The sequence below is a fragment of the Vigna umbellata genome, chromosome 9 (assembly GCF_029865625.1).
Source record: "Vigna umbellata cultivar VRB3 chromosome 9, Vumbellata_1.0, whole genome shotgun sequence".
In the NCBI taxonomy this organism is placed as follows: Eukaryota; Viridiplantae; Streptophyta; class Magnoliopsida; order Fabales; family Fabaceae; genus Vigna; species Vigna umbellata.
The window spans coordinates 36,163,626-36,235,714 of NC_142173.1; the positions used below are offsets into that span (position 1 = coordinate 36,163,626).

Below are 72,089 nucleotides of genomic sequence, written 5' to 3' on the forward strand. Positions count from 1 at the left end.
GTTTCACTTGGGTCCTCCAATTTTAGAAGTGATCAATTAGGTCCCTAATTTAACAAAATTGAGTCAATAATACCCTTTCCGTTAAATGTAAGGGAATCTGAATGCAAATTAAACAGGTGGCATGCTGAGGCATCATTTTATTTGCAGGTGGCAGAGTTTGAGCTTAATACGTGACAATTTCTGTAATTTTTAATTTGCATTCAGATTCCCTTGCATTTAACGGAAAGGGTATTATTGACTCAATTTTGTTAAATTAGGGACCTAATTGATCATTTTTAAAATTGGAGGACCCAAGTGAAACGAACCCGCAAATATAGGGACCTCCGTACCTATTAAACCTTTGTGTTTTAACATCTTATTTTAAGATACATGCTTTCTTTCATCATTAGTTAGGGTTTTTCCTCTTTGCTTAAAGCTTGCATTGTTTAACTCATTCAATGCCATGATTATTGATTTTGTCGATACGGGAACCTACGGGGAAATCTAGATGCGGGGAATTTCTCCCAATAGCATATTGGCTAGACATAGGAATATGAGGGTTGGTTGCCGTTAAGCTTCTGCACTTCAGAATTAATTATTAGGAATGCTAGGAATTGTATGAACTCGTAATTAAGGATAGGCCTTCTTGCAAGGTGATTTAGAGAGTGACATTAACATTGATGAAAGGAATGATGAATTCCTAAAACTATATGAGAGTGGATAAGATGAAATTGATAACCCCAACAACATACTCATCCATCTAATTCATTAAAGTGTTTCTATTCCTCTTTTCCATTGATCAAATTCATGCATACATGTTGAATTACCGTCTTTTGCATTTAAAACCTACAATCAATAGTTCACAAGTCTCAAATAATCAACAAATCATATAACTAACTAGGCCGTGAGTCCTTTGGGAGAACGATACTTGGTCTTACCGAGTTTATTACTTGATACGATTCGGTCACACTTGCCGAGGTTTAAACAAGTTTTTGGCACCGTTTTTCGGTGTTCATAAATTTGTCATCACACTCCTGGGCAAAATCAAGACGCAAATCAAGGAATAGTTCAAAGGACATCAGGGAAGTGACACAAACTCAGCACACAGAAAACAAAGACTAACAAGGAAAGAAATAGAATTACACCGTTCTCGAGGAATCTGGACGAATAATAGAAGTAGAAAATATATCCAGCACAGAATGAATCAGAAAAAGCAAATACTCATGAGATCATCCAAGCAATTCAAGACATGACAAAATGATCAATCAGCTCAAGAGGTGAATCAAAAGTAACAAAACCTCACAGATGCGCTATCATTGTATCTCTCAAGTGTTTAGGATAAACAATGTCAACTCAGTGCACTCAAGAAAGCAAACACAAATAAACTTGGCAAGCCTCTAATATCAACACTCAAGCACATACGCATATTCAAATCAAAAGGTCATTTCATAGTTGTAATGGGGCCAGGGACAAGGGAGGATATATCTGGATAAGAAGCTATAAACCAAAAGAAATAGAGGGTAATGGGAAACAAGTGTAAACATAATCAAATCACACCCAGACCTCTAATTCAATCCTCTTCTTGACTCCATTATTCACAATTTTTCACAATTTTTTTTTCATTCATTTTTTTTTCTATATTTTTTTTCATCCTGTCTCTTTTCTTTTCTCTCTTTTCAAAACAAAACTGTAAAAGACAAGATACACATATATTTACAAAAACAAAACAGGAAGAGGAACCAACTAGCCAACTCATCAGAAACCCCCAGGAGACCACACTTGTTCCCAAAACACTTCCAAAGCTCCAAAATTCCCTAAGGTTCAGGTAAACATGGTTTTTCACTTAGGGCTAGTTTATGAGCTTCAAAACAAAGAAATGAGGAAAGTACAGGCTCAAAAGGGGTTATCAAAGGATTAGAATAAGGTAAGCTTATTTGGCTAGAGAGGTTCAAGAACAACATTGCCTTTATCACTTCCAAACATGCATATCAATCAAGAGCTATCAACAAGAGTCAAGCCAAGGCATATGCGCAGGCAATCAAGAGACATATCACACAAGAAAGAACATAAAGTGGCTCAAATCTCACACACGGTAATTGTCACAATCAATTCAACCTCTCAAACATCATAATCATCTTCCCAAGCAGAGAAAAGCAAGGATTTCAAACCAATTAGAGTATCAATGAAGTGAAAGACACATCTACAACCTAAACAAAGTCCAAAAATCAAGAGAAACAGGTAAAACTGTACACAAGACACAACAAAAACTACTTAGAAAACAAGATCTAAACAAAGAAAAATCTCCCCAAATAGACCACACTTAAACTACACAATGCCCTCAGTGTGTCATGATTATCAGAACAGTCAGAAGATATAGACAAGTGCAATAAAAGTGAGGAGGGAAGGAGAAAAGGGACTCCCCTTAGTCAGAGGGAAAAAGAGGCGGGGTCGACCAAAGACGTCTCCTCCACCACTGCATCCAACAAAGAAGGATTTCTGAGGAAGGGCTTCAGTCTGTGCCCATTAACCTTGAAGCTTTCAGCTGCGGATGGACCTTGGATCTCTACTGCACCATAAGGATAGACATTAGTCACAACCAAAGGTCCAGTCCACTTTGATCTCAACTTACCACCCATGAGTCCGAGCCTAGAGTTATACAATAAAACTTGTTGGCCAACCTCGAAGTCTTTTCTAACAATAGAACTGTCATGGAACTTCTTTGTCCTTTCCTTGTAGAACTTCGAGTTCTCATAGGCCTCAAATCGGATCTCATCCAATTCATTCAATTGCAACTTTCTTTCCTCTGCAGCTTGGTCCATGGAGAAGTTGCAAGTCTTCACAACCCAGTATGCCCGATGCTCAATCTCAACCGGTAGGTGACATGCCTTTCCAAAGACAAACCGGTAGGGAGACATCCCTATCGGTGCTTTGTAGGCAGTCCTGTGGGCCCAAAGAGCATCGTCCAACCTATTGCTCCAATCTTTCCTATTGGGCAGGACAATCTTCTCCAAAATTCTCTTAATCTCCCTGTTTGAGATCTCTGCTTGCCCATTTGTTTGGGGGTGGTAAGATGTAGAGACTTTGTGTACCACCCCGTACTTCTTTAGTAAGGCTTGCATTGATCTGTTGCAAAAATGGGTTCCTTGATCACTAACAATTGCTCGGGGCACTCCAAACCTGCAAAAGAGGTGAGATCTAACAAAATCTACAACAACTCAAGCATCGTTAGTTCTGGTGGCTCTAGCTTCCACCCATTTTGAAACATAATCCACAGCTAGGAGAATATAAGAGAAACCAAAAGAAACAGGAAAGGGACCCATGAAATCTATACCCCAGACATCAAATACCTCACAGAACAGCATGGGTTGTTGAGGCATCTGTTGTTTCCATGAAAGTTGTCCTCCTGCTCTCTGACATGGCTCGCAGGTGCTGTAAATCCTCTCAGCATCCTTAAAGATGGAGGGCCAATAGAAACCACAATCTAACACCCTGCGAGCCGTTCTTTGAATTCCCAAATGACCACCAGGTGAGGAAGCGTGACAAAACTGTAGGACCGAGTTAATCTCATGGTCCGGAATGCATCTTCTTATAATCTGATCACTGCACAACTTCCACAAATATGGGTCATCCCAAATGTAATACTTAGCATCGCTCTTAATTTTAGCAATTTGAGCACGCGATACTGAGGGAGGAAAAACAGAAGCACTCAAATAATTGACGATATTTGCAAACCAAGGGGTAGGGTAAGAAAGTGAAACCGTCCATAAGCTTTCATCAGGAAAGTTATCCTGGATAGGCAAAACATTGGCTTCATCCTCAGCTCTCTCAATCCTGTTGAGGTGGTCAGCAACCAGATTTTGTGCTCCACTCCTGTCTTGGATTTGCAGATCAAACTCTGGGAGTAGGAGCATCCACCTAATCAATCTAGGCTTCGACTTAGCCTTCTTCAATAGAAACTTAAGAGCTGCATGGTCAGTGAAAACAATGACGGGAGAACCAAGCAAATAAGATCTAAATTTGTCAAGAGCGAACACAATGGCTAAGAGCTCTTTCTCAGTGGTGGTGTAGTTCGCTTGGGCAGCATCTAAAGTCCTGGAAGCGTAGTAGATCACTCGAGGCAACTTATCAATCTTTTGTGTCAAGACAGCCCCCAATGCATAATTGGATGCATCACACATAAGCTCAAAAGGGGCTGTCCAATCTGGTGCCTGAATGATCGGAGTGGTGATCAAAGCTTCCGTCAGGCGGTCAAAAGCCTGTTTGAATCTATCATCAAAGTCAAACTCAATGTCTTTCTGTAACAGTTTGGACAAGGGAAGCGCTTTCTTGCTGAAGTCCTTGATGAAGCGCCTATAGAAACCTGCATGCCCAAGAAAAGATCGAACCTCTCGCACGCAAGAGGGGTAAGGCAATTGCGAAATCACAGATATTTTTGTAGGATCTACCTCTATTCCCTTCCTTGAAATGATATGCCCTAACACTAGACCTTGTTCAACCATGAAATGACATTTCTCAAAATTTAGAACAAGGTTGTTATCAATGCATCTTTTCAAAACCTTTTCCAAACTGTCTAAACATGTATCAAATGAGGATCCATATACAGTAAAATCATCCATGAACACCTCTATGCAATTTTCAAGAAAATCGCTAAAAATGCTAAGCATGCACCGTTGGAAGGTACCAGGGGCATTGCACAGGCCAAATGGCATCCTCCTATAGGCAAAAGTGCCAAAGGAGCAGGTGAACATGGTTTTCTCTTGGTCCTCAGGAGCAATATTGATTTGAAAATAGCCAGAAAACCCATCAAGAAAGCAATAATGAGATTTACCTGCCAGGCGCTCTAGCATCTGATCAATGAATGACAGGGGGAAGTGATCTTTCCTGGTTGCTTGATTGAGCCTCATGTAATCAATGTAGACTCTCCAGCTGTTTTGCACTCTGGTAGGAATCAACTCATCTTTCTCATTCTTTATCACCGTGAGGCCTGTCTTCTTGGGTACAACATGGATCGAGCTCACCCATTGGCTATCTGATATGGGGTAGATGCTCCCAGCTTGTAGAAGCTTGGTCACCTCCTTCTTGATGACATCCATAATCACGGGGTTTTGCCTTCGTTGTGGTTGCCTAATCGGCTTTGCCCCCTCTTCTAGAAGAATTTTTTGCATACAAGTAGATGGGCTGATGCCAGGTATGTCAGCCAATGTCCAACCAATGGCCCTCTTGTGCTTCCTCAGCACACTCAACAACTTCTCCTCTTGAATAGCATCAAGGGAGGTGGAAATGATCACAGGTTTCTTCTCATCATCCTCCAAGTAAGCATACTTGAGGTTATCTGGAAGCTGTTTCAACTCTAGAGTAGGTGCCTGCAAGTCAGATTCATTTGTGCTTCCTACAAAGTGGTTAGTGCATTCTGACTCCAAAGAATTCACAGGTAAGGGCGGAACACCTATCTCATCAGGCTCCAAATCCATATCCATGACAATTACATTATCAACATCATCAATATCAAGAACATCATCAACATCATGGATATCAAAATCCTCTTCAAAATCAACATCATTCTCAAATTCAGATTCAATGCATGTATGTAGAGAAGATAGAAAAGATAGAAAAGAATGCCCTTTCTTATGCAAAGAATCAAACTCATCAACAACATATTTATCAATAATGTCATCCAACATGTCAATCTTAAAAATAGAATGGTCCTCAGTTGGGAACTTCATTGCATCAAGAATATTAAAGTGAACCACAATATCAGCAATTTCCATGGATAAAGTTCCAGCATACACATCAATCTTGGTTCGAGCAGTTTTCAAAAATGGCCTGCCTAAGATGATGGGAGCGGATCCATGAGAGAATCCCTCCTCCATTTCCAAAACATAAAAGTCGGCAGGAAAAATCAGTTCACCAACCCTAACCAAGACATCCTCTATGTAACCTGTTGGGTGGGTAACACTCCTATCGGCCAACTGAATGACCACACCTATAGGTTGCAAAGGACCTAGAGACAAAGATTTATATATAGACGAAGGCATGACATTAATAGAAGCACCCAAATCAAGCATAGCATTTTCAAATTTACTATTTCCAATCATACAAGGAATGCAAAACGTACTTGGGTCCTTGCACTTTTCAGGAATGTGCGGGACTGACTTACCAATAAGTGCGGATACATTCCTACCCAAGCTGATCCTTTCATCACCTTTCATTTTCCTCTTATGTGTGCACAGCTCCTTCAAGAATTTTGCATACTTCGGAATCTATTTGATTGAATCAAGTAGAGGTATGTTTACCTCTACCTTACTGAAGGTTTCCAATATTTCCTTGTCCACCTCTTCCATCTTTTTGCTAGGCATTGCCTTTGAAGGAAAGGGAAGAGGGATAGGTCGCTGAGGTAATGTAGGAGATGCACTGGTGGTAGTGGTGGAAGAAGAAGAAGGTCCACCTGGAGAAGAAGTACAACCACCGGAAGAGGAAGAATGGCCACCTACTTCAAATGTTCTGCTTGGACCAGCCTGGTCCTCTTTTCTGAGAAAAGTAGCAGGTGTGGGAGTAGGTGTAGGAGTTGGCTCTATGGGCATAACAATTTGCTTCCCCGATCTTAGGGTAATGGCACTCACATTCCTCGGATTTTGCACAGTCTGGGATGGTAACTTATCAGAATTTTGTGACTGTGCTTGGTTGAGCTGTGTTGCCATCTGACCTATCTGATTAGTAAGATTCTGAATAGAAGCTCTAGTTTCTTGCTGAAACTGCTGAAACTGCATATTCTGAGGTCTGGTTTCCTACTGAAACTGCATATTCTGAGCAGTCATCTGTCTCAACATCTCCTCTAATGAAAGCTCAGAAGAAGAAATGGGAGGTTGGGGAGTTGGCTGGGCAGGAATCTCTTGCTGCTGTTGCCTCTTATATCTCTGAATATGTGGAGGTACATATGGTTTATTACCTGCAGCATTATGGAAATGTGGTGGTTGTTGTTGTGGCTGCTGCTGTTGTTGTGAATTATTAGACCATCTACAATTTGGGTGATTCTTCCACCCTGGGTTATATCTGTTGTTGGACAAGTCATAACTTTGCTGTTGTGGTTGCCTGTTGGTTTGTATGTTTGCAGCATGGGCTGGAGGTGCATCATGGCCAATAGGTTGCTGCAAAGCAGGGCAGTCATCTGTATGGTGATCACTGGAAAGACATATACCACATAGTCGTGTAACAGATGCAAATGGAGATGCTGGTCTTTGATTTGAAGCCATCTGTGCCACCAAATTCATAAGAGAATCAAGCTTGCTTTCCAATTTCCTATCAGCAGATGATGAAGACTGGGTAGCAATATCATGTACTCCCCTCACCACAATGGTGTCACTTCTGGTGCTAAACTGTTGGGAGTTGGAAGCCATCTTTTCAACCAAGTGCCTGGCTTCAGTAGGCGTCGTATCTCCTAGTGCTCCACCACTGGCAGCTGATGGACAAATTTATGATCACCAAAATATGATGTCACAAACTTGTTTTACAATCGGCAAGTATGACCGAATCGTTCAAGTAATAAACTTGGTAAGACCAAGTATCGTTCTCCCAAAGGACTCACGACCTAGTTTAGTTATGTGGTTTGTTGATTAGCTAAGACTTAAGAACGAAATAATTGAAGTTTAATATGCAAAACAGAAAATAAACATGTATGCATGAGGTTTTGATCAATGGCAAAAGCAAAGGGCAAGCACTTTCAATGAAATATATATATGAATATGTTGTTGGGGGTCAATTTCATCTTATCCACTCTCATATATTTTAGGAATTCAACATTCAAATCATCATTGTTAATGCCACTCTCTAAAGTACCTTTCAAGAAGGCTTCTCCCTAATTACGAGTTCATACAATTCCTAGCATTCCTAATAATTAGTTCATCAAGTGCAGGAGCTTAACGACAACCAATATACTATTGGGATGAAATTCCCCGGATCTAGACTGCCCCGTACGTTCCCGTATCGACAAAATCAATAATCATGCATTGAATGAGTTAAACAAAGCAAGCATTGAGCAAAGAGGAAAAACCCTAACTAATGATGAAAGAAAGCATAAGTCTTAGATTAAGATGCAAGCACAAATTCCATATATGAGAGCTTCAAAAGATTACATTGATTCCCCAACAAACATACAAGGTTTAGTTCACCATATTCATGGTGAACCTAGATGAACAATAATGAAAGAATGAAGGATAAAACCCTAGAAAGGTGAAGAGGTAGCCTGAGCATCCAAGATCCTCCTTCAAAAGGGTGGAGAAGAGAGTGTTTGCTTCGTTTCTGCCAAAGATACCAACCCTAAGACATCTAGGTCTTTAAATAGGACATAAAAATAATAGAAAATGGGTCCAGGCCCAAACAGATCATAAAATCGCATAAAACTGGCCCAAAACTCGTCTGGTTGACTTTTTTCGTATTCTGGTTGACTGGTTGACTTTTTGGTTGACTGGTTGACTTTTCTGGTTGACTGGTTGACTTTTATGGTTTCTGGTTGACTTTTCTGATTCCATCTCTCTCCTTCTTCACTTCTTTCACTAAATTCACCTTAAAACCTGCACAAAAACACTGAAATCAAGCATAAACCTGTCCAGCTCTCTTATTTCTGAAAATATGGATAAAAGCATGATTTCAAGCTAGTTTCTAAGTGTAAAGGTTGCTTTTTGTGTCAATTTTAAGCATGAAAATAACAGTTTTTCAACTGTTATCAGCAGCATCAATCATACTCCATTCCATGTTGTTGAGACCTTCATAAAAATACTGGAGATGGAGTTGCTCTGGTATCTGATGGTGAGGACAACTTTCACAATGCTTCTTGAATCTCTCCCAGTACTCATATAAGCTCTCTCCACCAAGCTGCCTAATCCCCGTTATGTCTTTTCTGATAGCTGTGGTTCGGGATGCTGGGAAAAACTTCGCTAAGAACAACCTCTTCATATCATCCCAGCTGGTGATGGATCTAGGCGCTAAGTAGTATAACCACTCCCTTGATGTACCTTCTAGTGAATAAGGAAATGTCCTTAAGAAGATGTGATCTTCAGGAACATCTTGAGGCCTCATTGATGAACACACATAGTGGAAATCTTTCAGATGCTTATGTGGACACTCACCTGCAAGGCCATGAAACTTGGGCAACAAATGGATTAGTCCAGTCTTGAGAACAAATGGTACGTCCTCATCAGGATATTGGATGCACAAGCTTTCATAAGTGAAATCAGGTGCAACCATCTCCCAAAAAGTCCTCTCGCGAGGTGGAGGTTGTGCCATATTGTTCTCAGTGTGAAAAGTAACAGAATGAGAATCAGATGCAGAAGCAACAGATTCAGTAGATGCAGTATGCACAAAGTATTGAGCAGTAGATTCAGAATCAGCAGTAGGATGCACAGTATCTAATGGAACTGACTCAAAAACAGACTCTAAAGATAAATTTCTAGAATGCCTAGCTAACCTATGAAAAGTCCTATCAATCTCAGGATCAAAGGGTGGTATGGGTCCAGGATTGCCCCTAGTCATGCACTAAGTCACAACACCCTACAACCATGAAATGATAGCACACAAATTTCAAACACACAAAACAATCTAAGCAAATAAAACACACATACTCAAACATACAAGACAAAATATATACTAACACACACACAACACACTAACACAACAAAATACCTAAAACCAAACCATTGGTCCCCGGCAACGGCGCCATTTTGTTAAGAGGGTCGCACCTCACACAAAAGTTGTTTGCATAAAAGAATGCAATATAGTACTAGGAATTGACTCCTAGGTTGTCTCTCGAGGACCAAATGTTGTTCAAGGATTAGGTCAGACACGTAGGGGGGGTTTGTGAAAGGATTTGTGAATGCAAATGATTAAATTAAAATGACAATTAAACACAATCGAACATAATTAAAAGCATTAAAGTGTATGAAAACATTAAAGTGAACGATGCCAGACATAAATATCCAAACACAATTCAAATTGTAAAAATGCAATGATTAAGCTAAAACATTAGATGCACAATGTCGTCATCTATCCTACGCATTCACCACCAAAGAGAAGAAAATCAACTCAACATGATATAAAATATTTTAAGGCAAACAAATAAAAGAAAATAAAACTTCTCAACTATGACCCGCTCATTTACCAAAAGAAATTAAAAACACTTTAATTGATACCTATCACCGTGCAACTACTACTTCAAGTTGTCCATTAACAAATAAATAAAAGAAATGCTTCAAATGGCCGTGGGCCACTTCTTCCTTCACGTGAATCAACTTCCACGGTTCCACTTTTGCTACCATGAATCAGCACTCCACCTCTTCTACCGTGAATGTGCCTCCCAAAATCAATCAATCATAAGCCCCTTAAAAGCCGTGACCATGTGCGTGATTTAATGCTTCCAACCGTGACATGGTCCCTCCTAATAATGCTGGAATGCTACTCCAAATGAAATGCCCTTCTATTGCTAAAGCCAAATGAATCACACCGCATGTGCTTCCCCTATTTCCGTGATGGACTTTGGAGTAAACCCTTATGACGTGACAGCAGCAGCTCTTCTCGGTGACAACCCTCCATCCAATCTCAAATCACGCAAGAGCTCTCTGGATTAAACCATCTCATCCGGCCATGTGTCCGCGTTCCACTCTCTGGAGCTCTCCCTATTCAACAACCATTTTTTTTCTTCAACCGAGAGCCCCTGGACGCGTCACTCCCTCTAAGGACGTGGCAGCTCCAACTGGGTGCAGCAACCTGAGCGTGTCTCTCCCAAAACCCAACCAATCTCCGTGTGAAAGCAGGCCCTCCATCCCATCATCACCAACCCGTCAGCATATTGGAATTAAAAGACAAAAAGAACATTCAATAAAAGTGTTGTAACCAAATGGAAGCGGCAATGAGAATTCAGCAAAGATGATAAAAATTCATTCCATTCCTTCAATTCAAAAACAACGTTCAGCCCCTAAGAAAAAGTTTCGCCACTACAATAGTCTCCCCTCAAAACTCAAAAGACCGAGAGCGTAAAAAAATTGTGTGGCAAGTGGCGGCTTTAGCCCTTGGCCGTGTGTCCTCTCTTTAATAGGGGTGGGGTCCACACAATAAAACCCTAGGGTCCAAGTCACTAACCTCTAATTTTGGGTCTAATCTAGTTTACCAAAAATTGACCCAAAATGTAAGAGTTGATTCAAAAGTTCTAAACTACTGAATTACAATTTAATTAATTTTGAAATGTCTGTGTGGAAAGTCTTGAATTTAATTGCATTCTTTGTGATGTCCCAAAATGTATCTCCAAAATTTTTCCTGCAATCAATGATGAAAATAATTAACTCAGATAATTCAACTTAATTAAAATAAGAATTTCTGGTCAAATTAGGCACAATTAGCAAAAACGGAAAAATACCGGACATTAAAGCACAAGTCCCCGATTAATTCTAGCATAAGAAACTAAGTGAAGTGAAGAAAATATTGACTCATCACTTGTCGTCATCTCCTTCGCCGAACCCTAGTGCATCAATGTCGTCGCCGCTTCAAAATCCAACATCGTCATCGCGCCTCTGTGAGTTCGACAAACTCGAAACACCATCACCTCCTCCAAGCCAGCATCCAAAACGGCCACCACCTGCACTCAGAAAAACCACAAAGCAAAACCCAATCCTTTCGCAAAATCGACGGACCAGCCAAATATCCGTCAAGGCCGTAGGTTCTCCACCTTTCCGCTGCAATCGCCTCCACCGTGAAGCAAGAACGCGTCAGTGCCGCTGCCAACATCTCATACCTGTAAATCCAAAACCCCAGAACAGAAATCGCCACTGGAACCACCGTGGCAGCCTCCACATTCTCGTGCCTCCATGTTTTCAGCAAGAACGGCAGCGTTGGAAGCCCCTCCTCTTTTCCTCATGGCAGCGCAGGTGCAGGGGCAAGCTCTTTCCCCAATCTGAAACCTAATTTGGGAGAAATGGGGAATTCCACATGGCAAGGTCTCATTGGCCGTGCCCTTCCTCAGTCAAAGTCGGTCAACACTGCTTAAGTCTGGTCAAAGCTGGTCAACAGGGATTCTGGTGTAATTTTGGAAAATTCAGAAGGGGCTAAAGTGCAGATAGAAGAAATTTCAAGGCATTTGTGCAATTTTGGAAAGCTTGAAAAGCTAAAAGATAAAATTCAGTTGTTTTATTAATGTAATTTGGGAATATCAACCGAAAATATCTTCCAAATAATGCTATAATTATCTAAATCTTTTAGTTATTTGGAAGATATAAGATAAAAGATTTTGTCAACTGAATATTAAGAGTCCAAGCCCAATCAAGTCCTATATAAAGAGACCCAGGGGGGGACTTCACTTCACTTAATTCATTCTCTCATACTCCTCTCACTTTTCTTTCATCATGTATTCAACTCCATTCATGGAGAGCTAAGCATCTAGGGCTATTCTACTGTAATTCCATGATGGATTCTGAGGTTACATTCAGTTAATGCAATTGTTTACTTTGATTATTGATTTAAGTTATTCTCTCTATGTCTTTCATCTCTCTATCTTGTTAAAAGTAAAGATTTTTGCATCATAATTTGTTTGAATCTACATGCATATTGATTATATGAGTTCTAGGGTTTTTAGGTTTAATTAAGAATCTAGTTTGATTTAATTTAGGAACTTTCATATAATTAAATGGTTTTTACTATCAATTGAGAATGTACTTTGGTTGGTAGTAATAATTTCAACTATAATTAATTGAGAATTTATTTTGATTGATTAAATTTTAACTTGGTTAAGGGATTTAAGAATAGACATGATTAAACACAATAGAATTTGATTGAGAATGTACTTTGGTTGAATTTATTATGAATAATCTAGAAAGGTTTTGTATTTGATTGAGAATTTACTTTGGTTAAATGCATGATCGCCCTAAAATTAATTAAGAATGTACTTTAATTAATTTGAAACTTAAACAATAATTAATTGAACAATTATTCGTGAATAACTGATGAGTCGTTATTTCTTGAATTATATTTAGTTTATTGCACTTAAATAACCAGGGAATTGTGTTTAATTGTTTGTTATTTCCCAGTTTTCCGAATTCCGCTTAATTTGGTCAGAAATTTGTAATTGTGCTAATTTGGATTTTCTGAGCTGATTAAGTGCAATTTTGAAATGCAGGAAAATTTCGGAAATACATTTTGGGACATCAGGAAGAATGTCAAATAAATTCAAGACTCTCCAGACAGACATTTTTGAATTAATTAAATTGTAATTCAGTAGTTTAAAAATTTCTGTATCAACTCTTATATTTTGGGTCAATTTTTGGTAAATTAGATTAGACCCAAAATTAGAAATTAATGACTTGGACCCTAGGGTTTTAGTGTGTGGACCCCATCCCTATTAAAAGGAGGACACACGTCCTTAGAGGAGCCCTAGCCGCCACTTGACCGGACCACTTACTTTGTTTTGGCCACTGTTTTTAGTTTCTCTTCTCTCGGTCTTGAACGTTGGGAGCATGAATGAAAAGCACATTTTGAATTTTTTTCCATTTCCTTTTTGCAAGCCCTGGATTCATGAGAATGTTTATTTGATTTTCATTATGAAGAGTGCAAGGTTTAAGTCCAACATTGTCACGGTGTGAGAGAATGGTAGCAGTAAGGTGTTGGTGAGGTGGAGTTGGAAGGTGTGACGAGCAGCAGCAGTATGCGGTAGCCACCTTGGAAGCAAAGCTGGAAACTTTAGAAGAGAAGTAGCACGGAGAAGAGAAAGGTGACGGGATGGAGAATGGCTGATGTTGAACGAAGAAGTGGAGCTGGGATTCTTCTTGGAAGCAATGTCACGTTGTTGAGCTGGAAGAGAATGGTGTGTGTTGAAGCGGTGATGATTGATTGAGAAAAAAAACCAGCCCTTCGTTGTGCAAGCCAAGCTTATTTCGAAGATTGGCGAGAAGAAGATTAAGGAAGCTTTGGGGTGTTACGGCTGGAAGGCTTTGATTAATTGAGAGTAGTAGTGGTACGGTGGTAAATTGGGAGAGAGAGAAATGGAATTGGCGTGTTGGAAGCAAAGATGCTGCTGGAACGTGTTGGAGAATTGGGGTGCCACGGCTTGGTTGGAGGAGAATAGAAGATTCATTTACCTTTAGATAGAAGAAGAAGCACGGTGCACTTTAATTGAATAAAAAAATTGTGTGCAGTATTGGATGTGTGCTGAAACGTGGAGAATGAAATGGGTGCAAGTCTTTTATTTATTTGAGAGGTAGATTAGGTAGAAGAAGGGAAGCTGCAGTAGGTGTCACGGTGGGGCCATGCTGGAAGAAAAGAGAATGGCTTTTGATTTATGCAATGAAGGAGTAGATTAGGTAGAAGAGTGATTCACGTGAATGTGGACCATAGTGAGCACGGTGATGGAGCATTTTCAAGAGACTAGAAAGTTTTATTCTCTTTAGTTAATCATTTAAGGAAGATGGTGCAGAGGTGTGAAATTTTTATTTGGAAAAAGAAGTGGGATACGTTGGAGATGTGGTGTCACGGATAAGGAGGAAGAGCAATTGGTGTGCATCATCTTTTAGTTCAATAGTTGATATTTTTATTTGGTTTTGAATTCACTTTTTGCGTTTTTGTCTCAATGCATTTAGATCTGCACTTTGATTTAATTTTGTTCTATTTGAATTTTGTTTGATGGGTTGTTATTATTTGTCGTTGCAATTTCCAATTTTTTGTTGCAATTTGATTTTGTTCACTGTCATGCACTTTAATGCTTTCAATTATGTTTGATTGTATTTAATTTCCTGTTTTAAGTTTAGTTCATTTTGAGTCACAAAAACACTTTCAAAACCCCCCCCACTCTGTGTTTGACCTGAGATTTGAACCAAATTTGGTCCTTGAGAGACGACCTAGGAGTCATGTCCTAGCACTATACTGCATTCTTTTATGCACAATTTTTGTGGGAGGTGCGACCCTCTCATCAAAATGGCGCCGTTGCCGGGGATCAATGGTTCGGTCTTAGGTTTTTGTCTTGTATGTTTGAGTGTGTGTGATTTGTTTGTTTAGGTTGTTTTGTGTGTTCAAAATTTTTGTGATATCGTTTCATGATTTTGGGGTGTTGTGACTTAGTGCATGACTAGGGGAAATCCTGGGCCTATACCACCCTTTGATCCTGAGATTGATAGAACTTTTCATAGGTTAGCTAGGCATTCTAGAAATTTATCTTTAGAGTCTGTTTTTGAGTCTGTTCCATTGGATACTGTGCATCCCACTGCTGAGTACTTTGTGCATACTGCATCTACTGCATCTGTTGCATCTGCACGTGATTCTGATTCTGATTCTGTTGTTTTTCACACTGAGAACAATATGGCACAACCTCCACCTCGTGGGAGGACTTTTAGGGAGATGGCTGCACCTGATTTCGATATCGAAAGCTTGTGCATCCAATATGCTGATGAGGGCGTTCCATTTGTTCTCAAGACTGGACTGATCCATTTGTTGCCCAAGTTTCATGGTCTTGCAGGTGAGAGTCCTCATAAGCATTTGAAGGAATTCCACATTGTCTGTTCTAGTATGAAACCACATGATGTTCCTGAAGAGCACATCTTCTTGAAGGCATTCCCTCATTCATTGGAAAATGTTGCTAAGGATTGGTTGTATGGTTTGGCGCCTAGATCCGTCACTAGCTGGGATGATCTGAAGAGGCTGTTCTTAGATAAATTTTTTCCAGCAGCCCGGACCACAGCTATCAGAAAAGACATAACTGGGATTAGGCAGCTTGGTGGAGAGAACTTATATGAGTATTGGGAGAGATTCAAGACACTTTGTGCTAGTTGTCCCCACCATCAGATACCTGTGCATCTCCTTGTCCAGTATTTCTATGAGGGTTTGAACAACATGGACCGTGGTATGATTGATGCTGCCAGTGGTGGAGCTCTTGGAGACACCACACCTGCTGAGGCCAGGCAATTGATTGAGAAGATGGCCTCCAACTCCCAGCAGTTTAGCACCAGGAATGATGCCATTGTGGTGAGGGGCGTACATGATGTTGTTGCCCAGTCTTTATCAGCTGTTGAAAGCAAGTTGGAAGGAAAGATTGACTCTCTTACGAAGATGGTGACACAGTTGACTACCAACCAGAGATCTGCAGCTCCATCTGCATCTGTTGCACGACTATGTGCTATTTGTCCTTCCAGTGACCACTATACAGATGTTTGTCCTTCTTTGCAGCACTCTGCTGCCTCTGATGCGCCTCAGGCTTATGCTACGAACATCTACAACAACAGGCAACAACAACAGCAAAATCATGACTTATCCAGCAACAGGTACAACCCAGGTTGGAGGAATCACCCCAATCTGAGATGGAACAATGCGCCACAGCATCAACAGCAGGCACCACCTTTCCAGAATGCTGGAGCACCTAACAAATATGTGCCTCCACCAATGCAACAACACCAGAGGCAACAACAACAGCACCAACAAGAGGCACCTACCCAGCCAGTTGCCCAACCTTCCACTTCGTCTGAACCTTCATTGGAAGAGTTAGTGAGACAGATGACTATGCAAAACCTGCAGTTTCAGCAGGAGACTAGAGCTTCCATACAGAGTCTCACTAACCAGATGGGTCAGATGGCTACTCAGATAAACCAGGCGCAGTCTCAGAATTCGGATAAGTTACCATCCCAGACTGTGCAGAACCCAAGGAATGTGAGTGCCATAACCTTTAGATCAGGGAAGCAGATTTTTGTGCCTTCAGAGCCCGCTTCTACACCTACACCCATGCCTGCTACTTGTCCTAGAAAGAACAACCATGACGGTCCGAGCAAGGCATTTGAGGTGGGTGAATCTTCTTATCCAGCTGGTGGTTCTTCTTCAAGTGGATCTTCTCCCTCTTCCACCACCACCGCTGCCGCACCTTCTCCATTGGTTGACCGACCTATCCCTCTACCATTCCCTTCACGGGCACTTCCTAGCAAAAAGATGGAAGATGTGGATAAGGAAATTCTGGAGACCTTCAGGAAGGTAGAGGTGAACATACCTCTACTTGATGCCATCAAGCAGATACCGAAGTATGCCAAATTCTTGAAGGAGCTGTGCACACACAAGAGGAAGATGAAGGGAAATGAGAGAATTAGCATGGGAAGGAATGTATCTGCGCTTATTGGTAAGTCGGTCCCGCACATCCCTGAAAAGTGCAAGGACCCAGGTATATTTTGCATTCCTTGTGTGATTGGAAACAATAAATTTGAAAATGCCATGCTTGATTTGGGTGCTTCTGTTAATGTCATGCCTTTATCTATATATGCTTCTTTGTCTCTGGGTCCTTTGCAAACCACGGGTGTGGTCATTCAGTTGGCTAATAGGAGTGTTACCCACCCAGCAGGTTTCATAGAGGATGTCTTGGTTAGGGTTGGTGAATTGATTTTTCCTGCTGACTTTTATGTTTTGGAAATGGAGGAGGGATTCTCTCATGGATCCGCTCCCATTATCTTAGGCAGGCCATTCTTGAAAACTGCCCGAACTAAGATTGATGTGTATGCTGGAACTTTGTCTATGGAATTTGCTGATATTGTTGTTCATTTTAATATCCTTGATGCAATGAAATTTCCAGCTGAGGACCATTCTCTGTTTAGGATCGATGCATTGGATGACATTATTGATAGATATGTTGTTGATGATTTTGATTCTTTGCATAAGAAAGACCATTCTTTTCTATCTTCTCTACATACATGCATTGAATCTGAATTTGAGAATGAGGTTGATTTTGAAGAGAATTTTGATATCCATGATGTTGATGATGTTTTTGATATGGATGATGTTGATAATGTAATTGTCGTGGATATGGATTTGGAGCGTGATGAGATAGGTGTTCCACCTTTACCTGTGAATTCTTTGGAGTCAGAATGCACTAACCACTTTGTAGGAAGTACAAATGAATCTGACTTGCAGGCACCTACTCTTGAGTTGAAACAGCTCCCAGATAACCTCAAGTACGTGTACTTGGAGGATGATGAGAAGAAACCGGTGATCATTTCCACCTCCCTTGATTCTGTTCAAGAGGAGAAGTTGCTTGGTGTGTTGAGGAAGCACAAGAAGGCCATTGGTTGGAGTTTGGCTGACATACCTGATATTAGCCCATCCACATGCATGCATAGAATTCTTTTGGAAGATGGGGCAAGGCCAGTGAGACAGCCACAAAGAAGGCAAAACCCGGTGATCATGGACGTCATCAAGAAGGAGGTGACCAAGCTTTTGCAAGCTGGGATCATCTACCCTATTTCAGACAGTTAGTGGGTTAGCCCCATCCATGTTGTGCCCAAGAAAACTGGCCTCACTATAGTGAAGAATGAGAGGGATGAGCTTATCCCAGCTAGAGTGCAGAACAGTTGGAGAGTCTACATTGACTATAGGAGGCTCAACCAAGCAACCAGGAAGGATCATTTCCCCCTGCCATTCATTGATCAGATGCTGGAGCGCCTGGCAGGTAAATCTCATTATTGTTTTCTTGATGGTTTTTCTGGTTACTTTCAAATAAATATTGCGCCTGAGGATCAAGAAAAAACCACATTCACCTGCCCCTTTGGCACTTTTGCCTATAGGAGGATGCCCTTTGGTCTATGCAACGCCCCTGGTACATTCCAGCGGTGCATGCTTAGCATTTTTAGCGACTTTCTTGAGAATTGCATAGAGGTGTTTATGGATGATTTTACTGTGTATGGATCCTCCTTTGATGCATGTTTAGACAGTCTGGAAAAAGTTTTGAAAAGATGCATAGAAACAAACCTTGTTCTCAATTTTGAGAAATGTCACTTCATGGTTGGACAAGGTTTGGTTCTAGGGCATATCATTTCTGAAAAGGGAATAGAGGTAGACCCTGCTAAGATATCTGTGATTTCGCAGTTGCCTTACCCCTCTTGCGTGCGAGAGGTGCGATATTTTCTTGGACATGCAGGTTTCTACAGGCGCTTCATCAAAGATTTCAGCAAGAAGGCGCTTCCCTTGTCCAGACTGTTGCAGAAAGATATTGACTTTTCTTTTGATGACAGATGCAAGCAGGCGTTTGATTGCCTGAAGGAAGCTTTGACCACCGCCCCTATCATTCAGGCACCAGATTGGACAGCCCCATTTGAGCTCATGTGCGATGCGTCTAATTATGCATTAGGGGCTGTCTTGACACAGAAAATTGACAAGCTGCCGAGAGTGATCTACTATGCTTCACGCACTTTGGATGTTGCCCAGGCAAATTATACCACCACTGAAAAAGAGTTGTTGGCAATTGTTTTTGCCCTTGATAAGTTTAGGTCATATTTGCTTGGATCACCTGTTATTGTGTATACTGACCATGCAGCTCTAAAGTTTCTGTTGAAAAAGGCGGAGTCAAAGCCTAGATTGATCAGGTGGATGCTACTGCTCCAAGAGTTTGACTTGCAAATTGAAGACCGGAGTGGAGCACGAAATTTGGTTGCAGACCACCTAAGCCGGATTGAAAAAGCTGATGATAAGCTGATGTGTTGCCCATACAGGATACCTTTCCTGACGAGAGTTTGTTGATGATTTCTTACTCTCACCCCACTCCTTGGTTTGCACACATTGTAAATTATTTGGTTGCTTCTGTTTTTCCTCCTTTAGCATCACGTGCTCAGATTGCTAAAATTAAGAGCGATGCTAAGTATTATGTTTGGGATGACCCATATCTGTGGAAGTTGTGCAGTGACCAGGTTACTAGGAGATGCATTCCGGACCATGAGATTGACTCGGTCCTGCAATTTTGTCATGCTTCCTCACCTGGTGGTCATTTGGGGATACAGAGAACAGCTCGCAGGGTGCTGGACTGTGGTTTTTATTGGCCTTCCATCTTCAAAGATGCGGAGAAGATCTGCAGCACTTGTGAGCCTTGTCAGAGAACAGGAGGATCAATTTCACAGAGACAAGAGATGCCTCAACAACCTATGTTGTTCTGCGAGGTGTTTGATGTATGGGGTATAGATTTCATGGGTCCTTTTCATGTTTCTTTTGGTTTCTGTTATATTCTCCTTGCTGTGGATTATGTTTCAAAATGGGTGGAAGCTAGAGCCACCAGGACTAATGATGCTCGGGTTGTTGTAGATTTTGTTAGATCTCACCTCTTTTGCAGGTTTGGAGTGCCTAGAGCAATTGTTAGTGATCAAGGAACCCATTTTTGCAACAGATCCATGCAAGCTTTGCTCAAGAAATATGGGGTGACGCACAGAGTTTCTACACCTTACCACCCCCAAACAAATGGGCAGGCTGAGATCTCCAACAGGGAGATTAAGAGGATTTTGGAGAAGATTGTCCAGCCCAACAGGAAAGATTGGAGCAACAGGTTGGACGATGCTCTGTGGGCTCACAGGACAACTTACAAAGCACCGATAGGGATGTCTCCCTACCGGGTTGTCTTCGGAAAAGCATGTCACCTACCGGTCGAGATTGAGCATCGGGCATATTGGGCTGTGAAGATTTGCAACTTCTCCATGGACCAAGCTGGAGAGGAAAGAAAGTTGCAACTGAATGAATTGGATGAGATCCGATTGGAGGCATATGAAAACTCGAAGTTCTACAAGGAAAGGACAAAGAAGTTCCATGATAGTTCTATTGTTAGAAAGGACTTCGAGGTTGGCCAACAGGTTTTGTTGTATAACTCTAGACTCGGCCTCATGGGTGGTAAGTTGAGATCAAAATGGACTGGACCTTTTGTTGTGACTAATGTTTACCCTTATGGTGTAGTAGAGATCCAAGGTCCATCTACAGCTAAAAGCTTCAAGGTGAACGGGCATAGACTGAAGCCTTTCCTCAGCAACCCTTCTTTAGTGGATGTAGTGGTGGAGGAGACGTCTTTGGTCCACCCCACCTATCCTCCCATCTGACTCAGGGAGTTTCTTTTCTCCTCCCCTCCTCACTTTTATTGCACTTTGTCGATATCTGATGATTGTTCTGATTGTTTGATCTACTGATTGTGACACACTGAGGACATTGTGTCGTTTAAGTGTGGTCTATTAGGGGAGGTTGTTTCTTTGTTCATGTTTCGGTTTTTATTTGTTGTGTCTTGTGTACAGTTTTGCATGTTTTTCGTAAATTCTGGATTGTGGTTAGGTTGTCAGTTTTCTTTCACTTCATTGATACTCTGAGATGTTGGATTCCTTGCTTTTCTTTGCTTGGAAGATGATCATGATGTTTGAGAGTTGAATTGATTGTGACACAAATGCCCTGTGTGAGATTTGAGCCACTTTATGTTCTTTCTTGTGTGTGATATGTCTCTTGATTGCTTGCACATATGCCTTGGCTTGACTCTTGTTGATAATTCTTGACTGATATGCATGTTTGGAAGTGATAAAGGCAGTTTTGTTCTTGAACCTCTCTAGCCAAATAAGCTTACCTTGTTCTAATCCTTTGAGAACTCTTTTTGAGCCTATACTTTCCCCCATTTCTTCATTTCGAATGCTCATACACTAGCCCTAAGTGAAAGACCATGATTACCTTAACCTTAGGGAATTTTGGAGCTTTGGAAGTGTTTTGGGAACAAGTGTGGTCTCTTGGGGGTTTCTGATGAGTTGGCTAGTTGGTTCCTCTTCTTGTTTTGCTTTGGTAAATATATGTGTATCTTGTCTTTTACAGTTTTGTTTTGAAAAGAGAGAAAAGAAAAGAGACAAGATGAAAAAACAAAAGAAAGCAGAAAAATAGTGAAAAAAAAAATGTGAATAATTGTGAATAATGGAGTCAAGAAGAGGATGAAATTAGAGGTTGTGGGTGTGTTTGAATGTGTTTACACTTGTTCCCCATTGCTCCTCTGTTCCTTATGGTTTGTAGCTTCTTATCCAGATATATCCTCCCTTGTCCTTGGCCCCATTACAACCATGAAAAGACCTTTTGATTTGAACATGCATATGTGTTTGAGTATTGATATTAGAGGCTTGCCAAGTCTGTTGTTGTTTGCTTTCTTGAGTGCATTGAGTGACATTGATTTACCTTAAACACTTGAGAGAAACACTGATTGTGTGCATCTGTGAGGCTCTGTTGCTTTTGATTCATCTTTTGAACTGATTGGCTGTTTTCCTTGTGTCAACACCCAATTTCGTCCGGATGACTAAATAATATAGGTCTTTCGTTTTTTTTATTGCATCTTATTTTATTTTATGTTTTTTATGAATTTTATTATTTTATTTTGTTTTTTTTATTTCATTTGATTTTTCATATAAGTATTGTAAAAAGAAAGCAAAAAAAAAAGAAAAAAAAAGAGAAAAGGAAAAAACGGTTACTCCCTCACGCACACGGACTGCCCTTTTGCTCTCGAACAGCACCATCATTCACACACCGGTAACCACCTAACCACTTTTCTTTTTCACTCCCAACTCCATTACCTCCAACAGATCTATCATTCACTGGGGACGATCCTCCATTACCTCCAATACACATCACCTTCATCCCAGGCCTCAGTGGAGGAACACCTCTATTCTTTTCACACAGCGTCTTCATTGTCACCCCTCATAATTCCTCACCAAACCAGATTCAATCTCCAGAATCACTGTCCACTCCAACCTTTGTCTCACCCACGGCCAACACCTATCATCTTCATCCCTTTCTTCTTCCTTTTCATCTTCAACACTCGAGATCAATCATACCTCCCTACCATCACTTCACAGGCATCTTTGTTTATCCACTTAAACCTGCAAGAAGAAAATCACAAAACCAGAAATGACTAAACCACTGTGAACCCTTCAATTCTTTTTCAATTTCGCCAGACCATCCTCATCCTCCTCTTCGAACCATCCTTGCGTCCATAGCAACCAAACAGAGGGAGAAGAGAAACTGAGGAAGAATGAAAGGTTTGGAACGCTACGAAGAGGGACGACGCTCTTGTCGTGAGTAACGTCGCCGATGGTCTTGGCGACGACCCGTGGCAACATCTTTTAGCTGAGCTTGAAGATCGCCGTGGTGTTTGGTTTGGGGTAGGCAAGGTCTGAGCGAGAGAAGACGAAGATGGTGGTCCGCGGCGGCGCTCCTAGCCGGTGAGGAAAAGCGACGGCCCCAGCTTGGTCGCAGCGGCGACTTGCGCAGGACAGCGACATTGACGACGCCGGCAACTTCACCGGTCCAGGTCGTTGCGGCGAGGAGCAACAGAGGCGCGAGCAACTGTGTCGCTGGCATCGCTTCACGGTGTCGGAGCTTACTTCTCTCGCTCGCGCGAAGAGAAGAAGACGAAAGGGAGCCTGGTGCCGTGGCTGGCGATGGCTTCTGCGGCGAGTGTCTTCACTACCGACGCTGTAGACCGCAGCTAACGGTGGCCTATTAGGTGGAGGCTGGGTCGTGCCCGTGAGCGGCGGAAGTGAGTGTCTCTGGTTTCTTTTGATCAGAGAAGGAGGCCATGGAGCATTGAGTGCAGATGTTGAAATGGGGGAATTGTGTAGAACCCCTAATGTTCCTGATTTGGGTTAAAGGGCTTTGGACCTAGCTTTTGGGCCACATTCTCTCTGCCTGCCACCACGCATAACTCCATTCACACCCTCATTCCATTTGGGCTTAAGCCCATTCTGTTTTTGCAAACAAAACAAAGAGAATTGGGCTTGAACATATATTTCGGGATGCACCTCCTATTTCTCATTCTTACACTCCTGACAGCATTGGCCCAAGCAAAGGAGCCTCATTTCTTCGCACCCCTGGTTTTTAATCTCTACACCCCTATTCTTGTTGGGCTGTTTCTCTTGCTTCATTTTATGCTTTTGTTTCTTTATTTTTATTAGTATTTGTTTAGTTATTAGTCTTTACTGTATGTAACCCCTTGTATGATAACCCCACTCCTAGATCTTGTCTTTTATTTTTATCTTGGTTATTTACTGCACTTTAAATAAAAAAGAAGAAGGAAAATTATATATAAATAATAAAATCAAATAAAAGTATTTTGAAAAGGTTTAAGCACACGTGCGACCGCTCGCGTAGGCCTTGTGCTGAAAATCTTTTCCTTTTCTTTTACAAAAGTTAAAAATCAAATAAAATATTTTGAAAAGGTTTAAGCACACGTGCGACCGCTCGCGTAGGCCTTGTGCTGAAAATCTTTTCCTTTTCTTTTACAAAAAGTGAAAAATCAAATAAATATATTTTGAAAAGGTTTTAAGCACACGTGCGACCGCTCGCGTAGGCCTTGTGCTGAAAATCTTTTCCTTTTCTTTTACAAAAAGTAAAAATCAAATAAATATATTCTGAAAAGGTTTAAGCACACGTGCGACCGCTCGCGTAGGCCTTGTGCTGAAAATCTTTTCCTTTTCTTTTACAAAAGTTAAAAATCAAATAAAAATATTTGAAAAGGTTTTAAGCATACGTGCGACCGCTCGCGTAGGCCTTGTGCTAAAAAACCTTTTCCTTTTACAAAAGTTCAAAATCAAATAAAAATATTTGAAAAGGTTTAAGCACACGTGCGACCGCTCGCGTAGGCCTTGTGCTAGAAAACCTTTTCCTTCTTCATTAAAAATACTAAAATATTCCCAGCTACAAGTAATCTTTCAGCTAGAACTACGTAACCCTGATTTCTCATTTTGAATGAGAATACGTAGGAGCAAGGTCAATCCTTGTCGGGCCCACAAAACTAAAAAATCTATTTTGTTTATTTTTATTTTTATTTTAGGGATAGGTAAACATTTTGAAAACAACCTCAAATTCGCGTATTTAGTTAAAGGTACTGCCTTAGGGCAGGCGTTGTAGGGTGCTAATACCTTCCCTACACGTAACCGACTCCCGAACCCAGAATCTGGTTTTCGTGGACCGTGTCTGTTTTTTATGGTTTTTCCGTAGTTTTCCATAATAAACTATGGTGGCGACTCCAAAATCTCTTTTCGAAACCCGTTTCTTTTTTGGATCGTCGTCCCGTCGCGATTCCGGTTGCGACAGATGGCGACTCCACTGGGGAAGCTTAGAGAGTCGAGCCATTTAATTAGATGCGCGAATTTGGTGTGGTTTTGCTTTGTGTTTTTCTTTCCCTTTTCTCTATCTATGTGTGATATTTAGAATAACTGCAATAACTGTGGAATATTGAACCCTAGGGTAGACAATACGTTTATATCTGCCTGGGAATTTTTCTGGTTGTTTTGCAGGTGAGGGTTCGGGTGTGCATAATTTCCTCCCTTCACACACACACTTTTGGCATATCATGAGTGGGGCCCTATACCCGGGTCTGAGCGTAACTTAGAATTAGAGGAGTTGTGTAGCGGTGTCACTCTGGGATGTACTTCCTGTTTGGCTATCGTGAGAATTCCAGCTAGAGTCTGTTCTCTTCATATGTGTTTCCACACCTAGTTGATTACTCGACTGTTGTGGAGATACTATAAAGGGGGCCATAGCTCTAGTAGCCGTTGATCTTTAGGTTCAGGTAACCATCCTTGTGAGATTCCATATACTTAACCTTAGATCTTAAGTGTTCGACCTTCATTAGGGTACAAAGGGAGATGTGTGCAGTCTTTTAACCCTCATTTTTGCTTAATAAAACCAACACCTTGTACATATCTTTATACCATTTTTATACACCTTTTTCTTTTATTTCTTTCTTTTTCTCATGCATTTTTATGGTCTTGTCGCTGATTCTAGTCAGAAAATTATAAATTTGTGATTAAGCCTTTGAGATAAATTGGAAATTAACATGGGATTTTGAGTCGGGGGTATTCGAGTTCAGACATTTTGATATACATCAAAGCAAAGGACGGTATTACTGGTGGATCAAGGGATCTGGTGAGAAAAAGATAACCTTGAAGGATGCATTCAAGAAGGGGTATAAGAATTTGTTGAGTTTGTTAGAGGTGGAGGTCCAAACATCAGAAATTACTACTTTAGCCCAGTACTATGATCCGCCGCTAAGGTGCTTCACTTTCCAAGATTTCCAACTAGTGCCATCAGTGGAAGAATTCGAGCAAGTCTTAAATTTGGAAAAAACTCCATACAACTACTTTGAGCAGTATATCCTTGTCTTGCAGTGAGCGAGGATCAGGAAAATACACCTAATGAAGTTGGAAAGCGAGTTCAATCAAGGGCAAAGTGAGGGGCCTTCCTCAAAGATACTTATAGGAATACCTACATCATTTGGCTTAAGAGGAAAATTGGGAAATGTTTACGAATGTATTAGCTCTTCTCCTCTATGGTGTCACGCTTTCTCCTAAATGTCAAGAACCTCGTCGACTATGCCGCTATGAATGCATTCGTGGGATACGAAGAGCGCTGTGAGAATCCAGTCGCTACCATCTTGGCTGAAGTTCATGGGACCCTTAATCATTGTTATGAGTTGAAGGGAGGGAAAGTGTTATGTTGTGTTCATCTCCCGTGTGACTGAGGACGCCTTAAAGGCCACCTGTCCCATGTTTGAGCTATGACAGTATAAACCAAATGTGAAAGGGGCAAATGAATGGGCGCAACTTTGTACAAGTTTAAACAAAGAACAATTTAAATGGTGTGTCCCTTGGCAGCATAGATCGCAAATTATATATCATTTGCAGGAGTTAAAAATGAGCTTGGAAGAGTCTCCAACAAAATTATAGAGATGAATCAACAAGGCACGCAGAAACGCTCGTCACACATGCAGAAACGCTTGGCGCAAGGGTGACGCCAAGTGAACGTTCGTCCAGCTCTCAAAAGACAACGCTCATCCTGAAGCAGAAGAGGACGCTCGTTTTGAAGGAGACGTTCGTCCAGATGACGTGAGAAGAGGACGTTCGTCCAGGACTCTTAGAGAGGACGATCGTCGAGGTAGAAATGGACGCTCGTCATATAGCGAGCGCACACAAGTATCGCGGACGCTCGTTGATAGAGAACGAACGGCAGAAGAAGCACAGGACGCTCGTCGCAAGAGTGGTCGCTCGACCAGACCTCTCGCACAAGTGGACGCTCGTCCTAAACGCTCGTCCAGACATGTTAACGCTCGTTCAGAAAGGGAGCTCGTGCAGGACGCTCGTCACTTAGCGAGCGCACGCTCGTTTCATTGCGAGCGGACGCTCGTTGACAATGAAAGTGGACGCTCGTGCAGCAGAAAACGTTCGATCAGATAGTGGACGCTCGTCCAGACATCCAACGCTCGCACACGGACGCTCGCCGAACACAGCGCTCGTCCAGAAGAGGACGTTCGTCCACATTCGTCTGCACGTTCGTCCAGAAATGGGACGCTCGTCCAGGAACGCTCGTCCAGTCGGGGAAGAGGACGCTCGTTGCAGGCCGCTCGTCCAGAACGCTCGTACAAGTGGACGCTCGTCCAGAATCCAGTCGCTCGTTCAGAATTGAGACGTTCGTCCATTGGGACGCTCGTCCACGTTCGTCCAGCAGAAGCACGTTAGTCCAGCAAGTGGACGCTCGTCACCAAGAGATTGCTCGTCCAGCGCTCGTCCAACGCTCGTCCAAGGACGCTCGTCCAGAATTGGGTCGCTCGTCCAGAAAATTGGACGCTCGTCCAGAATTGTATCGCTCGTCCAGAAAATTGGACGCTCGTCCAGAATTGGGCCGCTCGTCCAGAATTTGGACGCTCGTCCAGAGATGACCCGTGACTCAATTCTTGTACCCTTCTTTATATCCGAATCCAGAGGCAGTTGGAAAGGGGGATCTAGAATGGGGAGGAGACCAGGGACGCTGCTGCAGCTGCTCCAAGGGGCTTCCATGGTGGAAAAAATCCAATTTCCACCACCCAATCCATCATTTCTCTCTTCTATGTTGTATATGTGTAGCTAAAACACCATTTCACTGGGATTGAGACGAGACACGAGATAATGGACTTTTAATAAAGATTCCCTTGGCCAATGAATCGTAGAGAGGGTTAGGACAATCAAGTTACCATTCAAGTCGATCCCTCCTTACAGAAAAAAAACTTCGTAGTGCTAAGCAGCGGATGGGATTAGCGGTTGAGAAGTTGGAAAAATGTAGACTCAAGTTAAAGAGGAGACATCTGTAAAGAAGTGGAAGAGAAGTCTCTCACAGCTAACTTCCCTTGCCGATGAAGCCATTGAAAACGTCCCTAAGTTCTTAGCTGATGCTGAGTCTGTAATGTCAATCATCAACCCGCTTAAGGGGATTGAAACATTCCTCAATTGCTCCAGGGAACTTATCAGAGAAATGAAGAATGTTATGGCTAAAGCCTGAGATGGTTGACCAATACGTCCTATGTCTCACGTCTTGGGAACTTCTGAATGATGAGCCACCTTATTGACTTTGTTTCGTGTTAATTTCCAAATTATACCAAGGCAAAATTTTCACAGCTTTATAATTTCCGACTAGAGTATTTAAACTACATTGTCTCTTCTTTTTCTTTTCATTTTCATTTTCATTTTCTTAAATTGTTTCATCTAAAAAAAATAATATACCTAAACATCCAAGATACCCTAAAGGACTCGAACCAGTTAATAAATCTTGGAGAACCAAGGAGAGGTTCAAGAAGGGATGAAAGTCGATATCCAACAACTGAAGGGATAAATGAGCTAAATCTTAGAGGCTCTGAATGCCTTACAAAGCCCTGGAGATTCGTGTGCACCACGACTACAATACAGAGTTCGAGAGGCCTAAATTTTCTCCTCATATGGTCTTCCCCTACATTACACTTCACCCTTGGGAGAGGAATTGAGGCATGTTCACACTTAAAAGGCAGAAAATACCGTAGTTGAAGGAAGAAACAAGCTTGGGGCAACCACTTTCATGGTCCCCTAGGAGATGATTCAGCCACGCCTTGTGAGCAAGATAATGACGAAGCAACCCGAGTTGAAATCTTTCCCTCATTGTTGTTGCACCAGTGGATGTTGATGCTGACAAGCTTAAATTTGAAATACTGGAAAAAGGATAAGAGTCATGGAAGGGGGAGGAAGCTCTAAGTTTGCAAATGTTGCAGGGTTATGCTTAGTCTCAGATGATATGCTGATACCTCCCAAATTTTAAATTACCCGGAAGCACCACTTGTCCAAGAGCCATCTCATGATGTACAGAAAGAAAATGGTTGTGCGTTCCTATGATGAAAAGTGGTCAATTCGTTTTTCTAAGGTAGATTAGCTGGCATGACACCAAACTGGGGCACTCATCTTGAATCTTCGTGCATCCGGTCTTGGGGAGATTTGGTGGATGCTCTCTTGAGGTAGTACAAATACCACATGGACGGGACATCTCATTGATTACAACCACGAAGCATGGTGAAGAAGAAGTATGAATTATACAAAGGATACGCCCAAAGGTGGAAAGAGATTGTTGCTCAAGGAAAGTCTCTTATGAGTGATAACGAGATGGTTGACACATTCCTAAATACTCTGCAATCACCCTTCTGTGAGACCATGATGAGCAGTGTTTCCCTAAACTTCTCAAACTTGGTGATAATTCAAGAAAGAATTGAAATTGGTGTGAGGACTGAAAAGATCGCACAAGGTTCTACTATGACATCAAATGTGAACAAGTTTGGTCTAAGCCTGGGATAAGGAGAGAAGAAAGAGCTCAATCACATCCCACTGCTCAAATACCATTGGCCTACCCTTTGAAACTGCTCTGAGACAAAAATGGACTCGACCCAAACTCAATTTCCCACCAAACTGTTAGGCAAACATGCTGATCAAGACAAAGGGCTTATGAGTTTCACTCCTAACCTTCTGACTTATGCAACATTTCTTCCAAGTCTTCTGCATAAAAAGCTTGGTCTTTACTTGTTACATGAAGCCTGTAAAGCCTCATTTCCACAAGACTCGTGATGCATCATATACAAAAGGTGATTATCATGAAGGGGCTATCGGTCATTCCACCAAAAGTGCTGGTGGTTCAAGCGCAAAGGCAAACTTTGATTCATTCAAGATGATTAAAGTATGAAGAAAGTCAACTAGACACTAAGGCAAGGCTTGTGAATGCCTCTACAAATGCCATGAAGAAATGAAGTGGGCTTTAAGACCACATAAGAAAGCATAAGTCATTGTACAAGTAAATTTGATGTTGTGAAGTGTCTTGCTACCAGGGAAGTATGCGTTTTGATATCGCACTGTCATCCATGACTTGCAATGCAAACACTCACTACAGGGTTTCTCCAAGTAGTGCTGGAAATCGAGTCTTGAAAGGGTATCGTGAAAAAAAAAAGGAAAACAAAATTGAAAAGAAAATGAAATAAAGTCAATCTTGAGTCACTTATCTTCCTTGCAAATCGTCAAACTTTTGTTTTTCGAAAATAGAAAAGAGCAAAAAAAAGAAAAATGATGAATAATCAAAAGGAAAATTGGGATGTCAAGTTTTTCTAAGGTCAAGTGTTTAATCAAAAATAACAATTTGACGCTTTCTCCCGAGACGTTTGTGCGCATTTTGCTTGAAAACCTTCACCCTTCACTGTTCCAAAATAAAGGATGTTCCCCAACAAACACTGTCACTGCCCTTAGTAATGATGTAAGCCTTTACACTGGGGCAGATTGGCCTGGCCAAAATTTTCCTTGCTTGCGCTAGTAGGGTTATCCCTGAACCCATTGAGACAAATAAAAGAATTTTCAAAAGGAGAATAAGTCCACTAGATTGAAAACCCAAAAGGGCGGTCTAGAAAGAAAAGGAAAGGGAAAAGTCACTCATGTTGAGGTCATCTAGTCGTAGAATTAATCTTTTGAAAAGAAAGCAATCAGAATTTGAAATGATGTGTGGCCATTTTTTCTTTACCAAAAAAAAAAAAAAAAAAAAAAAAAACAAAATATATCCATTGTCACCCTGTTTTGAGCCAAAAATAAATCCTTTTTCAAAATTATTCCCAAGCAAGGATTGTCATCAGGCAGGAGTCAACTTAGGAAGCAGTTGAAGAGCACTCAATGATCAAACGGAGGAATCCTTCAAAATGGTAAACAAAAACGAAAAAAGAACAAAAAATCACAAAGTGATGAGGAAAAAATAAAAAAAATGGAGTTCAAGGAAGGCAAAGTGCTCAGAAGGTCAAATAGTTGACACAATGCCAGATGACAACCCTTGCTTCAAAAAAATGTATCCGATAAGCATTCATTTGGGCCTTTAACCTTTTCTTTCGATACCTTCTAGCCCTAGCCACATTACAAGCCTAATAAAGCCCACACAGATTGAATAATGTTTGCTCAAATTTTCATAAAGCTTAATTTTGCGATAAGACAAAATGACTTGCAATGTGTCCAAAAAAAAAACAAAAAAAAAAAACAAAAAAAAAAACAAACAAAAAAACAAAAAAAAAAAAAAAAAAAAAACAAAAACAAAAACAAAAACTTTGAAAAAAAAAAGAAAAGAAAAAAAAGTAATGTCTCAGGAATAAGGGATCTCTTTGCCAACTAAGCAAAAGTATGCAAAAGCAAATCAGACCAATTGGGGGCACCCTTTTAGCTTATCTTTTTCATGCCCACTACCTCTTCCAAACATAATCTCGTGCCAAAAAACTGGGGCAGCTTTGTGAGTCTCCCAAGAGTTTTTTTATCAACCCATAATTTCAAGACTGGGGCAGCTTTGTGAATCTCATTTGAATTTTTCACCCGAATTTTCAAAGATCCATACCCCATGTTCATTTTCCCAAACACCAAACTGGGGCAGCTTTTGGGTGTCTCGTTTCCTTTAAGCAATGTATAAGGAATGATGTGCTTATGTGGCTGTCCCAGACTTCTCCAAACCATTTTAAATAGCTCACATCCTTCACTTGCCAGTAAATTCAAGCATGTGTGCGTCGATGTCTCGAAAGAAAAAGTCAGAATGTAATCATATCAAACATTAGACCTCGAATGTATGACATTCCTCAATTTCACAAAAACACTGAAAATAAAGATCAGTTTGATGATGATTGCAAGTAAGATGAATGACTTAAGCAAAAAAAAAAAAAAAAAAAAAAAAAAAAAAAAAAAAAAAAGAAAAATTAGATGAAACACAAAACAAAGCAAATGTTTTCCATATGTGTGCATACATCAAAAGAAATTCTTTCAGATCAAAACCCTCTTCATTCATATGAATGGTTGTCAAATCCTTCTTCAAAAATACAAAAGGAATAACATTATGGTCTTATCTTCAAGTCATGTTGTTTCTTGTTGATAATTTTTTCTCTCATTTGGGGTTTTAATACACATCTTTACACCCTGTTCAGCATTTTATAATGGTTTTTTACGCCTTGTTTCCCATATCCTCATGTCAGGACATTCTCTTTAGCGAATGGTCACTGATGCCTTTTTAAGAATCAAATTTCTGTCAAAATTTCAAAAAAAAAAAAAAAAAAGGCATTTCACAAAATTACAAATTTCAAAATTTGAAAGCCCAGTTTCCATACTGGCCCCCAAGCCCAGTTTCACCTGGCACCTTAAACTCAAGATTTTAGTTTTCTGTTATCGGCCCTCTGCATGGCAATGGTCGGATTTAAATTTCTGTTCTGTGAGTTTGGCCCTCTGCGAGGCAATGGTCAAATCCAGGTTTTAGTTTTTTGTTATCGACCCTCTGCTTGGCAATGGTCGATTTTAAATTTCTGTTCTGTGAGTTTGGCCCTCTGCGAGGCAATGGTCAAATCCAGGTTTTTCTTTTTGTAACGGCCCTCTGCTTGGCAATGGTCGGATTTAAATTTCTGTTCTGGGAGTTTGGCCCTCTGCGAGGCAATGGTCAAATCCAGGTTTTAGTTTTCTGTTATCGACCCTCTGCATGGCAATGGTCGGATTTAAATTTCTGTTCTGTGAGTTTGGCCCTCTGCGAGGCAATGGTCAAATCCAGGTTTTAGTTTTCTGTTATCGACCCTCTGCATGGCAATGGTCAGATTTTAAATTTCTGTTCTGTGAGTTTGGCCCTCTGCGAGGCAATGGTCAAATCCAGATTTTAGTTTTCTGTTATCGACCCTCTGCATGGCAATGGTCAGATTTTAAATTTCTGTTCTGTGAGTTTGGCCCTCTGCGAGGCAATGGTCAAATCCAGGTTTTAGTTTTCTGTTATCGACCCTCTGCATGGCAATGGTCGGATTTAAATTTCTGTTCTGTGAGTTTGGCCCTCTGCGAGGCAATGGTCAAATCCAGGTTTTAGTTTTCTGTCATCGGCCCTCTGCATGGCAATGGTCGGATTTAAATTTCTGTTCTGTGAGTTTGGCCCTCTGCGAGGCAATGGTCAAATCCAGGTTTTAGTTTCCTGTTATCGGCCCTTTGCATGGCAATGGTCGGTTTAAATTTCTGTTCTGTGAGTTTGGCCCTCTGCGAGGCAATGGTCAAATCCAGGTTTTAGTTTTCTGTTATCGGCCCTCTGCATGGCAATGGTCGGTTTTTAAATTTCTGTTCTGTGAGTTTGGCCCTCTGCGAGGCAATGGTCAAATCCAGGTTTTAGTTTTTTGTTATCGGCCCTCTGCATGGCAATGGTCGGATTTAAATTTCTGTTCTGTGAGTTTGGCCCTCTGCGAGGCAATGGTCAAATCCAGGTTTTAGTTTTCTGTTATCGGCCCTCTGCATGGCAATGGTCGGTTTTTTAAATTTCTATTTTGTGAAGTTTGGCCCTCTGCGAGGCAATGGTCGAACTCTCTGTGTTGCATCGAGACACTTTTCTTTGAATTCAATTATCGTATCTGCTTGGATAATTTTTTTTTTTTCTTCCATCTTTCTCTTTTGGAAATCCAGACGAAATTAGTGTTTCTTTCTTTACTTAGCTTTTACTCTGATAATACAAAAATATCAACTTTTCATATTATCTAGTAAAATCTAAGTAAAGAGGGGCAGCTGTCAACACCCAATTTCGTCCGGATGACTAAATAATATAGGTCTTTCGTTTTTTTTATTGCATCTTATTTTATTTTATGTTTTTTATGAATTTTATTATTTTATTTTGTTTTTTTTATTTCATTTGATTTTTCATATAAGTATTGTAAAAAGAAAGCAAAAAAAAAAGAAAAAAAAAGAGAAAAGGAAAAAACGGTTACTCCCTCACGCACACGGACTGCCCTTTTGCTCTCGAACAGCACCATCATTCACACACCGGTAACCACCTAACCACTTTTCTTTTTCACTCCCAACTCCATTACCTCCAACAGATCTATCATTCACTGGGGACGATCCTCCATTACCTCCAATACACATCACCTTCATCCCAGGCCTCAGTGGAGGAACACCTCTATTCTTTTCACACAGCGTCTTCATTGTCACCCCTCATAATTCCTCACCAAACCAGATTCAATCTCCAGAATCACTGTCCACTCCAACCTTTGTCTCACCCACGGCCAACACCTATCATCTTCATCCCTTTCTTCTTCCTTTTCATCTTCAACACTCGAGATCAATCATACCTCCCTACCATCACTTCACAGGCATCTTTGTTTATCCACTTAAACCTGCAAGAAGAAAATCACAAAACCAGAAATGACTAAACCACTGTGAACCCTTCAATTCTTTTTCAATTTCGCCAGACCATCCTCATCCTCCTCTTCGAACCATCCTTGCGTCCATAGCAACCAAACAGAGGGAGAAGAGAAACTGAGGAAGAATGAAAGGTTTGGAACGCTACGAAGAGGGACGACGCTCTTGTCGTGAGTAACGTCGCCGATGGTCTTGGCGACGACCCGTGGCAACATCTTTTAGCTGAGCTTGAAGATCGCCGTGGTGTTTGGTTTGGGGTAGGCAAGGTCTGAGCGAGAGAAGACGAAGATGGTGGTCCGCGGCGGCGCTCCTAGCCGGTGAGGAAAAGCGACGGCCCCAGCTTGGTCGCAGCGGCGACTTGCGCAGGACAGCGACATTGACGACGCCGGCAACTTCACCGGTCCAGGTCGTTGCGGCGAGGAGCAACAGAGGCGCGAGCAACTGTGTCGCTGGCATCGCTTCACGGTGTCGGAGCTTACTTCTCTCGCTCGCGCGAAGAGAAGAAGACGAAAGGGAGCCTGGTGCCGTGGCTGGCGATGGCTTCTGCGGCGAGTGTCTTCACTACCGACGCTGTAGACCGCAGCTAACGGTGGCCTATTAGGTGGAGGCTGGGTCGTGCCCGTGAGCGGCGGAAGTGAGTGTCTCTGGTTTCTTTTGATCAGAGAAGGAGGCCATGGAGCATTGAGTGCAGATGTTGAAATGGGGGAATTGTGTAGAACCCCTAATGTTCCTGATTTGGGTTAAAGGGCTTTGGACCTAGCTTTTGGGCCACATTCTCTCTGCCTGCCACCACGCATAACTCCATTCACACCCTCATTCCATTTGGGCTTAAGCCCATTCTGTTTTTGCAAACAAACAAAGAGAATTGGGCTTGAACATATATTTCGGGATGCACCTCCTATTTCTCATTCTTACACTCCTGACAGCATTGGCCCAAGCAAAGGAGCCTCATTTCTTCGCACCCCTGGTTTTTAATCTCTACACCCCTATTCTTGTTGGGCTGTTTCTCTTGCTTCATTTTTATGCTTTTGTTTCTTTATTTTTATTAGTATTTGTTTAGTTATTAGTCTTTACTGTATGTAACCCCTTGTATGATAACCCCACTCCTAGATCTTGTCTTTTATTTTTATCTTGGTTATTTACTGCACTTTAAATAAAAAAGAAGAAGGAAAATTATATATAAATAATAAAATCAAATAAAAGTATTTTGAAAAGGTTTAAGCACACGTGCGACCGCTCGCGTAGGCCTTGTGCTGAAAATCTTTTCCTTTTCTTTTACAAAAGTTAAAAATCAAATAAAATATTTTGAAAAGGTTTAAGCACACGTGCGACCGCTCGCGTAGGCCTTGTGCTGAAAATCTTTTCCTTTTCTTTTACAAAAAGTGAAAAATCAAATAAATATATTTTGAAAAGGTTTTAAGCACACGTGCGACCGCTCGCGTAGGCCTTGTGCTGAAAATCTTTTCCTTTTCTTTTACAAAAAGTAAAAATCAAATAAATATATTCTGAAAAGGTTTAAGCACACGTGCGACCGCTCGCGTAGGCCTTGTGCTGAAAATCTTTTCCTTTTCTTTTACAAAAGTTAAAAATCAAATAAAAATATTTGAAAAGGTTTTAAGCATACGTGCGACCGCTCGCGTAGGCCTTGTGCTAAAAAACCTTTTCCTTTTACAAAAGTTCAAAATCAAATAAAAATATTTGAAAAGGTTTAAGCACACGTGCGACCGCTCGCGTAGGCCTTGTGCTAGAAAACCTTTTCCTTCTTCATTAAAAATACTAAAATATTCCCAGCTACAAGTAATCTTTCAGCTAGAACTACGTAACCCTGATTTCTCATTTTGAATGAGAATACGTAGGAGCAAGGTCAATCCTTGTCGGGCCCACAAAACTAAAAAAATCTATTTTGTTTATTTTTATTTTTATTTTAGGGATAGGTAAACATTTTGAAAACAACATCAAATTCGCGTATTTAGTTAAAGGTACTGCCTTAGGGCAGGCGTTGTAGGGTGCTAATACCTTCCCTACACGTAACCGACTCCCGAACCCAGAATCTGGTTTTCGTGGACCGTGTCTGTTTTTTATGGTTTTTCCGTAGTTTTCCATAATAAACTATGGTGGCGACTCCAAAATCTCTTTTCGAAACCCGTTTCTTTTTTGGATCGTCGTCCCGTCGCGATTCCGGTTGCGACACCTTGTACTGAACTGTTTGGATGATTCTTTGAGTATTTGCTTTCATTGACTCTGTGTGGGATTCTGCCTATACCTTTTACTGTCCAGAATTTTGTGAGAATTGTGCAACTGTGTTTCTGTTTTGGAGTCTTTGCTGTCTGTCTGTCGAGTCTGTGTCAACTCCCTGATGTTTGAGTAGTTCCCTGGTTTTCGTTTTAGTTTTGCCCAGGAGTGCAAAAGACTAAGTGTGGTCTATTTTGATGAGTCGTTATTTCTTGAATTATATTTAGTTTATTGCACTTAAATAACAAGGGAATTGTGTTTAATTGTTTGTTATTTCCCAGTTTTCCGAATTCCGCTTAATTTGGTCGGAAATTTGTAATTGTGCTAATTTGGATTTTCTGAGCTGATTAAGTGCAATTTTGAAATGCAGGAAAATTTCGGAAATACATTTTGGGACATCAGGAAGAATGTCAAATAAATTCAAGACTCTCCAGACAGACATTTTTGAATTAATTAAATTGTAATTCAGTAGTTTAAAAATTTCTGTATCAACTCTTATATTTTGGGTCAATTTTTGGTAAATTAGATTAGACCCAAAATTAGAAATTAATGACTTGGACCCTAGGGTTTTAGTGTGTGGACCCCATCCCTATTAAAAGGAGGACACACGTCCTTAGAGGAGCCCTAGCCGCCACTTGACCGGACCACTTACTTTGTTTTGGCCACTGTTTTTAGTTTCTCTTCTCTCGGTCTTGAACGTTGGGAGCATGAATGAAAAGCACATTTTGAATTTTTTTCTATTTCCTTTTTGCAAGCCCTGGATTCATGAGAATGTTTATTTGATTTTCATTATGAAGAGTGCAAGGTTTAAGTCCAACATTGTCACGGTGTGAGAGAATGGTAGCAGTAAGGTGTTGGTGAGGTGGAGTTGGAAGGTGTGACGAGCAGCAGCAGTATGCGGTAGCCACCTTGGAAGCAAAGCTGGAAACTTTAGAAGAGAAGTAGCACGGAGAAGAGAAAGGTGACGGGATGGAGAATGGCTGATGTTGAACGAAGAAGTGGAGCTGGGATTCTTCTTGGAAGCAATGTCACGTTGTTGAGCTGGAAGAGAATGGTGTGTGTTGAAGCGGTGATGATTGATTGAGAAAAAAAACCAGCCCTTCGTTGTGCAAGCCAAGCTTATTTCGAAGATTGGCGAGAAGAAGATTAAGGAAGCTTTGGGGTGTTACGGCTGGAAGGCTTTGATTAATTGAGAGTAGTAGTGGTACGGTGGTAAATTGGGAGAGAGAGAAATGGAATTGGCGTGTTGGAAGCAAAGATGCTGCTGGAACGTGTTGGAGAATTGGGGTGCCACGGCTTGGTTGGAGGAGAATAGAAGATTCATTTACCTTTAGATAGAAGAAGAAGCACGGTGCACTTTAATTGAATAAAAAAATTGTGTGCAGTATTGGATGTGTGCTGAAACGTGGAGAATGAAATGGGTGCAAGTCTTTTATTTATTTGAGAGGTAGATTAGGTAGAAGAAGGGAAGCTGCAGTAGGTGTCACGGTTGGGCCATGCTGGAAGAAAAGAGAATGGCTTTTGATTTATGCAATGAAGGAGTAGATTAGGTAGAAGAGTGATTCACGTGAATGTGGACCATAGTGAGCACGGTGATGGAGCATTTTCAAGAGACTAGAAAGTTTTATTCTCTTTAGTTAATCATTTAAGGAAGATGGTGCAGAGGTGTGAAATTTTTATTTGGAAAAAGAAGTGGGATACGTTGGAGATGTGGTGTCACGGATAAGGAGGAAGAGCAATTGGTGTGCATCATCTTTTAGTTCAATAGTTGATATTTTTATTTGGTTTTGAATTCACTTTTTGCGTTTTTGTCTCAATGCATTTAGATCTGCACTTTGATTTAATTTTGTTCTATTTGAATTTTGTTTGATGGGTTGTTATTATTTGTCGTTGCAATTTCCAATTTTTTGTTGCAATTTGATTTTGTTCACTGTCATGCACTTTAATGCTTTCAATTATCATGTCCTAGCACTATACTGCATTCTTTTATGCACAATTTTTGTGGGAGGTGCGACCCTCTCATCAATAACCGATGATGAATCTATCTTGGAAAAGCAGTGGAATTAGCCTATTTAATTATAACTGTTTTTAAGTTTCTTATTTATTCTTTAACCATTACTTTTATTCATAAGCATTGCATAACATTCATAAGAGTCAGATATTCAAAAGTAATTCTGTGTTCGTAGGGAGACGACTCAGGGTTACTTTAGCCCTATCTACTTTCTTGGATACTACTTGGCAATACTGAAGTTGCCTTGAAAAGTAGTATTAATTTAATAGCTTCAACGACAGAGTATCAAATTTGGCGCCGTTGCCGGGGAATACGGTTAGTATTTTGAATATTTTGATTCTTATTTTTATTTTTGTTTTTTATTTTTATTTTTATCTTATTTTTTTTACGCACATACATTTAATTTAATTTGAGTTACTTTGTAGTCTTTAGTCATTATTGTTTTAGCAAAAAAAAAAAATCTTTGTTCTTGTTTTAATTAAGAATTTCTATTGAGAAATACTTGAGGCTAGTTTGAATACACTCTAGCTAGGAAAAACTTGGTACTTAAGTTGTCCATTGTGACGCACCTCTCTTTCTTGGGAGTGGACCCAACAAGTCTCTCTTATCTCTTATTTGAAATCTTTCTCTAAAGCAAGAACAAAAGAAAAAGAGAAGTAACAAAGAAATAACTTCAAGCAGATTGCATAGTGCATGACCAGAGCTAACCCGGGAGAATTTTATCAAATTAACCCGGAAGTCGAAAGGAATTTGCGTAAGCTGCGAAGAAGTTTGAAATTTGGGTGTTCTACTGAGGGAGCACTTCTTACATCTGAAGCCATGGTGATGACAAATTTATGAACACCGAAAAACGGCGCCAAAAACTTGTTTAACCCTCGGCAAGTGTAACCGAATCGTATCAAGTAATAAACTCGGTAAGACCAAGTATCGTTCTCCCAAAGGACTCACGACCTAGTTAGTTATATGATTTCTTGATTATTTAAGACTTGTGAATAAATTGGTATAAGTTTCAAATGCAAAAGACAAAAGTAAACATGTATGCATGTGATGATCAATGGGAAAAGAGGAACAAAAACACTTGAACGAATTAGATGGATGAGTGATGGACAAATTTATGATCACCAAAATATGATGTCACAAACTTGTTGAACAATCGGCAAGTATGACCGAATCGTTTCAAGTAATAAACTCGGTAAGACCAAGTATCGTTCTCCCAAAGGACTCACGGCCTAGTTTAGTTGTGTGGTTCGTTGATTAGCTAAGACTTAAGAACGAAATATTTGAAGTTTCATATGCAAAACAGAAAATAAACATGTATGCATGAGATTGATCAATGGCTAAAACAAAAGACAAGCACTTTCAATGAAATATATTGATGAATATGTTGTTGGGGTCAATTTCATCTTATCCACTCTCATATATTTTAGGAATTCAACATTCAAGTCATCATTGTTAATGCCACTCTCTAAATTACCTTTCAAGAAGGCTTCTCCCTAATTACGAGTTCATACGATTCCTAGCATTCCTAATAATTAGTTTTTTTAGCACAGGAGCTTAAGGCAACCAATATACTATTGGGAGAAATTCCCCGGATCTAGACTTCCCCGTACGTTCCCGTATCGACAAAACCAATAATCATGCATGGAATGAGTTAAACAACGCAAGCATTGAGCAAAGAGGAAAAACCCTAACTAATGATGAAAGAAAGCATAAGTCTTAGATTAAGATGCAAGCACAAATTCCATATATGAGAGCTTCAAAAGATTACATTGATTCCCCAACAAACATACAAGGTTTAGTTCACCATATTCATGGTGAACCTAGATGAACAATAATGAAAGAATGAAAGAGATAGAAAAACCCGAGAAAGAGAAGAGGAGAGCTGTCACCATCTCCCAATATACCCCAAGGGGTGGAAGAGAGAGTGTTTGCTTCGTTTCTGCCAAAGATACCAAACCCTAAGACATCTAGGTCTTTAAATAGGACATAAAATTAATAGAAAACGGGTCCAGGCCCAAAGAGATCATAAAATCGCAGAAAACTGGCCCAAAACTCGTATGGTTGACTTTTTCCGTATTCTGGTTGACTGATTGACTTTTTGGTTGACTGGTTGACTTTTCTGGTTGACTGGTTGACTTTTCTGGTTTCTGGTTGATTTTTCTGATTCCATCTCTCTCCTTCTTCACTTCTTTCACTAAATTCACCTTAAAACCTGCACAAAAACACTGAAATCAAGCATAAACCTGTCCAGCTCTCTTATTTATGAAAATATGGATAAAAGCATGATTTCAAGCTAGTTTCTAAGTGTAAAGGTTGCTTTTTGTGTCAATTTTAAGCATGAAAATAACAGTTTTTCAACTGTTATCACAACCCCAAACTTTGAACTTTGCTTGTCCTCAAGCAAACAAGATGTAACTCAATCTTCAACCAATTCATATGATGGTTCACTCATTCAAAAATCCTCTTTTTCAAGATAAGTAACAACTTCACTCAAACTTATGACCAAGAGTTCAATCAAGATGTGCACATGCTTTAGTGTTCACAAAGTCATTTAAATTCCAACAAATGTTATTTTTCATGAATGATCAATCAATTAAGCATGAATGTTCATGTGCTTATGGAATATTTCCTCACTAGGTAAAGTGTTTCACTCAACACACAAGTGTATAAGAGGTAAAGTGTTTCACTCATTCACTCCACTATCACAATGTTACATGAATCAACTTTGCCTTTCATTTTACCACAATCAAAAACATTCACAAGCATGCATCATCACAAGGACTTTTCAATGGCTTATAATGTGGCTTGGCTAACAAGAAAATTGGTTTTTCTGGATCACAAAATCCTTGAGTTAAGAGAGTCATAACAACACAATTATTCTTATTCTTCCCAACTTGCCTTTGCATTTGCATTGAGCTTTGCTTCTTTTTCTTTTCTTTTTTTTTTCTTCTTCTTTGCATATTCTTACTTTTTAGCTCTTAGCTTAATGCTTTTCCTTTTTCCTGTTTTTCCAACAATCCCAAACTTGAACATTTAACAATACCACACAAGATCTTCTACTTAACTCAAGGTAAAGATTTTCAATCAAGGGTTTCAGTGTATGTTCAAGGCTAAGGGTTCAAAGGATAGAACACAAAGTGTTCTCTTTTAGTGGGCTAACTTTATGAATCTGGCCAATAAAAAGGGTTCCAACAAATGGCCTTGATCATATGATGCAATACAAGCAATTGATTCAATCATAGAAAACCTGGGCAAAATCATTCATGCTTTCAAAGTAATAGCATTCAATCAATAACAACTCTGGAGCTCAAAACCTCACATATAAGCTCATTCACATTTGACATACACATCCTGCTTAATTTCACAATCACAATCATAATATCTTGCATTTGTTCACAAAGCTTATGAATCACCTGTATAAGCATTTTAATGTGCACATCTTCTCAACATCAATCAATCAATAAGCATCATCAAGCATTACTTATCAAACAATCACAGTTAATAGCAAACCATCACACAAACCATGTTTCCAATAGAGTACATCAAACCCTAATCTAAAACAAAAAATAAATAAGTTTAGAAAACTTAAACCAACAAAAGCATAAGCATATGATAGCATTCATCCGTAAATGCTATCTCAGCTCCTCATCAATCTGAGCTGTCCTCTATATCTTCCTCTTCTTTGATCTTATAGTCTTGATTCTTTTTGCCCGATGAGGAGGCCATCCCTACATCAAACATAATTCACAAAACCAAAAGATACATTGTTAAGCATTAGTAAACCACAATGAAGAAATCAGCCCCTTCAATGATGCTCTCTCCCAACCCCAAACTTAGATGGAAAACTAGTGAGCAAGTGAGTGGAAGGGAGATTTTCTAAAGAGGGATGAGGGAAAAGTTGTAGAGAACCTTTGAAAAGGTATGTAGGAGTGTGTATGCAGAAAAGAGCCTGAAAATAAAAGCATTTGTGCAGCTTAGGGTATAAAAATACCCTAATGGGCTCGGGTTCCGCTAAAGGGTAACCAAAGCCCATCTGCGAGAGTACCGCTCAGCGGTAAGTTGCCGCTCAGCGGCACTTTCGTGATGTGTTCTTCTCCTTCTTTTCTTATCCTACGTGCCTCCTAGACATGCCCCTCACTGGTTCCCTGTAATTCAATGTTCATAATACTTATGCAAACCCTATTGTGCAACTAAAATGAAACAAACAAAAACAATCAGTCCACTGGGTTGCCTCCCAGGTAGCGCTTGTTTAACGTCACGAGCCTGACCCAAAATCCACCAACACCCATCAGTAGGTGTTACCATACTTACCTACACCCATCACTAGGTGTTATAAACTTACCAGCACCCATCAGTAGGTGCAAAATTTTCTCACCAACACCCATCAGTAGGTGCTTCAAACTTAGCATCCTTCAGTAGATGCTATCTCTAAAAATAATGACAAAGTAATGTTCAACAAATTAAAAATTTACAAACCAAAGAAAAATTAAAAAGTTCTTAAATCCACTGGGTTGCCTCCCAGCAAGCGCTCTTTTAACGTCATTAGCTTGACCCAATAAAGCTCATGTTCCATCTTCTTTTTCTTCTTTCTACTGAACTTCTTCAGAAATTTGATCAAACTGGGAACCTGTTGCAGTGTCTCAATCATAGGAACTTTAATCTCCAATTTCTTAAAGATTTCCATAAAGCGCTCAAATTCCTTCTTCCTATGATACTTCTTTGGATGAGGAAGAGGTTTTTCATATGATTCTTTCTTTTTTTTCTCTCGTCCTCTTTTTCTTTTCTCTCACTTTCTTTTTTTCTTTTCTTTTTCTACTCACTTTCTCAATCTTCACACAAATTTTCTCTTCTCTCTCTTTTCTCTCTTCTTTTTCCAACTCAACTTTTTCAACATTTACACTCACTAGCACTTCACACTCTTCTCTGGGGTTAACCTCAGTATTAGCCCCAAAATTTCTATGTGGCCTTTCTTCCACCAGTTTGGTGATCTGCCCCATCTGAGTCTCCAAATTTTTGATAGCAGCTTCAGTGCTCTTTTGGGTAGACTCAGTTTTCTGTATGAAATTGTTGAGAGTTTCCTCCATCCTCATGGACCTTTCATTAAGCATAGATAAGTGTTGCCATAAGGTGGGTTGCTGCTGCTGCTTATTATATTCACCAGCTTGCCCAGTTTGCCCTTGACCAATACTTGGGTGTGGTTTCCACCCCTGATTGTAGCTCCCTTGACGATACTGATTGGTCATGTAGTTTACATCCTCTACGACTTCGACTGGAAAGGCACATTGACCATTGATATGGTCGCCTCCACATAATTCGCACAACTGGGATTGTACCTGTGCAGTAGTTTTCAACTCTTTGGGTAATTGAGCTAGAGTTTTGGTCAGAGTCTCCAACTATTGAGTGAGAATTTTGTTTTGAGCTAGCAGGGCATCATGTGTCTGTAATTGGAGGACTCCTTTTTGCATAGGAGCTCCTCTCTCACTGTGTAGCTCATTATCACTAGTAGCCATGTTTTCTATAATCTCTGTTGCTTCCTCTAGAGTTTTCCATTTAATATTGCCTCATGCTGAGGCATTGATGGACAAATTTATGATCACCAAAATATGATGTCACAAACTTGTTTTACAATCGGCAAGTATGACCGAATCGTTCAAGTAATAAACTTGGTAAGACCAAGTATCGTTCTTCCCAAAGGACTCACGACCTAGTTTAGTTGTGTGGTTTGTTGATTAGCTAAGACTTAACGACGAAATATTTGGATTTTTATATGCAAAAGACGAAAATAAACATGTATGCATGAGGTTTAGATCAATGGCAAAAGCAAAAGATAAACACTTTCAATGAAATATATGTATGAATATGTTGTTGGGGTTCAATTTCATCTTATCCACTCTCATATATTTTAGGAATTCAACATTCAAATCATCATTGTTAATGCCACTCTCTAAAGTACCTTTCAAGAAGGCTTCTCCCTAATTACGAGTTCATACAATTCCTAGCATTCCTAATAATTAGTTCATCAAGTGCAGGAGCTTAAGGCAACCAATATACTTATTGGGAGAAATTCCCCGGATCTAGACTTCCCCGTACGTGCCCGTATCGACAAAACCAATAATCATGCATCGAATGAGTTAAACAATGCAAGCATTAAGCAAAGAGGAAAAACCCTAACTAATGATGAAACAAAACATAGGTCTTAAATATAAGATGTAAAAACAATTTCCATATATGAGAGCTTCAAAAGATTACATTGATTTCCCAACAAGCATACAAAGTTTAGTTCACCATATTCATGTGTTCATGGAATATTTCCTCACTAGGTAAAGTATTTCACTCACACACAAATGCACAAGAGGTAATTACTCATTCACTCTACTATCACAATGTCACATGAATCAACTTTGCCTTTCATTTTAGCACAATCAAAAACATTCACAAGCATGTATCATCACAAGGACTTTTCAATGGCTTATAATGTGGCTGGGCTAACAAGAAAATTGGTTTTGATGGATCACAAAATCCTTGAGTTAAGAGAATCATAACAACACAATTATTCTTATTCTTCCCAACTTGCCTTTGCATTTGCATTGAGCTTTGCTTCTTTTTCTTTTCTTTTCTTTTTCTTTGCATATTCTTATCTTTTTTAGCTCTTAACTCAATGCTTTTCCTTTTTCATGTTTTCCCAACAACCCCAAACTTGAACATTTAACAATACCACACAAGATCTTCTACTTAACTCAAGGTAAAGATTTTCAATCAAGGGTTTCAGTGTGTGTTCAAGGCTAAGGGTTCAAAGGATAGAACACAAAGTGTTCTCTTTTAGTGGGCTAACTTTATGAATTTGGCCAATAAAAAGGGTTCCAACAAACGGCCTTGATCACATGATGCAAAACAAGCAATTGATTCAATCATAGAAAACCTGGGCAAAATCATTCATGCTTTCAAAGTAATAGCATTCAACAATAACAACTCTGGAGCTCAAAACCTCACATATAAGCTCATTCACATTTGACATACACATCCTGCTTAATTTCACAATCACAATCATAATATCCTGCATTTGTTCACAAAGCTTGTGAATCACCTGTATAAGCATTTTAATGTGCACATCTATCTCAACATCAATCAATCACTAATCATCATCAAGCATTACTTATCAAACAATCACAGTTAATAGCAAACCATCATAACAAACCAGGTGTTCAATAGAGTACATCAAACCCTAATCTAAAAACATAAAATACTTACAGAATACTGGGTTGCCTCCCAGTAAGCGCTTGTTTAACGTCACGAGCCTGACCCAAACTTTCAAGGATCAACCAACAACATCATTGTGGAAAATTGTTGCACCTCTCCCCCTAGATAGGGTTTGAGACGTTGACCATTCACCACCCAACTTCTCTGTGGATCATCAGCAGCTGGATCAAATATTTCAATTGCTCCATGCGGATGCACTTCTTTTATCACAAATGGTGCTGACCATTTTGACTTCAGCTTCCCAGGAAATATCTTCAATCTTGAATTGAACAATAGTACCTGTTGTCCTGGATTGAAAACTCTATTCACCAACTTCCTGTCATGATAAAATTTAATTTTGTCTTTGTAAGCCTTGGATGAATCATATGCATGTAATCGCATTTCTTCAAGCTCCAAAATTTGCCGTCTCCGTGTGCATTGAGTTTCATAAGGATCAAAATTCAAAAATTTCAAAGCCCATAATGCTCTATGCTCTAATTCTACTGGCAAATGGCATGCTTTCCCATAGACTAATTGAAATGGTGATAATCCCATAGACGTCTTCATTGCTGTCCTATAAGCCCAAAGAGCATCATCCAATTTGAGAGACCAATCCTTTCTTGATGAAGTCACTGTTTTTTCCAAGATCCTTTTTATCTCCCTGTTAGACACCTCAACTTCTCCATTGGTTTGTGGATGATAAGGTGCAGCTACCTTATGTTTTACTCCATAGTGTTTGAGTACTTTCTCTAGCTGATAATTGCAAAAATGAGATCCTCCATCACTTATCAACACTCTTGGAGTGCCGAAACGTGAGAATATCTGCCTCTTCAAGAATTTAATTACCGTGCTAGCATCATTTTTAGGACAAGCTAATGCTTCCACCCATTTACTCACATAATCTACTGCTACCAGAATATATTCATTATTGAAAGATGGAGGGAAAGGTCCAACAAAGTCAATACCCCAACAATAAAAAACCTCAACCTCTAAAATACCTTGTAAAGGCATCTCATGACGTTTAGTGATTGTCCCTGCTCTTTGACATTTCTCACAATTTCTAGCATGATTATGGGCATCTTTAAATAAAGTTGGCCAATAAAACCCTGATTGAAGGACTTTTGCTGCTGTTCTTTCTCCATTAAAATGTCCTCCATAAGGTGAATCATGACAATGCCAGAGAATTCCTTTTGCTTCTTCATTTGTAACACATCTCCTCAGAAGATTATCTGCTCCAATTTTAAACAAATAAGGATCATCCCAAACAAACTGCTTGGCATCATGCAAAAATTTCTTTCTTTGTTGCCAAGTTAAGTCTTCCGGCATGACCCTTGCAGCTTTCAAATTAGCCATATCAGCAAACCAAGGCCTCTGCTGAATATACATGAGTGATTCATCTGAAAAAGATTCCCAGATTTTAGACTCCTTGCTAGTGACCTCATTGTTGACTAACCGTGACAAATGATCAGCAATCAAGTTCTCACTTCCTTTCTTATCACAGACTTCTACATCAAATTCTTGCAATAATAGTACCCATCTAATCAGATGTGGCTTAGAATCTGGTTTTGTCAACAAATATTTGATAGCTGCATGATCTGTATACACAGTCACCTTAGACCCAATAAGATAAGGTCTAAATTTCTCTAGAGCATACACAATGGCAAGAAATTCTTTCTCTGTGGTAGCATAATTCAATTGAGCATCATTCAGAACCTTGCTAGCATAATAAATTGGATGAAACTTTTGTTCTTTCCGCTGGCCAAGGACAACTCCTATTGCATAATCACTTGCATTACACATTAATTCAAAATTTTGATTCCAATCTGGCGCTACAATTACTGGAGCTGACACTAACTTCTTCTTCAATGTGTCAAAAGCTTTCAGACAGTCTTCATTCATCACAAAAGACGCATCCTTCATCAAAAGATTACTCAATGGTTTAGCAATTTTTGAGAAATCTTTGATGAATCTTCTATAAAACCCAGCATGACCAAGAAAACTTCTAATCCCCTTTACATTTGTTGGTGGAGGTAGTTTCTCAATGACTTCTACTTTAGCTTTGTCTACCTCAATTCCTTTAGCAGAAATTTTATGCCCCAATACAATTCCTTCAGTTACCATGAAATGACATTTCTCCCAATTAAGAACAAGATTTGTCTGAACACATCTTTTGAGGACAGTGTTCAAATTAGCCAAACATCTTTGGAAAGAATTTCCAAAAACTGAGAAATCATCCATGAATACTTCAATGCATTTTTCTAAGAGATCTGCAAAAATTGCCTGCATACACCTCTGAAACGTAGCTGGAGCATTACATAATCCAAAAGGCATCTTTCTGTATGCAAAGATACCAAAAGGACAAGTAAAAGTCGTCTTCTCCTGGTCTTTTGGATCTACCACAATTTGATTGTATCCAGAATATGATGGAATCCTACTTGACTTAGTTTTCCTTTTGTATTTTTATCTTTCCTAGCTTAGCTCTTAAGGAGTATGGGTTACTATAAATACCCAACTCTTCTCTTGTATTAGCACTTCTGAGATTAAGGAGAATCAAATTTTCTGAAATCAGAAATTATTCTCTCTTGAAAGTCAGGTTAGAGAGTCCAAAGACTCCCTCTAGCCACCTTCCAAGCACACTCTCTCTCCCTTTCATTTTCCAACTTTCACGGTGCTTCTCTCCTCCACGTTACATCCTTCGCTGCCACCTTTCCTCGGGCTTTTCATCTCACGCACAAAAACGCCACTTCATTTCTCATTTTCCCACTCGCGCATCCTCATTACTCACATTTCCACTTCGAAGAAACCTCATCTGCTAGGGTTTCTCCCTTTCAAACGCATCATTATCACAGTAACCCTCTACTCCATTTCTCTCTTCACAGATTCACCTCTTCATCATCTATAAGCCTCATTCTCTTCACAGATTCCACATCATTTTCACCATTTCTTCATTTTCTCTGAGTTTTGGCCGATTAAACACCTCTCCAACCTTCGTTCTTCTCCTTTCCACCGTTTAAAACACCATTTCCACCGATTAATCGGTCAGTTTAGTGATTCCTCACCGTTCTAGGGTTTCCTTCGTGTTTATAAGGTTTTCCACCGATTAAACCTCGGTCTAGGGTTTTGTTGTGTTCGCTCTCGGTTTTCCTTAGATTTCGTTCGAGTCATTCTTCGATTTAGAGCTTCCTCTCCATTCCGCTGCGTCTTCACTCGTCGGAGAAGCTTCGAGGAGTCCGCGTCGCGCCTTTGGTCACTTCTCGGAGTCACTCGTCCGGTATTCAGAGCAAGGTCGAACACGCTTCGAAGGTAAGTATCTCGGTTCGTCTCTATTCTGAGTTGTTCGGCTTAATCCTGAGTTAAGTGTTTCGCGTCTCTGTTTCGATTCTACTGTGCTTGCGTTTGATTCGCGTCTCTGTTTTTGTTTCTAGTTATGTCTCGGTTTGATTTTGATTCTGAGTATTTTGTGTTGTTTCTTTTCATTTCTGAGGTGTTCATCATTTTCCTTCATTGTCTTGAGTGTTCTGGTTTAACGCTGTGCGTTTAACTTCATTTATTTTCGCATTTCTGTTTCGTTCATTGTTTCTGTTTTGAGTTTTGTTTCATTTGATTCAGTGTTGCTTTTTGTTTTGTCTCGCGTCTTTGATTCAAATAGTGTTGATCTGTTTAACTTATGCGTTGTTCATCATTTCTTTTACTGTCTTGTTTTGAGTTTTATATTCTGATTAGGCGCATCTGTGCATATTTCTGTGTTTGAGTCAGTGTTTCATCATTTTAAATCGGTCCATTTGTTCATTTGAGTCATTTTCATTGATGAATCATATTCTGTTTTTGTCAAAGTCATGTTCAGTTGCTTATTTGTCATAAATTCTGTGTTCAAAGCTGTATTTGATTTTTTTCCTGAGATTCTGGATTATATGATCAGTGGCTGTACACCATATGAGCTATGATACAGTCATTGTGAGCTCGGGTGCATGTAAAAGTGACATTAATCTCAGATCTGACTGGCTGATCTATTTCTGGTTATTTTGTTTGATTGAGATGCATCTAATTGATTGAGCCAGTACCATGTGCATACCATATAAGCAATGAATTGCTTTGGCAAAGCTTGGTTGCACTGAGAAAACTCCAATAGAGTCTCATTTGCAGTTGGCCGATCTGCATAACTTTGCTTGTGTCTATGTTCTTTGCGTTTTTTAATCTGGTTTAGCATTAGATCCTTGCTGGACATCTTGCATTAACTTCTTAGTGTCTTGTTTGAATTTTAATTGATGTCTTTGACTTTAGCTAGTTGATAAAAAGCTATTTGAATCTTTGAGTCAAAATTTGAGTGGTTAAGTTGTTTACATTGAGCAATTTGGGGGCTGACTAAGTCAAATTTTGAGATAGTGTGTTTCTGCATCCATTTGCTTTACAAACAAGTTTCTTTTAGATATTTGAAACTGATGATGCAAAGAAACCACGAGTTATAGCTACCCTAAGCATTTTCACTCTTTAAACCACCAAATTTTTGGCATTTTTCATTCACAAGTTGCTGGTTGTTTGCCTTTTCTGAAATTTGTGGAATTGGTGCATTTGAAATTGAGTTGTCATTGCAGCAAAAAGCTTGGTCATTCTGTTTACATGTAAAACAATTCAAAAGAAACATTTATATAGTTCTAAAAAGCTGACAGACCAGTGCAATTGACTTTTATGAAAGCTGATGCATTAGAAAAGCCTTTTCTCTTAGGCATTTTATGGAACAGTTTCAACCAATTCTGAACTAAATTTGAATTTGGTGCAAATGCAACTTGTTTGGTTTTTTTTTTATTTGCTTTTAAAATCTTTTCTAGAGCTATTATTAGGTTCAGTTTGAGTGCTCACTTTCTTCAAAGCTTTGTTTCTTGTTTGTCTTGGTTGATAACTCTGGTTTTGTCTATCACATGTGCAATCTATTCTGCTGTTCTTAATTTGAGCTTTAATTGCTTTATTCATCTGATCTAGAGTTGTCTTAAGCAATAGATCTGTTGTGTTGTCATTGTCTTGTAGCTGTCCTGTTTTGTTCTGGTTTCTGATTTTCTAGCCATTCTTGATTGAGAAGTTTGTACACTCTGGATTTCTGGAATTTGAAAGGAGGTTTGTGTGCTTGGTAGCATTTTAGGTGGTGGTGGTCTGGAATACTCTCCAGCTGTGTACTGCCAAGGGAGAATTTCCTTCCAAACCTTTCCATTTTGAGTGCTTTAAGCTTTAAGAGAGACTGATTTTTGTGAGTTTTGTGTGGCTGCATCTAAGAGCCAAATTTCTTGTTGAGAGTGTGTTCTTGTTTAAGTGCTGAAATAACTTCTGAACTTTCAATGTGCTGACCATTTAGTTGTGCAGATTTTGTTCTGATTAATACTGTTCAAAAGCAGTTTGCACGTGTGGGAAGTCTAACACAAGAATACCTACAGGGAGAAAAAGGAGCTTTGCTACCTTCATAAACTACACCAAGTTGAATAGGGAGTTTTTTTTTTCTTTCTGTTGTGTAGTTTCGTGCTATATTTGTGCCTGATTAGAAATAGTTAACCATATTTGATTGCATATTATGCTTGGATATCATATGGTTTAACTATTCCTGAAAATTGAATTTGTTTTAGCAAGTTTGGACATCCATACATTAAGTGATAGTGCTGGTCTAGTGTTATTGTTGGCTTAGCAGATTTAACGTAGGCAAACTATTTCTTTGATTCAATTCAGGCTAATAAATTGGATGTTGTAATTGTTGTTTGGAAGCTGCAATAATCCTTTAAGGGTTCAAAAACACCAATGCAGGGAGAAAGTCTAGATTAGGGCTGGGATTTGTTTTTCTGTGTTGATAATAATCCAATCTGAACTGTGCTGTTATAAATACTAATTCTTTTCTTTCTCTGGGATCTTGGTGTATAGATAAACTGCAGCATTACGTGGGATAGGAGTTTTTTTTTTCTTAAAAAGCATTTAGAAGCAACACAACAATTGCACACGGTGAAAGCCAGAGAATAAATGGAGCTATCTGGAGTTTAAATGAGCAACCAGTAGCAGCCATCTGAACTGAAGGGAGTCTCTTTCACCTTAAATTGCTTCTGTTTTAGTTGAACTATTCCTGTTATAGCTTGTCTTTGATTAGCATAATTTAAAGTGTTGAATCTGAATCTTAATCTGAATCTGAATCTGAATCTGAATCTGAATCTGAATCTGAATCTGAATTCTGAATTGGAATTGTTCTGCATTGCATTGGTCAGAAATGATTTGTTTGAGAGTTTAGCTTGAGCAGGAAATTACTGAGAAAACAGCAACCTAAGCCTTTAATTTGGAAGCTTTGAACTAAAGGGAGTTATCTAGTTTAATTGCTTCTGACTGTTTAAACTCTTTTGGATTTAAATTGTTCATTGTTGGATTGCATGATCTGCTGAATTGGTGTGAATTATCTGTGCAGAGTTGCTTTCATTGGAATTCAATTTGTGTACAAGTTTACTTGAGCAGCAGCAGAATTTTAATGGAAAGTTTAGAAAGCTTGTGCAGCCAAGAGAAAGGGAAGTTCTTACTGCCCTATATTTTTTTTGTGTGCAATCTGCTTAGCTAAGGGTTTTTAAGTGACAGAAACTTTGTGCAATTGTTGTAGGATGAGACTAACAAGGAGATTCAAGAGAATTGATTCCAGCAACATCAAAGTTGAGCAACAAAGCTTAATGAAGTGGACCAGGACCAGGACCGTAGCAGCTTAGTATAGTTTTCTTTTAGTTTCAATTTTGTTTGTAATAGGCTTGTGTTAGCCTACTGTTAGCTTTAGCTTGTTTTGTAAAAAGGCCTTTTATAAAGTCCAAGTATTTGGAAGAGTCCTTGGTGCTCTTTCAAACTCTTGGCAACTTTACTTGCTTTAAATTTAGCATAGGTAGATAGATGAATGTGTTTCTCGTAGGGGTCATTAGAGTCCGCTGGATTTTTAAGTGTTGTGTTTGTTTAATTTTGTGTTCACGGTTAGGGGTGACTTAGGCTAAAAGAGATTAAACTCTAAGCCTTTTCACACATTAGAGTCCGAGAGTCTAGTCTTTTATTTGTGCTTAATTGTATGTGTTTGTTTGAGTTGTGTACTTTGTTTCTAAAGGTGATTTTAGTTTAAGGGGTAATTAGTTAGTAGCCTAAGACACTTCTGGTAAGGCAATACTTGGTACTTAACCAGCTCTTTAGCTCACCTCTCTTACCTGGGACTTGTCTAAGTGAAAGTTTTGAACCCTTTAGATTAAGAAAACTTTTAAAAACAAAGATGTCTTCTTATGGTTCATATAGGTCTTCTAGGTTAGATAAAGTTGGTGAAATGTTTAAACAAGCTAGGAATCTTCCATCATTTGGTAAAGACATAGGTGCATTAACATACCTAGCTTGGGAAAAAGAAATTGATAAAATAAATCCTTGGTTTTATGAAGAGAGTGAATATTATGTTCTTAGTATATATCTCTCTAAGTTAGAAGTGCATGCAAGAGAGTGGTGGGATGAAAGACAATATCATGTTAGGAAAGGTAGAAAGTCCTCCATACGTGATTGGCATGATTTAAAAGCTTGCATGAGAAGAAAGTTTGTGCCTTCAAGCATTAAAAGAAACCTAGAACTAATTAGGGATTGCATTAATGATGGAAAATTATTTCTTGAGAGTTTAAATGATCATGGGTTTCTTCGTAGAGAATTAGAATTTGGGGCAAGACTTAAGGAGATCAAGGATAAGAAAAGAGAAAGAGAGATTGAGAGAAAAGAAAAGGAAGAAAGGAAAGAAGAAGAGAAGAGAGAGAGAACAAATAGAGAAAAGAGAAGAGAGAAGAAGAGAGGAATTAAGAAGAGAAGAAGAGAGAAAAGAAGAAAAGAGAGAAAGGCAAGAAAGAGAGAAGAAAGAAAAGGAGAAATTGTTACTGATGACAAATCCTATTCTTTCAAAGACTGTGGGACCTAAAAGGGAAGGTTTCCAAATCTTTACTTCTTTTCCAATAATTGATTACTTTTCAATTTTTGACCTCTCTTTCAAACCAATTGTCATGAAAACATTTTCAAAATATGACAATTCAAATCTTGAGTTATTGTTATCTTTAAGAAAACAATTAACTCAAGATAAAATTGAATTTGGACTTCTAAAATTTTCAAAGATTACAAATCAAAGTATTAGAAGTTCTTATTCTCTTGTTTTTAAAGAAAAATTCTTTCTTGGATTAATATTAACCGAAGATATATTTGATGTGTATTGCAGATTCGTGTTTGATCCAGGAGGAAGAAAACTAGATCTAAAAGAATAAGGCCACTCCAAGATGGCCATGCTCCCAAAGATTGTGTGGAGCTTCTTCATAAGGCGATTGCCAGATTTGAGGACAAATCTTTTCTTAAGAGGGAGGGCATGATGGAATCCTACTTGACTTAGTTTTCCTTTTGTATTTTTATCTTTCCTAGCTTAGCTCTTAAGGAGTATGGGTTACTATAAATACCCAACTCTTCTCTTGTATTAGCACTTTTGAGATTAAGGAGAATTAAATTTTCTGAAATCAGAAATTATTCTCTCTTGAAAGTTAGGCTAGAGAGTCCAAAGACTCCCTCTAGCCACCTTCCAAGCACACTCTCTCTCCCTTTCCTTTTCCAACTTTCACGGTGCTTCTCTCCTCCACGTTACATCCTTCGCTGCCACCTCTCCTCGGGATTTTCATCTCACGCACAGAAACGCCACTTCATTTCTCATTTTCCCACTCGCGCATCCTCATTACTCACATTTCCACTTCGAAGAAACCTCATCTGCTAGGGTTTCTCCCTTTCAAACGCATCATTATCACAGTAACCCTCTACTCCATTTCTCTCTTCACAGATTCACCTCTTCATCATCTATAAGCCTCATTCTCTTCACAGATTCCACATCATTTTCACCATTTCTTCATTTTCTCTGAGTTTTGGCCGATTAAACACCTCTCCAACCTTCGTTCTTCTCCTTTCCACCGTTTAAAACACCATTTCCACCAATTAATCGGTCAGTTTAGTGATTCCTCACTGATGAGAGGGTCGCACCTCCCACAAAAGTTGTGCATAAAAGAATGCAGTATAGACTAGGAAGTGATTCCTAGGTCGTCTCTCAAGGACCAAATTGTGGTTCAGTCTCAGATCAAACACGTAGTGGGGGGGGTTGATGAAGAGTTTGTGAATGCGAATGAACTTAAATAAGACACGAATCCAGACAGAAATGTAAAATGGTTTCAATTACAGAATGAAAGCGGTTGGTCACTTAAGCTAACATCACAATTAAATTACCACAACTGAACACAATAAACAGTATTAAGGTAAATGAAAACACTGAAATAAAACATTCAATTACCAAGGTGCCTAAACTAATTGTAATGCAATAATTAAATAAAAAAACTCATTCAAGACCTTAAATTGTAATATTGAACTAACATATAAAATGCACTTTGGAAGAAAGCTAGCAGTAAAAGAGTGTGCTTAGCTAATACTCAATTGAACATTGCATCAAAATTTGGAGCTCTCCTTTTGCTACCAGCCGTGACACCAATGCCCTCAATAGTCAATCACCATCACCTCCAATACATATGTTCCTCGCTGCATCCATTTCTCCAAAGCAAATATTTCTTCTCTCAAAATTATCACCAAACAAGTACACCTACCCCATCTAATCACCTCTTCATTCTCAAAGTAATAAAGGAAATGCATTGTTTCTACTGCCAACGTCCCATCACCTTAGACCCTATTCTCCCAAGATATCTCCTTTCTCCAAAATTACCGTGCTTCACTTCCAAGGATAGAAATCCGCGTGACACCTTATTTTTAAAAGAAATTTTAATTGCTTTTCTCTTGCAAAACAAATATCACCGTGCACTACTTTTCTCCAAGAAAGGAAGAAATAATCAATCACCATGAGCACCTAAAAGACCAATGATGCAAACCGAGAATCAAACTGAGCAATTGCAAAGTGCTTGTGCAATCCAAAATAATCACCGTTCATGCATCTAAAAGAAAGAAAAAAAACTAATTCCCCTAGTGCTGCTGGAGAGAAACTGAGAGCCCTTCCAGGCCGTGACACCTCCAGCTTCAATGTCCGTGCCTCTTCTTATATCTAAGGTGAATGAACGGCTACATTCTCCATGCAAAAATCAAACCTCTCTGTGATGGAACACTGTTATTCTTGAATGAAAACTCCAATAAAAAAAAATGCTAAAACCAAAAGAAATGAAAAGGGCCATGTATAATCAATAACATAAAATCAAAGTAGATGCTTTTCATTCAATCGTAATAGCATTTTCAAAATAAGAAATGGAGAAGTAAAAATGTGCTTTCATTTTCTCATCCCCGTGACAGTGTAAACTTGTTCCAGCATAAGCATCGAAGCTTCTCCCAAAAAAAAATGTTCAAAAGTAAAAGCCTCCAAGAAAAATCTGTGAGTGAGTGGCGGCTGCTTCCAGCGTTCCTCTGCTACCCATAACCCTCCATGCTAAAAGAAAATTGTTCCGTACTAGGTTGCGGCTAGAACGTGGTGAAGGTGTGGAGCGTGGGCCGTGATGAGTTCGTGGGAGTGCTGAAGCTGCTTGAATGAATTTTTCCTTCAATGCTGGATCATGTGTGCTTATTGGATGCAGCAAACCTGACGTGGCAGTGTGTCCAAAGCCCAAAAGAAATCAGCTCCCTCTTTTACTGGATGTTCCATGTGCACACCAAAGCTGCTCCAGAATTAATTCTCCATGGGCCCAGACACCACTTGGACGTGTGCTGCTTTCCACGTTCTTTCCTTTCGGTGGCTGCTCCTTCTTTCTTCACGTGTTGATTGTTGGATGGAGAAATAAATGGGTGCAAGTCGTGGCATGCTGGACGTGTAGCCCACACACCAAGCATACACCTAAAGCCCATCCACGCTGGATGCTGCTGCTTCTTACTTGAAGTACCCCTGGACGTGCTTCCAGTGAAGCTTGTTGGACCAGTGTGCCTTGTTGTTGCTGGATCTGCTGGACCGTGGAGGAGTGTAGCATGGAGAGCGTGAAGTCCAGCCCATTCTTTGCGTGTTGCTGCTGCTGGCCTCTTGTTTTCCCCACATTGCCATGCACCAATATTTTAAAAGAAAGAAAACATGGTGCTCGGCCCACTTCTTCATTCCATGAAGTTTTGTCCCCTAGCACTATTTTGATTTCCTTCAATTAATTAATCACCACAAGAATGCACCTCCACTCAAAAGCCAAGCTGCTGGACGTTGCTCTCTGCTGCGCCGTGATACTTCTTTTTCTTCCAGCACCACTTCTTAGCTTCTCCAATCAAGCCCATCTCCATGTGCACTCCCATAATTTAAATCCACACCTCCTCACTCATTTTAGTTTAAAGTATATTTGATGTGGCATTTTCTTTTGACCTCCAAAATGTCCCAAATATTATCCAACAATTTCCCTACAATCAATAATGCAAATAATAAGCTCAAATAATTCAAATTAATTAAAATAAGAATTTTTTGTCAAATTAAGCACAATTAGCAAAAATGGGAAAATACTAGACAATTAAGCACATTTCCCCGATTAATTCTAGCACAATAAACTAAGTGAAGTGAACAAAATATTGACTCATCAAAATAGACCACACTTAGTCTTTTGCACTCCTGGGCAAAATCAAGACGCAGATCAGGGAATAGTTCAAAGGACATCCAGGGTATGACACAAACTTAGCACACAGAAAACAAAGACGAACAGGGAAAGAAATAGAATTACACAATCCTCAAGAAATCTGGACAAAGAAAAGAAGTAGACAATATCCAACACAGAATCAATCAGAGAAAGCAGATACTCATGAAATCATCCAAGCAATTCCAAACATGGCAAAATGATCAATCAGCTCAAGAGGTGAATCAAAAGTAACAAAACCTCATAGATGCACTATCAGTGTTTCTCTCAAGTGTATAAGGTGAAGAATTTCAACTCAATGCGCTCAAGAAAGCAAACAACAATAAACTTGGCAAGCCTCTAATATCAACACTCAAAACATATGCATGTTCAAATCAAAAGGTCTTTTATGGATGTAATGGGGCCAAGGACAAGGGAGGATAAAATATGGATAAAAAGCTACAAACCAAAAGAAATAGAGGAGCAATGGGGAACAAGTGAAAATACAATCAAATTACACCCAAACCTCTAATTCAATCCTCTTCTTGACTCCATTATTCACAATTTTTCTCATTTTTTTTTTTTTTTGCACTTTTTTTTTTCATCCTATCTCTTTTCTTTTCTCTCTTTAGCACACAACTATAAGAGACAAGATATAAATCATATTTCTAAAAACAAAACAAGAAGAGGAACCAACTAGCCAATTTATCAGAATCCCCAAGAAGACCACACTTGTTCCCAAAACACTTCCAAAGCTCCAAAATTCCCTAAGGTTAAGGTAATCATGGTTTTTCACTTAGGGCCAGTGTATGAGTTTCAAAACAAAGAAATGAGGAAAGTATAGGCTCAAAAGGGGTTATCAAAGGTTTAGAACACGGTAGGCTTATTTGGCTAGAGAGGCTCAAAAACAAAACTGCCTTTATCACTTCCAAACATGCATATCAATCAAGAATTATCAACAAGAGTCAAGCCAAGGCATATGTGCAAGCAATCAAGAGACATATCACACACAAGAGAGAACATCAAGTGGCTCAAATCTCACACAGGGTAATTTATGTCACAATCAAATCAACCTCTCAAACATCATAATCATTTTCTCAAGCAGAGAAAAGCAAGGATTTCAAACAGGTCAGAGTATCAATGAAGTGAAAGATACATCTACAACCTAAACAAAGTCCAGAAATGAAGAGAATCATGCAAAACTGTATACAAGACACGACAAAAACTACCTAGAAAAGAAAAAATTTAACCAAGAAAACAAAAACTAACGAAGAAAATTAAAAATCTCCCCCAATAGACCACACTTAAACTACACAGTGTCCTCAATGTGTCATAAGCATAAGATCAGAAATCATAACAGTCAACAGATCATGGACAAGTGCAATAAAAGTAGGAAAAGGGGGAGAAGAGAGAAAGAAAACTCCCCTGATCATGGTGGCAGTTGCCAATTTTGGACTTGTAGGGAGATGTCTTCCACCAATGGATCCAACAAGCAAGTTTTGAGGAAGAATTGCTTCATCCTCCATATTTGATCTAGTAGGGAGATATCATCCACAGCTGGATCTAAGAAGCAAAGATTGTTGATGAGCAGGTTCAGCTGGTGCCTATTGATCTTGAAGCTTTTGTCAGTGTGAGCACCTTTGTTATCCACTGTGGGTGTTTGTTGATTAAATTCATTTGTACCTCCTGCAATAGGGTTAGTGCAATGTGGCTCTACAGAAATTTCATGCAGGGGTAGAACACCCAATCCCAGTGTAACAGGCTGAACCTCAGATACATCCTTAGAACATGAATCAATCCCCAAATTAAAAGTAATATCAATAACAGACTCAGATTCATGTTCAGTGCATGGATGAGAAGTATTCAGATATGATGGCAAAAGTGGTTTCTCATCATGCAGAGAGGGAAAATTAAAAGCATTCTCAGCAACAATATGATCATCAACATACCTCTCAACAGCATAATCATGAACAACATAATCATCACTAACATAATCATACTGAGGTATGCTTACCTCCACTTCCCTGAAGATTGGAAGAGTGGTGGAAGCTGATGATGGTCTACCTTTCTCAAAAATGTTGCTCATATATGCCTGGTCCTCAAAATCTTTCTCGGTCTCCTCAGGTGCAAGAGTGGGACCATCTGAAGGTGGGAAAGTATGTGGCGCAGTAGTAAGCTCATGACTCTTCTCCCCATCTTCTATGTTGATGCCACTATCATCATCATCTGGAATCTGAACAGTCTGAAATGGGAACTCTGAATCTTGAGACTGTTCCTCAGTGAGTTGAGTGGCCATCTGCCCTATCTGATCAGTCATACTCTGAATGGCAGCTCCTATTTCTTGCTGGAACTGCATGTTCTCTTGTTGGAACTGAAGGTTCTGCATGGTCATCTGCTCCAACAACTCCTTCAATGTAGGCTCAGAAGTAGAAGGCTGAGGAGCTATTTCGGCAGGAGCACTATACTGCTGACTCTCGTATTGCTGGACTGGTGGAGGCATAAAAGTACTCTGGAATGGTGGTTCTTGATATTGATGCTGTGGAGCATCATACCATCCCAAGGTAGGGTCATTCCATCCAAGACCGTTGCTGTAAGCATATTGCACAGGGGAAAATTTGCTCAGAAACTGATGCTCAAGATATCCCCAATCGGTAACGGATCTCAGAGGAAGAGAGTCTTTCCAATCCTTAGCTGCTCCTTGTAATGAATGCGGAAATGCGCTCAGGAAAATGTAATCAAGAGGGACATCTGGAGGTTTCATTGAAGAACACATGATGTGGAGCTCCTCCAAATGTCTGTGTGGGCATTCTCCTGCAAAACCATGAAACTTAGGCAGCAAATGTATCAGTCCAGGGGTGAGATCGCAATGAAGATCATCCTCCTTAAGTGAAACCGGCTCACAAAGAGCACTCTCAGAAATTAAAGGATGAGTCATATTGTTCTCAACATAGAAATCAGCAGAATATGAATTACAATCAGAGTAACATGCAGAAGGAGAATCATAATCAGAGGCACTAGCAAAACAAGCAGTATTCACGAAATCAGAATAGGTAGACATGGAAAAAGAAAAATACTACAAATTACGAAATAAATAAAACACAACACATTTATACATGCAAACACGCACACACAAAACAGAACATCACATCACATCACATCACAACACAAGACAAAACACAACACACACAAACACAACAAAAAGACCTAAGACCGAACCATTGGTCCCCGGCAACGGCGCCATTTTGATGAGAGGGTCGCACCTCCCACAAAAGTTGTGCATAAAAGAATGCAGTATAGACTAGGAAGTGATTCCTAGGTCGTCTCTCAAGGACCAAATTGTGGTTCAGTCTTAGATCAAACACGTAGTGGGGGGGGGGGTTGATGAAGAGTTTGTGAATGCGAATGAACTTAAATAAGACACGAATCCAGACAGAAATGTAAAATGGTTTCAATTACAGAATTAAAGCGGTTGGTCACTTAAGCTAACATCACAATTAAATTACCACAACTGAACACAATAAACAGTATTAAGGTAAATGAAAACACTGAAATAAAACATTCAATTACCAAGGTGCCTAAACTAATTGTAATGCAATAATTAAATAAAAAAACTCATTCAAGACCTTAAATTGTAATATTGAACTAACATATAAAATGCACTTTGGAAGAAAGCTAGCAGTAAAAGAGTGTGCTTAGCTAATACTCAATTGAACATTGCATCAAAATTTGGAGCTCTCCTTTTGCTACCAGCCGTGACACCAATGCCCTCAATAGTCAATCACCATCACCTCCAATACATATGTTCCTCGCTGCATCCATTTCTCCAAAGCAAATATTTCTTCTCTCAAAATTATCACCAAACAAGTACACCTACCCCATCTAATCACCTCTTCATTCTCAAAGTAATAAAGGAAATGCATTGTTTCTACTGCCAACGTCCCATCACCTTAGACCCTATTCTCCCAAGATATCTCCTTTCTCCAAAATTACCGTGCTTTACTTCCAAGGATAGAAATCCGCGTGACACCTTATTTTTAAAAGAAATTTTAATTGCTTTTCTCTTGCAAAACAAATATCACCGTGCACCACTTTTCTCCAAGAAAGGAAGAAATAATCAATCACCGTGAGCACCTAAAAGACCAATGATGCAAACCGAGAATCGAACTGAGCAATTGCAAAGTGCTTGTGCAATCCAAAATAATCACCGTTCATGCATCTAAAAGAAAGAAAAAAAACTAATTCCCCTAGTGCTGCTGGAGAGAAACTGAGAGCCCTTCCAGGCCGTGACACCTCCAGCTTCAATGTCCGTGCCTCTTCTTATATCTAAGGTGAATGAACGGCTACATTCTCCATGCAAAAATCAAACCTCTCTGTGATGGAACACTGTTATTCTTGAATGAAAACTCCAATAAAAAAAAATGCTAAAACCAAAAGAAATGAAAAGGGCCATGTATAATCAATAACATAAAATCAAAGTAGATGCTTTTCATTCAATCGTAATAGCATTTTCAAAATAAGAAATGGAGAAGTAAAAAAGTGCTTTCATTTTCTCATCCCCGTGACAGTGTAAACTTGTTCCAGCATAAGCATCGAAGCTTCTCCCAAAAAAAAATGTTCAAAAGTAAAAGCCTCCAAGAAAAATCTGTGAGTGAGTGGCGGCTGCTTCCAGCGTTCCTCTGCTACCCATAACCCTCCATGCTAAAAGAAAATTGTTCCGTACTAGGTTGCGGCTAGAACGTGGTGAAGGTGTGGAGCGTGGGCCGTGATGAGTTCGTGGGAGTGCTGAAGCTGCTTGAATGAATTTTTCCTTCAATGCTGGATCATGTGTGCTTATTGGATGCAGCAAACCTGACGTGGCAGTGTGTCCAAAGCCCAAAAGAAATCAGCTCCCTCTTTTACTGGATGCTCCATGTGCACACCAAAGCTGCTCCAGAATTAATTCTCCATGGGCCCAGACACCACTTGGACGTGTGCTGCTTTCCACGTTCTTTCCTCTCGGTGGCTGCTCCTTCTTTCTTCACGTGTTGATTGTTGGATGGAGAAATAAATGGGTGCAAGTCGTGGCATGCTGGACGTGTAGCCCACACACCAAGCATACACCTAAAGCCCATCCACGCTGGATGCTGCTGCTTCTTACTTGAAGTACCCCTGGACGTGCTTCCAGTGAAGCTTGTTGGACCAGTGTGCCTTGTTGTTGCTGGATCTGCTGGACCGTGGAGGAGTGTAGCATGGAGAGCGTGAAGTCCAGCCCATTCTTTGCGTGTTGCTGCTGCTGGCCTCTTGTTTTCCCCACATTGCCATGCACCAATATTTTAAAAGAAAGAAAACATGGTGCTCGGCCCACTTCTTCATTCCATGAAGTTTTGTCCCCTAGCACTATTTTGATTTCCTTCAATTAATTAATCACCACAAGAATGCACCTCCACTCAAAAGCCAAGCTGCTGGACGTTGCTCTCTGCTGCGCCGTGATACTTCTTTTTCTTCCAGCACCACTTCTTAGCTTCTCCAATCAAGCCCATCTCCATGTGCACTCCCATAATTTAAATCCACACCTCCTCACTCATTTTAGTTTAAAGTATATTTGATGTGGCATTTTCTTTTGACCTCCAAAATGTCCCAAATATTATCCAACAATTTCCCTACAATCAATAATGCAAATAATAAGCTCAAATAATTCAAATTAATTAAAATAAGAATTTTTGGTCAAATTAAGCACAATTAGCAAAAATGGGAAAATACTAGACAATTAAGCACATTTCCCCGATTAATTCTAGCACAATAAACTAAGTGAAGTGAACAAAATATTGACTCATCACTCACCGTTCTAGGGTTTCCTTCGTGTTTATAAGGTTTTCCACCGATTAAACCTCGGTCTAGGGTTTTGTTGTGTTTGCTCTCGGTTTTCCTTAGATTTCGTTCGAGTCATTCTTCGATTTAGAGCTTCCTCTCCATTCCGCTGCGTCTTCACTCGTCGGAGAAGCTTCGAGGAGTCCGGGTCGCGCCTTTGGTCACTTCTCGGAGTCACTCGTCCATCAGAATATCCATCTAGAAAACAATAGAAAGCCTGTCCTGATAACCTTTCTAACATCTGATCCATGAAAGGAAGAGGAAAATGATCTTTCCTAGTAGCTTTATTCAGCTTCCTGTAATCAATGCACATACGCCAGCCAATAATTGTCCGAGTAGGAATAAGTTCATTCTTATCATTATAAATTACTGTCATCCCACCTTTCTTTGGAACCACCTGTACTGGACTCACCCATTCACTATCAGAGATTGGATAGATGATACCAGCTTTTAGCAGTTTCAACACTTCTTTTCTGACCACCTCCTTCATAACAGGATTTAACCTTCTCTGTGGTTGAGCACTTGGTTTATAATCTTCTTCCATAAAAATCTTATGCATGCAATAAGTTGGGCTAATACCTTTGAGATCTGATATTGACCACCCAATTGCTTCTTTGTTGGCTTTTAGAATTTCTATCAACTGCTCCTCTTCTTGTATAGATAACGAATTATTGATGATGACTGGCTTTGTTCCATCTTTTTCTAGAAAAACATATTTCAGATGTGATGGCAATCTTTTTAATTCTGGTGTCTGTGCTTTGACTGCTTCTTCCTTATCAATTATTTCGAATATTGGATCTTCCTCCGGACTCTTTTTCAATGTTTCCAAATCCATCAGACATTCATCAATCAATTTCTCTTCTTCTTCATCCAAATCTTCACATGCATCAATGAGAGTTTTTTCTAATGGAGAAATATTTCGCACCATCCTTTCTTGCACCATACAAACTTCATCAAGTTCATCAAATTGAAAACATGCTTTGTCATCATTTGGATATGTCATGGCCTTGGATACATCAAAAGTGACTTCTTCATCATCAACTATCAATTTAAGCTTACCATTTTCTACATTAATCAAAACTCTAGCAGTCTTCATAAAAGGTCTTCCAAGAATAAGAGGAACATCACTATTCCCTTCCATCTCCATCACAATAAAATCCACTGGGAATACAAATTTGTCAACCTTCACTAGAACATCTTCAACCACTCCATATGGATATTTAAGAGACCTGTCTGCCAATTGAAGAGCCATTCTGGTTGGTTTAATTTCCAATCCCTGAATTGTTCTGCACATGGATAACGGCATTAAATTAATGCTAGCTCCCAAATCAATCAATGCTCTTCCAACTTTCACATCTCCTATGACGCATGGAATAGTGAAGCTTGCTGGATCTTTAAGTTTAGGAGGTAGTTTCTGTATGATTGCACTACAGTTACCCTGTACATTGATAGTTTCCTTTTCAATGTACTTGTGTTTCTTTGTGAGGAGTTCCTTCAAAAACTTTGCATATGTTGGCATCTGTTACAATGCTTCAGAGAATGGTATAGTGATCTCCAGCTTCTTAAACAACTCCATGAATCTTTCCAACTGCTTTTCTTTCTCCTTCCTCGAATAACTCTTTGGATAAGGAAGTGGCTTTTCATACTCTTTTTCTTTTTGTCTCTCCTCTCTCTCTTCTTCTTTTTTCTTTTTCTCTCTCTCAACTCTTTTTTTCCAATCACATGTTTCTTTTTCACTCTCACTCTCATTTTCTTTCTCTTCTCTTTCTTTTTTTCTCTCTTCTAACACTCTACCACTTCTGGTCACAACAGTTTTACACTCCTTTCTGAGATTATCATGTTTCATCTTGTCAACTATTCTCTTAACATAAACCTCCATATTTTTAAATGCATCATCCACATTCTGACAATAAGACGCATTTGTCTTCAAGAATCTTTGGAAAGTCTCTTCAAGTTTTGTTGTTTTCTCAACTAGAGTAGATTGCATTTGCCATTTTTGTTGTTGCAATTGAACCATTGAGACCTGTTGTATTTCCTGTGTTATTTGAGAAAGCTTCATAATTACCTCTTCAAGCTGTTGAGATATAATTCTATTTTGAATAAGCAAAGCATCATTTGATTGTAACAACTCTTTCTGACTAAGATATCCTCTTTCAATGTTGAGTTCGTTGTCACCAGTAGCCATATTTTCAATAATTTCAGTTGCTTCCTCTGGAGTTTTCCATTTAATGTTTCCTCCTGCTGAGGCATGAAGCATCATCTTTGTTTGTGAACCAAGACCTCCAAGGAAGGTTAGGACTACTTCTTCTTTAAAACCATGCATGGGCGTTTTTCGTAACAGGCTTTTATATCTGTCCCATGCATGCCCCAGTGATTCTTCCATGCCTTGCTTAAATGAAGAAATCTCTTGCTTGCCTTTTATCCTCTTAGATTGTGGAAAGTACTTGTTTAAAAATTTTGTGACCACTACTTCCCACTCTGTGAAACTTTCTTTTGGGAAAGAATTCAACCAAAGTTTAGCATTGCCTCCCAATGAGAAAGGAAACAAACTAAGTTTGATCGCTTCATCTGGCACTCCATTAATCTTCACTGTATTGCAAATCTCATTGAATGTAGTGAGGTGCTCATATGGGCTTTCATGAGATAACCCATTAAATTGGTTGCTTTTTACCAGTTGGATCAGTGCTGGTTTGACCTCCATGTTAGCTGCATTGACTCTAGGTCTAGCTATACTGTTAAAGTGCTGAGGTCCAGCTATATTGGTGTAATCAGCAAGAGTTCTTCTAACATTGTTGTTCTCCATATTTTCTGTGCTATTATCAGAAGCTTGTGGTGATGGTTGCAACAGAGTTTCCGGAGGAGGGAAAAGTTCTCTAGATGTTCGGATTCTTCTCCTCTGTCTACTCTCGTCTAAACCTTCAAGCAGAAGTTCTGTTGTTTTCTTGCTCCTAGTTCGAATTGCCTCCTACATACACAAGAACACAAAACCCTAGAATATTTGGTTAGCACAAAAAGATATAGGAGAAGATAAAAACAGAAAACAGAAAAATACAAATAAAAACAGAAATATAAAATAAAAAAAATAAAAACAGAAAATTCAAAATTAAAGTCAAAGATAATCAATAATCACACAAATTAACCAGTTAAACCACGAGTCCCCGACAACGGCGCCAAAAACTTGATGAACAAATTTATGATCACCAAAATATGATGTCACAAACTTGATTAACAATCGGCAAGTATGACCGAATCGTTTCAAGTAATAAACTCGGTAAGACCAAGTATCGTTCTCCCAAAGGACTCACGGCCTAGTTTAGTTATGTGATTTGTTGATTAGCTAAGACTTAAGAACAAAATAAGTGGAGTTTAATATGCAAAAGACAAGCACTTTCAATGAAATATATTGATGAATATGTTGTTGGGGGTCAATTTCATCTTATCCACTCTCATATATTTTAGGAATTCAACATTCAAGTCATCATTGTTAATGCCACTCTCTAAATTATTTTTCAAGAAGGCTTCTCCCTAATTACGAGTTCATAAAATTCCTAGCATTCCTAATAATTAGTTTTTTTAGCACAGGAGCTTAAGGCAACCAATATACTATTGGGAGAAATTCCCCGGATCTAGACTTCCCCGTACGTTCCCGTATCGACAAAACCAATAATCATGCATTGAATGAGTTAAACAAAGCAAGCATTGAGCAAAGAGGAAAAACCCTAACTAATGATGAAAGAAAGCATAAGTCTTATATTAAGATGCAAGCACAAATTCCATATATGAGAGCTTCAAAAGATTACATTGATTCCCCAACAAACATACAAGGTTTAGTTCACCATATTCATGGTGAACCTAGATGAATAATAATGAAAGAATGAAAGAGATAGAAAAACCCGTGAAAGAGAAGAGGAGAGCTGTCACCATCTCCCAATCTACCCCAAGGGGTGGAAGAGAGAGTGTTTGCTTCGTTTCTGCCAAAGATGCCTAACCCTAGGAAACCCTAAAGCTTATATATTATTCGTAAATTACAGAAAATTAGGTCCAAGCCCATAAAAGTGCCGCTCAGCGGTAAAGTACCGCTCAGCGGTAAGTGCGTGAGTTGGTTTCTTCCCCTCAGCGGCCATTTTGCCCCTCAGCGGATCCCCCGTGAGCTTCTGAGTGCCGCTGAGCGGTAAACTGCCGCTGAGCGGTGACTTCGGCTTCTCCTTTTGCACTTTTTGATGTCTTTTCTGATTTCATCTCTCTCCTTCTTCACTTCTTTCACCAAATTCACCTTAAAACCTGCACAAAACACTGAAATCAAGCATAAACCTGTCCAACTCTCTTATTTCTGAAAATATGAAGAAAAGCATGATTTCAAACTAGTTTCTAAGTATAAAGGTTGCTTTTAGTATCAATTTTAAGCATGAAAATAACAGTTTTTCAACTGTTATCAGGCATCCAGCATCATCCTGGTTTGTGAACCAAGTCCTCCAAGGAAAGTTAAGACTACTTCCTGATCTTCAAAACCATGCGTGGGAGTTTTACGTAACAAACTTTTATACCTGTCCCATGCATGCCCCAGTGATTCTTCCATGCCCTGCTTAAATGAAGAAATCTCTTGCTTGCCTTTTGTCACCTTAGATTGTGGGAAGTACTTGTTTAAGAATTTTGTGACCACTGCTTCCCACTCTGTGAAACTTTCTTCTGGGAAAGAATTCAACCAAAGCTTAGCATTGCCTCCCAATGAGAAAGGAAACAAGCTAAGTTTGATAGCTTCGTCTGGCACCCCATTAATCTTGACTGTGTTGCAAATCTCATTGAAGGTAGTGGGGTGCTCATATGGGCTTTCATGAGATAACCCATTAAATTGGTTGCTTTTCACCAGTTGAATCAGTGTTGGTTTGACCTCCATATTAGCTGCATTGACTCTAGGTCTAGCTATACTGTTAAAGTGCTGAGGTCCAGCTATATTGCTGTAGTCAGCAAGAGTTCTTCTAACATTGTTGTTCTCCATATTTTCTGTGCTCTGAACAGAACCTTGTGGTGATGATTGTAAGAGAGTTTCTGGAGAAGGGAAAAGTTCTCTAGATGTTCGGATTCTTCTCCTCCGTCTACTCTCGTCTAGACCTTCAAGCAGAGGTTCTGTTGTTTTCTTGCTCCTTGTTCTAATTGCTTCCTGCATGCACAAGAAAACAAAACCCTAGAAAAGATTTGTTAGCACAAAAAGATATAGGAGAAGATATAGATTCAGAAGATAAAAGTTTCAGAGGATAAGATAAAATAATATAAAATAAAATAAAATAAAATCTAATCTAATCAAATAAGATAAAATAAAATAAAATAAAATCTAATCTAATCAAATCAAATCAAATAAAATAAAATCTAATCTAATCAAATAAAATAAAATAAAATAAAATAAAATCTAATCTAATAAAATAAAATCAAATAAAATAAAATCTAATCTAATAAAATAAAATAAAATAAAATCTAATCTAATCAAATCAAATCAAATAAAATAAAATCTAATCTAATCAAATAAAATCAAATAAAATCAAATAAAATAAGATAAAATAAAAACCGAAAAAATAAAAACAGAAAATAAAAATAGAAATTCAAAATTAAAGTCAAAGATAGCATCTTTGGCAGAAACGAAGCAAACACTCTCTCTTCCACCCCTTTGAAGAAGGATCTTGGATGCTCAGGCTTCCTCTTCACCTTTCTAGGGTTTTATCTTTCATTCTTTCATTGTTATTCATCTAGGTTCACCATGAATATGGTGAACTAAACCTTGTATGCTTGTTGGGGAATCAATGTAATCTTTTGAAGCTCTCATATATGGAATTTGTTTTTACATCTTATAGTTAAGACCTATGCTTTCTTTCATCATTAGTTAGGGTTTTTCCTCTTTGCTTAATGCTTGCATTGTTTAACTCATTCGATGCGTGATTATTGGTTTTGTCGATACGGGCACGTACGGGGAAGTCTAGATCCGGGGAATTTCTCCCAATAAGTATATTGGTTGCCTTAAGCTCCTGCACTTGATGAACTAATTATTAGGAATGCTAGGAATTGTATGAACTCGTAATTAGGGAGAAGCCTTCTTGAAAGGTACTTTAGAGAGTGGCATTAACAATGATGATTTGAATGTTGAATTCTTAAAATATATGAGAGTGGATAAGATGAAATTGAACCCCAACAAAATATTCATACATATATTTCATTGAAAGTGTTTATCTTTTGCTTTTGCCATTGATCAAAACCTCATGCATACATGTTTATTTTCGTCTTTTGCATATAAAAATCCAAATATTTCGTCCTTAAGTCTTAGCTAATCAACAAACCACACAACTAAACTAGGCCGTGAGTCCTTTGGGAAGAACGATACTTGGTCTTACCAAGTTTATTACTTGAACGATTCGGTCATACTTGCCGATTGTAAAACAAGTTTGTGACATCATATTTTGGTGATCATAAATTTGTCCATCACCTTAGACCCAATTAGATAAGGTCTAAATTTGTCTAGAGCATACACAATGGCAAGAAATTCTTTCTCTGTGGTAGCATAATTCAATTGAGCATCATTCAGAACCTTGCTAGCATAATAAATTGGATGAAACTTTTGTTCTTTCCGCTGGCCAAGGACAACTCCTATTGCATAATCACTTGCATCACACATTAATTCAAAATTTTGATTCCAATCTGGCGCTACAATTACTGGAGCTGACACTAACTTCTTCTTCAATGTGTCAAAAGCTTTCAGACAGTCTTCATTCATCACAAAAGACGCATCCTTCATCAAAAGATTACTCAATGGTTTAGCAATTTTTGAGAAATCTTTGATGAATCTTCTATAAAACCCAGCATGACCAAGAAAACTTCTAATCCCCTTTACATTTGTTGGTGGAGGTAGTTTCTCAATGACTTCTACTTTAGCTTTGTCTACCTCAATTCCTTTAGCAGAAATTTTATGCCCCAATACAATTCCTTCAGTTACCATGAAATGACATTTCTCCCAATTAAGAACAAGATTTGTCTGAACACATCTTTTGAGGACAGTGTTCAAATTAGCCAAACATCTTTGGAAAGAATTTCCAAAAACTGAGAAATCATCCATGAATACTTCAATGCATTTTTCTAAGAGATCTGCAAAAATTGCCTGCATACACCTCTGAAACGTAGTTGGAGCATTACATAATCCAAAAGGCATCTTTCTATATGCAAAGATACCAAAAGGACAAGTAAAAGCCGTCTTCTCCTGGTCTTTTGGATCTACCACAATTTGATTGTATCCAGAATATCCATCTAGAAAACAGTAGAAAGCCTGCCCTGATAACCTTTCTAACATCTGATCCATGAAAGGAAGAGGAAAATGATCTTTCCTAGTAGCTTTATTCAGCTTCCTGTAATCAATGCACATACGCCAGCCAGTAACTGTTTGAGTAGGAATAAGTTCATTCTTATCATTATAAATTACTGTTATCCCACCTTTCTTTGGAACCACCTGTACTGGACTCACCCATTCACTGTCAGAGATTGGATAGATGATAGCAGCTTCTAGCAGTTTCAACACTTCTTTTCTGACCACCTCCTTCATAACAGGATTTAACCTTCTCTATGGTTGAGCACTTGGTTTATAATCTTCTTCCATAAAAATCTTATGCATGCAATAAGTTGGGCTAATACCTTTGAGATCTGATATTGACCACGCAATTCCTTCTTTGTTGGCTTTCAGAATTTCTATCAACTGCTCTTCTTCTTGTAGAGATAACGAATTATTGATGATGACTGGCTTTGTTCCATCTTTTTCTAGAAAAACATATTTCAGATTGATGGACAAATTTGTAAGCACCAAAATATGATGTCACAAACTTGTTTCACAATCGGCAAGTATGACCGAATCGTTTCAAGTAATAAACTTGGTAAGACCAAGTATCGTTCTCCCAAAGGACTCACGGCCTAGTTTAGTTATGTGATTTGTTGATTAGCTAAAACTTAAGAACACAATAATTGAAGTTTAATATGCAAAGACGAAAATTAAATATGTATGCATGAATTGATCAATGACAAAGACAAAAGATAAACACTTTCAAGGAAATATATGAATGAATATGTTGTTGGGGGTCAATTTCATCTCATTCACTCTCATATATTTTAGGAATTCAACATTCAAATCATCATTGTTAATGCCACTCTCTAATGTACCATTCTAGATGGCTTCTCCCTAATCAAATAGTTCATACAATTCCTAGCATTCCTAATGATTAGTTCATGAGTGCAGGAGCTTAAAGGCAACCAATATAATATTGTCAGTATAATATTGGGAGAAATTCCCCGGATCTAGATTTCCCCGTACGTGTCCGTATCAACAAAACCAATAATCATGCATTAGAATGAGTTAAACAATGCAAGCATTGAGCAAAGAGGAAAAACCCTAACTAATGATGAAAGAAAGCATATGTCTTAATTCAAAGATGTACTCAACAAATCCATATATGAGAGCTTCAAGAGATTACTTTGATTCCCCAACAAACATACAAGGTTTAGTTCACCATATTCATGGTGAACCTAGATGAATTACAATGAAAGTATGAAAGAATAAACCCAATAAAGGTGAAGAGGTAGCCTGAGCATCCAAGATCCTCCTTCAAAGGGGTGAAAGAGAGAGAGTTTGCCTCGTTTCTGCCAAAGATGCCTAACTATAGGACGTGCAAGCCCTTATATACTAATCTAGAGTTACAAAAGATTACAAAAGTCCAAGCCCAAAAAGTGCCGCTCAGCGGTATTTACCGCTCAGCGGTGATTGCGCGTCTTCTTTCTTCCCCTCAGCGGCCATTTTGCCCCTCAGCGGTTCCAACGTCACCTCTTGAGTGCCGCTCAGCGGTAGTTTGCCGCTGAGCGGTGCCTTCGACTTCTCCTTTTTGCACTCTTTCTTGTCTTTTCTAATGTCCTCTC

At 39.3% G+C, this 72,089-nt stretch overlaps 1 non-coding gene and 2 pseudogenes across 1 annotated transcript; 2 read left to right on the forward strand and 1 right to left on the reverse strand.

Moving 5' to 3' along the window:
• Window positions 1-2,405: 2,405 nt before the first annotated feature.
• LOC148193399 (uncharacterized) lies at window positions 2,406-9,504 on the reverse strand (annotated as a pseudogene).
• LOC124844464 (small nucleolar RNA R71) lies at window positions 8,774-8,881 on the forward strand. The gene has a single exon (XR_007029368.2). It is a non-coding gene; the product is annotated as a small nucleolar RNA R71 (small nucleolar RNA).
• A 5,559-nt stretch (window positions 9,505-15,063) lies between the features above and the next one.
• LOC148193400 (uncharacterized) lies at window positions 15,064-19,828 on the forward strand (annotated as a pseudogene).
• The last annotated feature ends 52,261 nt before the right edge of the window (window positions 19,829-72,089 follow it).